General features: G+C 42.7%; 2 protein-coding genes across 2 annotated transcripts in view; both read left to right on the top strand.

The window, feature by feature from the left end:
- Positions 1-26803, top strand: part of LOC144610117 (annexin A4-like) — a 27990-nt gene extending 1187 nt beyond the window's left edge. Inside the window, exons 2-12 of the mRNA XM_078428692.1 lie at positions 1348-1429; positions 5434-5528; positions 7202-7315; positions 8827-8917; positions 10284-10363; positions 12386-12442; positions 15113-15206; positions 18797-18892; positions 19798-19856; positions 24595-24717; positions 26241-26803. Coding sequence (XP_078284818.1) covers positions 1348-1429; positions 5434-5528; positions 7202-7315; positions 8827-8917; positions 10284-10363; positions 12386-12442; positions 15113-15206; positions 18797-18892; positions 19798-19856; positions 24595-24717; positions 26241-26306 — 957 coding nt within the window. The 3' untranslated portion in view covers positions 26307-26803. The remainder of the gene's footprint in view (positions 1-1347; positions 1430-5433; positions 5529-7201; positions 7316-8826; positions 8918-10283; positions 10364-12385; positions 12443-15112; positions 15207-18796; positions 18893-19797; positions 19857-24594; positions 24718-26240) is intronic.
- A 10873-nt stretch (positions 26804-37676) lies between these two features.
- Positions 37677-71202, top strand: LOC144609961 (annexin A5-like). Its single transcript, XM_078428368.1, has 13 exons — positions 37677-37816; positions 37927-37960; positions 47333-47408; positions 48288-48382; positions 49886-49999; positions 52066-52156; positions 55167-55246; positions 58786-58839; positions 60803-60896; positions 62946-63041; positions 64672-64730; positions 66660-66782; positions 69578-71202. Exons 2-13 carry the CDS (start codon positions 37943-37945, stop codon positions 69635-69637), a joined length of 960 nt encoding a protein of 319 aa, XP_078284494.1. The 5' UTR covers positions 37677-37816; positions 37927-37942; the 3' UTR covers positions 69638-71202.
- The last annotated feature ends 887 nt before the right edge of the window (positions 71203-72089 follow it).

Raw genomic sequence — 72089 nt, 5'->3', positions numbered from 1 at the left:
AAAAGTAAAGATGCATAGTGGCAGAAAGAACTAGGAGAGATGTCTAGTGGAATAAAAGGACTTGGGTATAGTACAAATGTTTGGCAAATCATTCACCCAGTGTACCCTTGATCTCACTGATGTGGAGACCACATCTACAGCACCAAATGCTATATGTTGTGGCCTGCTCTGCATTGACAAGTGCAGACTGGATGCCCGCTTTGCCCACCATCTAAGCTCTGTCTGCAATGGCCATCTTGAGCTTGCGGTTGCATACCAGTTTAATTCTCCTCCCGATTCCCACCCCAATCTGACTGTCCTCAGCCTCCTCCACTCCCATAGTGAGGCCGAGCACAAACTAGAGGAACAGCATCTCGTATACCAGCTGATTATTTTACAACCCAACCGCATAAACATTGCATTCTCAAATTTCCCTTAACTTGAACCCCTCTGATCCTTTCACATCCTGATCCACCCAAGTCCTCCTTCACAGCCATTTATTTCCTCTCCCCCACCTTATTCCATCTGCCTATTATTCACACATTCTACCCATTCAGTTGTGGATCTAGGTGGAGCACAGGCAAGAGAGGGGGAACAATTCTCCCAATGAATATTGAATTCTCCAATTTCAGGTAGCTAACCTACTAACGCCCTTACTCTGCACCATTTCTCACCCTTCTTTTCGCTGCTCCCCCACCTGGATGTACACCCATTTCTCCCTTTCCCTTCCTCCTCCACCGATATTCCTTCCTCTGGCTTCACAATTTGTGCCTTTTCTATCCTCATCTCCTTATCTCACACTTTTAGTCTTTTCATCTCTGGCCTTTGTCCTATCATCTGCCAAAAACGAACCCTCATCACCTGTATCCACCTATCGCTTGCCAGACTTTGTCCTGCCCCCATCTCCCAGCTTTCTCATCGCCCCCTCCCCCCACCCCATCACCACAACAATCAGTCTGAAGATGAGTCCCAACCCGAAACGTCGTCCATCCATGTTGTCCAGAGATGCTACCTGACCCGTTGAATTACTCCAGCAGTTTGTGTCAGCGTTGATGTTGTTTTTATGAAATGAGAAACCAAGATCTAGGAGTGAAATATTGCTGAGTAGAGCAGAGAAATAAACTTCAAGAATTGAAATCTGTAGATTGTACAATGAAAATGTAGGGTACAAACAGATTTAATTTTTAATCTGTGATACACACTCCAGAAAATTATTCCACACCTAGCCATCCACAAATATGCAATCTGTTTTTTAAAATAAAGTTTGTTACAATTGTTCCACTATGAAAAGGCTTAGAAAGCATTTTAATTTTCTGAGAATGAAATAATTCATAACATATTGATTATAACATTTCTAATTTTTTGTAGGTAAGAGGCACTGTCAAACCAAGTCCTGGTTTTAATGCTTATCACGATGCAGAAAATCTTCGCAATGCCATGAAAGGACTAGGTAACTCAAAATCACTGTTTCTGTGGCAATGTAAAATACAGGAGTACTGAAGGGTGAGGTGGGGAAAGTGCAAGAAGCCTGGTCCTGGTCTGCTTTCAGCAGAGATTAACAGACAATCAAGCTTACATTGGGCATCCATCTGCTGAGAGTGAAAGGGAATATATGTAGGATACAGCTCTGAAGCTGGCAAAAACAGGATGCCTGAGAGATAACTCTGCACTTTTTTTTCTTTGTTTTAAAATAGTGTGCATATAAAAGTCTCATTAATAACAAGATCTCTGAGGTTGATAAACTGATTTTAGGAGGCGTATCCCATTTTGTGTTGCAATTTCCAATTGTTATTAACATGTAACATAGCAGGTGTAATCTATTACGAGCAGGTCTTAAAGAGTCATATTGCATTACAAACATCCACAAGGGAGTATCAATACTGAACAAATGAATGTTGCAATGAAGTGAAGGGATGGGCATTTTCTTTCAGGGGATCAGAGGGACTTGTTCAAGTTGATGAAGAAGAGTGCCCAGAGGCAATGTCCTTTTTGCATGGAAGCCACCAAGACCATCTATGGATGTGGTCAGGGGCTTCTGGCAGGGTGATGTCATTAAGGTCTCAATAATGACATGAGTATAGTATCTTGATGGCGACAGAATGTAGACAAATATTTAATTTTATTTATTTAAAATTGTTGAAGACATTAGCGACCGAGTGGTGCTGGTTTCCGACGGGCACGATGACGGACGCACCACAGATCTCTGTCCTCCATACAGCTGGCAAGCTCCTCTTGTGTCTCCACATATGCGTCTTCCATCAACGTCTTCAGCATGGTCTTGTTTGGTCGACCCGGGTTCCGTCTTCCACGGGTGGGTTCCTCCAGCACAACCTTGTTTGCTGGGATTTCTGAATGGCGGTGGCAATGACCAGCGAGCCTCAACATTCTCGACCTGATCATCTCGGTCAGAGGTGGAATCTCCCCATAGAGCTGGGCGTTGGTGATATGGTCCCTCCAACTGACATTTTGAACTTTTCTGAGCATTCGGGTGTAGATACCATCGAGAGAGAGAGAGAGATTCACATGTTCTTCGCCAGTGGGGGCAAATGTTGAAGAACAAAATTTTCTGTGTTGCATTAATTTTGATAGTATTTCGGGGAATTTTATGCTGGGGAGTAAATGTGCTCGGAATACAAATATCCCACTGTAAATGAAAAGATAGATTTCCCAACCGGCATTGAGCCACCTAGAACCGACACAGAAGGTCGCATTACAGGTTAAATTGGATTTTCAACGACCCAATGAAAAGTAGATGACGTCTCTTCCTTGAGTGTGAAGTTTGGGTGATTTGAAACCAACAGCAAGAGCAGCAAACCATGAGGTGTGGCACAGGTCAGCAGCTGCAGCCTGGAATTAACCTGCCATGTATTTGAAAGGCACTGTGACCCTCCCCACCTCGGGCAATGCAGTTGAGACACTCAGGAGGCTGCATTTGAAGCCATGTAAGGTCATAGACCCCAGGGAGACAAATTTGAAATTTGTGCATCGGGCAAGGTTTCACGGATAAAAATGTTTGCTCGGTGCATCAGGAAGTACTGTTGTTTTTGAGACCAGTGGGGTCAAATATTGAAAATGTTAAGATTGCTTTTGATGCGATTTGGCAGAGTTAAAACCCAAGGGAAAGAAAGTATGAGGAAAACAAAAAACCCACCATGTACTGAGCTACCTAGAAACTGACACAGAAGGTTATACCGAAGATAGACAAAGTGCTGGGGTAACTCAGTGGGTCAGGTGTGTAGGGAAAAAAAATGGAGATGCTGGTTTAAATCGAATGTGGGCACAAAATGCTGGAGTAACTCAGTGGGTCAAGCAGCATCTCTGGAGAAGAAGGATGTGTGACGCTTCAGGTGGGAACCCTTCTTCAGAAGCAGGGTCCCGACCCAAAACATCGCCAATCCTTTTTCTCCAGAGATGCTGCCTGACCCATTGAAATACTCCAGCACTTTGTGTCTATCTTTGGAATATTCCAGCATTTGCAGTTCCTTTCTACACGGGTTATACTGCAGGTTAAACTGGATTTTCAACAGCCTAGTATTTCTTTTGTTTCAAGGTTGTTTTTAAGTTTTCGCCTCTTGTCTCTTACTTTTTTAATCTTCCATTGTGTAGTATGTATTCAAAGCTTCATGAACCGCACTTAATATTCCTTCTGAACCTCATTGTTGAATGCCAAGTATTTTCTATCCAAATCGTGCTACTGTGAGAATGTTGTACAGCAATTCCACTCCCAGCTTAACTTTGTTTAATTTTAAAAACATGGCTACTCTTGTCGATGAAACTCTAGATTCTGAATTCTATTAATCACGACTGGGGCTGCATCTGACCTTTGCTTGCATTTCAGAGCTCGGCTTATGTGCTATTCCTACAAGTTCTGCTCTAAAACTAAACGTGCCAGATGGTCCTCGGCATACCTCTCACCACCACCCTGAGTTTGCAGACACTTGTGGTCCTATCACAACCTATCTGAGAAGCAAGGCCGTCTTGACCAACCTGATCTCCTGGTGGCTCAGCACTTCAACTCCCCCTCCCATTCTTAATCTGACCTTTCTGTCCTGGGCCTCCTCCATTGTCAGAGTGAGGCCCAGCGCAAATTGGAGGAACTGCACCTCATATTTCACTTGGGTAGTTTACACCCCAGCGGTATGAACATTGACTTCTCCAACTTCAGATAGTCCCTGCTTTCCCTTTCTATCCCCCCCCCCCCCCCCACTTCCCAGCTCTCCCATCAGTCTTCCTGTCTCCGACTACATCCTGTCTTTGTCCCGTCCCCTCCCCTGACATCAGTCTGAAGAAGGGTCTCTACCCGAAACGTCACCCATTCCTTCTCTCCTGAGATGCTACCTGACCCGCTGAGTTACTCCAGCATTTTGTGTCCAACTTGGATTTACAGGACCCTGTTTTAGGAAGCTCCAAAGGTGGATTCATATGCCCTTTCACAAACTTTAATAATTTTAATTATTTCTCTTTACCTCAATTTTCTCTAGAAAAAAAGCCAGCAGATTATTTTTTTTTGTGCAAACATCCATTTGTAATTCATATTTTCTATCCAAAGGACCTGATGTCAATTCAGGGAATAGTGAAGAATGCCTCTAACTAATCCTTGAGCAGTATGCAGGTGTGATAGAAAACTAAATAGCAGAAAAGGCATATGGTATGCTTGCCTTCATTGGTCGAGGAATTGTGTATAAGTCTCAGGAAGTCATGATGCAGCTTTAGTTAGGCTGCATTTGGAATATTGCATGCAATTCTGGTTGCCCCAACACAGGCCGGATGTGCATGTTTTGGATAGGGTGCAGAGGAGGTTTACCAGAATTATGCCTGGAATAGGGGGTATTAGTTACAAAAGATTGGATAAATATGGATTCTTTTCACTGAACACCTGAGGCTGAGAAGACAACTGATAGAAATATATAAAGTTATGAGAGGCGTCGAAAGGAAAGACAATCCGAACCTTTTCCCGGTATGGAAATATTAAATACTACAAGGCATATCTTTAAGGTGAGAGGGCCTAAGTTTAAAGGAGATGTGCAGGATAAGTTGTTTTACACAGAAGGCAGTGAGTACCTGGCACTGCCAAGAGTGGTGGTGGAGGCAGGTATGATAGTGGCATTCATGAGACTTTTAGAAAGGCACATTGGATATGGAGGAAATGGATTATGTAGGTAAGAGTTGGTCGGCATCGTGCTCAGCACAGACGTTGTTGGCTGAAGGGCTTAGTCCTGATGTACTGTTCTATGATCTGTCATCTTTGGATCTTTGGATGGATAAGACCATACAAAAACAAATGCTATCTGTTTGGATGGTCTAGGTCGGCAGGAAAATTACTCAGACAAGGTTTGATGTATTGTAACATAAATGTAACTTTCTCAAAATTTGTGAAAGTGAAAGTTGATGTTGTCTTTATAAATCAGTTAGCCTTGGGGTATTTAATAGAATGCCTTGCACTTCTTCCAATAGGAACTAATGAAGAGGTCATTATTGATCTTTTGTCAAGTAAAACTAATTTTCAACGGCAGCAGATCATTAAAGCCTTCAAATCAACTTATGATCAGGTAATAAAAAATGTGTTGATCTTCAAACCTTAAGATACCATATTAAGTCAAGTCAAGTCAAGTCAAATTTATTTGTCACATACACATACTCGATGTGCAGTGAAATGAAAGTGGCAATGCAATGGTACCATGCAACTACATTTGCATATTAAATCTGTGACTGAATTTTTTCTTCAAATGAATACGTAGCAAATTTAATTTAGCCTTCAAATCAAGCATAAATATGAACAATGCAAAGAAGGTGTTTATAATAGATGGAGGAACAACTTTAGATTTAGAAACTATTTGCTGTAAGATATATATTGTCTGTCTTGCCTTTGATCTCAACCCTATTCTTCTTACAACCTTTGGCCTGACAACCCCTTTCTCCCTCGGGCATCAAGGAACTGGATACAGAGCCACCAACTGAAATGTTTAAAATCCATAAACTTTGATGATACAAGACCAACAGAATGATGCTCGATACTTCATCACAGGCATGGGCCTTTAAATCTTGATTCTGAAAAAAACATCATCTCCCAAATAAGGGGTCACAATTGAAAGTTATTTTCCTTTTTGCATATGAAATCACTAGATATTCCTATCCATATGATAGAATAGCAACAGACACATGCTAAATTACACCATGTGCAATTTACTTCATGAAACTTTTCGAATAGGGGCTCCTTTGTAAGTTAAAACAAATAGTTACAGTGTCCATTGTAAAGGCAGCATGAAAAGATTCTTAATATACTTGCAGTTCTTGTGCAAAAACAGCAAAAATGTGGTGTGCTGTTTGGTAGTAGTAATTCCAATATTGGGATTATAAATATGTTGGCAATCTTGTAATATTATTGGTACCATGCAACTACATTTGCATGTTAACTTTTCGTATAGACGTGCTTCCAATGGAAATTGTCACTTTACAACTTACAATTCATATTTATTTCACTGCTGGATACATTTTCTTAATTCCTTTAGCATATTACAGTAAGTCATTATTCATGAAGAACAGAGACAATGACTTACTCCGTGTAATAAAAATGCGCAGTGATCACTAAGGCTGCTGACAATGAAGCTAAGGCTATAATGATGTTCAAAAGTTGTTGTCGTCATATGTTTTAGCTGGTCAAAACAAGGTGATACAGGCAATCCAGACCCCTGATCCAGCCAGAAACTGCCCGCCTTCCTGAATCTTGCGTTCCCATCCCTGCCCCCTAGCTTCAGCCCCTCACGCACCCCTCAATCAAGACGGTGACCCCAGCTACACAGCATCTCCCGATATTTCACTACTTGCCAGAAGCACCAGACATCACATGCAGTCCATTTGCATGCAGCAACATGCAGTTTTTGCCAGCATTCCAAGTAATGTGCATCTGACCTCATGAATAAATGGATCCACTGATAGTAAGTCAGTAGATAACAGAAACATGTGTTTAGCTGTAAACACTTGGCATGTTGAAGAAAGAATAAAGCAACTAAACTCATCCTCATGGTTGGAAGAACAGGATGTTGACACCAACTATCGATAGATATACTGGAATATTATGGAAATTAATCCATTTGATGTACAACTTTTCCATTCCATGGGGCACAACAACTGTCAAATAAAATAGAAAATATTGCGCAATGTACATTGTGTAAAATTTTAGCCCTTAACTTTGTTGATTAATGTATTATAAATAATGCTGCAGAACCTCATTGATGAACTGAAATCGGAGCTCGGAGGGAATTTTGAAACTGTGGTTGAGGGATTGATGTTGACTCCTGCAAAGTTTGATGCACAACAACTAAACTGTGCAATGGAGGTGAGTCACAGTTAATATTCAGCCTCTTTACAAGTTGGATTCTATCACGTGGAAATAGGTTGCACTTTGTCACCCACAGTCCTTAAAGTCTCAAACTTTCTAACTAATGGCATGGTAGTTAATGCTGCTGCCTCACAGCTTCCACCAACTAGGGTGTGATTTTAACATTAAGTTCTGCCTGTGTGGAGTTTGCATGTTCTCCTGCGATCACATGGGTTTCTGGATTCCTTCCACATTCCAAAGGCATGCTAGTATGTTAATTGGCTCCTGTGAATTGTTTCTAGTGCAGGTGAGTGGCAGGAGTAGATGAGCACACAAGAGAGACTAGGTTATTGGAGAAAATAAGTGTGGAAATGAAACTTTGACTTTATAGGCTGAGTGTACAGGCCTCATGTGTCACGAATTCAGGAATATATGAAGCGTGCTACCTGCCCAATTTAATGACAATGAGAGAGATCCCTGGCAGAAAGAGGTGACTTCTTTTGGAGATGCAGCAAAGGTCCAAGTGTTTTCCTGAACTCCCCAGTGCTGGACTGACTTTCCATGAAACAACCGGTAGTGAAATCTCTTATCACAAATTAGATTGGCTGCTTATTGCTGGATGAATTCTTTGAGGAGCAAATATGCTCATCTCAGCCACCTAGTAAATATCCCCCCTGCACCATCCATCTTCCCTTCTCCAGAAAATCACAAATTTTCCCTGTCCAGGCCCCAATTTTATCCTGAGAATCCAGACCTCAGAGTTGGGCCATGATCTGTGAGGCAGATGTTGCCTCTTATTATTTTCTTCGCCCCCATCAAAGGCCATGAATTATCCGTGATTCTCCTGCAGCTCCAGTGGAAGGCCTGTCTTCCTCCACTCACCTTGGGGCCCGTCCTTCAGCACTGATCCTTTTTGGGTGTGCAGGCCAAAGCCCAGTGTTTTATAAACATTTCAGTTTCCATGTTTGAGGGAGAATGCTCGGATATAAGTGTTCCCAAATCTCTCCGTCCAACACGCTTGTGCTAATCTAAAATGACTGAAGGCATGGATGGCAAAAATCCATTAAACTGGTGCAACCTGCAAGGGGCAAAGGTGTACTCTCTGCTTTGATTGTCGTTCGGCGATGGTGCATATGCGTGATCAGCCAAAAGACAGAATCAAGCATTCTTAAATTGTCTGCCTTTGCTTGCAAGTGCAGATTCATCATTAAGTGGTGCCTGGTTGAGGTGGCAGCTGTGAGCACAATTTACCCTCAGTGCGGTTTAGAAACAATGGGGGAAAAAAACCTGAATAATTTGTGCCTTCAAATGCCAAGGGCTGTGAGTAATGTACCTCATTGAATGTCATTGTGAGAGTACCACAAAAATGTAAATGAATTTCATGTTGCCAAAGTGTCCGCGTATTTAGCAGAGATGATAGGTCAGAGGTATTTACATGCTATTGTGCAATCCATTTTGGGGTGGAAGTGTTATTTCTATTCCTAAATGAGATTAAGATCTTGGTGAATTTGAATTCTGTGGTTTAATAGGGTGCTGGGACTGATGAACACATCCTCTTGGAAATTTTAGCTACAAGGACAAACAAACAAATTTATGAATTTGCTGAAGCCTACCAAACAGGTAATGGAATTGCTTTCTGATTTCTACAGTACTAGTGGTTGTCATAACTGCTGGTATAGGAATGACACACTTAAGCATTGTGCTATTACTTTGAGCAGATCCTAAGCTAGTTGATGCATCAAAGAGTAATAGTGTGATACAGCATGAAACAGACATTTCATCCCACTGGGACAACATACACTGTACATTCACCTCAATTTTCCCCACATTCCCATTAATACCTCTGGATTCCTCTGCTCAACTACACATTAAGGAGAATTTATAGTGAAGAATTAACCTCCCAACCCACAGATTTTTGGGTTTTGTGGGAGGAAACTGGAGCATGTGGTGGCAGCCCACAAGGTCACAGATGAACACTAATCCACCCAGACTGCACTGGAGACTCTATCCTGTGTAACAAGAACTGTGAGGAAGCAGCTCCGTTAGCTGCTGCTCTGTGCCACCCATAGGAGGATTGTACATCTGTCTGCTCTCGAATTACTCTCTTTACTCTCAAAGAGATTACTTTACTCTCAAATCCCAAGTTAACCAAAGGTTGCCATTTGTGAATGTTTTTCAGATAGTCAGTCTGTGTCAAACAACTAGATTGATGACACCGCGCACTGTGATCATGACTTCCTACTCTTTGTCCTTGTTGTCCACTACCATGTATGTGTGCTCATCGAGCCACTGATGCTCCACTCAATTGGTAACTCTGTCCTAGTCATAGTAAGCACATTGTGGCGGCATATAAGTTTTGGTTTATTCTCTTCTGTGAAAGGTTTTGCCTTTGATAAATCCATAAATCCAACAAGTTACCAGTTTACACTGTCCATCACAAGATGAAAACTGTATCTAGATAAAACGCAGAAAAGCATAATCCAACTTTATTTCCTTAATTTCAACAACTGTACTTTCCCTTGGTGTATTGTGTCTTCCTTTAACCATGTATGTCCAGTGAATAATTCTATATCACTGTGTACTCTTTATCTTAATGCATCTTATTAGTATGAAAATCACAAAACCGCAGATGCTGGAAATCTGAATTAAAATCAGAAAAGGCTCTATATGCCTCTGTAGGTCAGGCAGCATCTGTGGATAGAGAAACAATAAATGTTTTAGGTCCAAGACCGTTATCAGAACTGGGGTAAAAGAGAAAATAAAATAGTTTTAAGTTGCAGAGAAGGTGGGGTGGGCAGAACAAAAGGGATGTCTATGATAGACCAGATAACCTCCTGTCCAGTTAAGGAGTGGTTCAGATTGAGCATGTGTGCCAATGTAATGTGTAACCAATGGTAAGGCTATGGAACATGCCCAGCAGATAAAGTACATGAACAATAATTTATTTTTCAATGGTAACAATATTTGTGTTATTTCTTTTTGATAGAGAATGAAGTGAGTTTAAAGGAATCTATCAAGTGTGAGAATGATGGTGACTTTGAAAATCTTCTTACGTCCTTGCTAAAGGTCAGTTTGCTTTGTAACCATGGCATTTCCATGGGACTGTGTACTTGCATTATTTGGACATCGCAATACAAAAGGAAATGTCATGCCTGCATCTCACTCATGATTGCCACATAGCTATTAAGGAACGATTTCCAACACGAGAAAGTCTAACCATCTATCTATATACTAAAACTCTTTGTTTGTTCCTAAACTACAGCCAAAACTTTTCAACAATTTTAGGCCCACCTTACTCACCATCGTCCCTTTGGTGCTAATGGAAGAAGTTTCACTGAAATTGGTGTTATATTTTTATAGTTATTCACATTTTAAAGTTTAAATCTATCTCCGAGGGAGGGGGGTGGAGGGATGGGGGAAGGAAGGGGGGGAGGGGGGAGGGAGGATAAGAGGGGTTGAGGGGGATGGAGTGAGGGGGGTAGTGGGGAGGAGAGGGTGCTGCACCAACACAGGAGAGGTTTGAGCCCAACGGGTCCACTTGGTTTAGTTGCCTCTAACATTCAATGTGCTAAATTATTAAAATCCTCTATCAAAAACCCAGGGTTGCTGTATTTACTGTAAGGGCACAATAGCACTGTGGTTATTCTACAGGTATGGTAATCCCAAAGCCTGAAACTAATCGGGAAATACAAGTTCCAACCATTCATGTTATTCCTATTATCATGTATCCATTACACTGTGGAAGGCTCGATTGTAATCATGCACTGTCTTTCCGCTGACTGGTTCACATGCAACAAAAGCTTTTCGATATTCTGTGACAATAAACTAAACTCAACTCCTCAATGACTGCCAGCAATGCCCATATTCCTTAATTTAATATTTTGTTTTCAAATACTACTATGGTTCACTTCAGGTCAGCAGACTGGAAATTGTAGTGCCAGATTATTATGTCCATGATTTGATGTCTAGTTTTGTAGTGTCTGGTGAGTCACATGGACAATTGGTTTCAATGCTTCTCACTTCGGGAGGAAAAGATCAACCAGGTCCATTGTTCATGATTGATGGAAAGTTATCCTTTGATGTGGATACAATAGTTAAAAGAAAACACAGTCATGGGCTTGGTTGGGGTGCCATTTAGTAAGTCTGAAGAAGGGTCTCGACCCAAAACATCACCCATCCCTTCTCTCCAGAGATGCTGCCTGTCCCACTGAGTTACTCCAGCATTTTGTGTGTATCTTCTGTTTAAACCATCATCTGCAGTTCCTTCCTACAGCTATCAGCATTGGTATCCAATGTGTAGGAAGGAACTGCAGATGATGGTTTAAACCGAAAATAGACGCAAAATGCTGGAGTAACTCAGTGGGACAGGTAGCATCTCTGGGGAGAAGGAACACAAGAACACAAGAACACAAGAAAATAGGAGCAGGAGTAGGCCAACCGGCCCCTCGAGCCCGCTCCGCCATTCAATACGATCATGGCTGATCCTACCCCAACCCCCTTCCCACTATCGCCCTTCTTCCCACCCAAAAGAACCGTGTGATTTCCTGGGAGAGGCGAAAAACCGGATAAAAACCCAGGCCAATTTGGGGAAAAAATCCGGGAAATTCCTCTCCGACCCCAAGCTAGGCGATCGAAACTTGTCCAGGAGATTACTCGGGTCTTACTATACTAACCATAGCTCATATCCACTTCCCTGCCCGCTCCCCGTAACCCCTAATTCCCTTGTCTATTAAAAAACAATCTATTTCTGTTTTAAATTTATTTAACGTTCCTGTTTCGGGTTGAGATCCTTCTGAAGACCCGCCCATTCCTTCCCTGCACAGATGCTGCCTGTCCCGCTGAGTTACTCCAGCATTTTGTCTAGCATTGTTATCTAAACTGTGTAAACACTGGTTATTTAGTTTAAATATTTTGAAGGCTGGTGTTCACGTGGCATAAGAGAGAACAAAATCAATGAACTATCATGGAGAACTAATGGATGATATCACCATGAGGTGTTTTTTATACAGTGTTGCAGATCCTTTGAATACTTATCCTATATTTTTTTGTATTGAGATTCTGTCCGAGCTGAGCTGTCTTTTTCTTTAGGCGAAACGAGATGACAGTAAAGTTATAGATGCAAGTCTTGCAAACATTGATGCTCAGGTAAGCACTGCATATTTTGCTCAAAGTTTAGATTAAATGTGGGTTAAGTAGATTGCAAGAACAATTCCCCTGATGTAAAATAGTGCCCTACGAAACCAGTCTTTTGACATTTAAAAGTGAATGGATGTCAAATCTCCCTGTGAAATTTTCAAACAATATATTTGGTGAGCGCTGGACATCCATGTACATTCCAAGATGTTTTGGTAACTTAAGGCAGTCCAATGTTGAGTAATGCTATTTACTTCAATATTGTAGTCCTGAATCTGGTGTCATGATTAACATTTGTGAGCATATAAGTTTGTTTTTTGTTTTTGAAAGTGCCCATTCAATCACAAAAAATATGTCATTTGTGGAAAGAAAACTGATCCAAATAAGGCCTTTTCAATGATGCTATCAGAAAGGAGCAGAATATTATTAGAGGTATCACAAAATGCTGGAGTAATTCAGCAGGTCAGGCAGCATCTAGGAGAGTGGGAACGGGTGACGTTTCGTGTCGAGACCCTTCTTCAGACTTCTTCAGTCTGAAGAAGGGTCTCGACCTGAAACGTCACCCATTCCCTCTCTCCTAGTTGCTGCCTGACCTGCTGAGTTACTCCAGCATTTTGTGATACCTTTGATTTGTACCAGCATCTGCAGTTATTTTCCTACAGAATATTATTAGAAGTATTCCAATGATTATTTCTTTAAAAATTTATATTGATAATATAATTGAATATGTTCTCAGACCCCAAGTACACATTCAAAACATATTAAAATGAAAGGCAATCTGGAATAAATATTCTTAAATAGACAATAGACAATCGGTGCAGGAGGAGGCCATTCGGCCCTTTGAGCCAGCACCGCCATTCAATGTGATCATGGCTGATCATTCTCAATCAGTACCCCGTTCCTGCCTTCTCCCCATATCCCCTGACTCCGCTATCCTTAAGAGCTCTATCCAGCTCTCTCTTGAATGCATTCAGAGAATTGGCCTCCACTGCCTTCTGAGGCAGAGAATTCCACAGATTCACAACTCTCTGACTGAAAAAGTTTTTCCTCATCTCAGTTGTAAATGGCCTACCCTTTATTCTTAAACTGTGGCCCCTTGTTCTGGACTCCCCCAACATTGGGAACATGTTTCCTGCCTCTAACGTGTCCAACCCCTTAATAATCTTATACGTTTCGATAAGATATAGTCGTTATTCTCAGTAGAAATTCCTATAGTATTCATTTTATGGCTGTTCCTGTTCAATCTTTGAAGTAACGTAGTTGAAACTAAAATTTAACCTCATAAGTTTCTGCCAATTTTCCCAATGATGTGAGCTAATTTTTTGCCAGGAGGATGTGTTCCCATACCAACTCCAAGGTTGAATTTATCTTCAATGTTTTGTTCTATCAGTGACATATCCATTCAAACATTGTTCTTGTACTCGAAGAGCACCATTTGGAATGAGTTTAGATGACAGGATTAAACCTGTCAGATTACATTAGAGATCCAATATTGCATCACCTTACGAACTCCAGAAAATATGTATTAACACTTGTCAATGGATTTGATGAGGGAAATTAAATTTATATTTGCCTTATTTTCTTTTGGTGGTCCCACAGCACATTGTCGCAAACGCAAGACTGAAATGTAAAAAATTTCATCAACAGCCGACTGCTTGCTATGAAATCTTCTTAAATATAAAATATAAAATTATGACTTGTGCTTTAATTTTCAAAAATGTTTGAAATCCTGCAGTGTATAGCTCTAATTTTAATTTTCTTCGGAGCCCTCTTAAAGTTTGAACGTTTCTTTGCAGCAGAAATTGTTGCTTTTAAAACCAGCTCAGGAACTGCTGTGAGGCAAATGCATCACTAATTTGTGCACATTGAGCTTGAGTGAACAAATAGCGGTTTTTATGTTTGACTGAGTGACGTTGGCAAGCACTGCAATAGAACGGTCTCCGGTCTATTTTTGGAAAGCAATCCATATCTGTTCAATAGACAATAGGTGCAGGAGTAGGCCATTTGGCCCCTCAAGCCAGCACCACCATTCAATGTGATCATGGCTAATCATTCTCAATCAGTACCCCATTCCTGCCTTCTCCCCATACTCCCTGACTCCGCTATCCTTAAGAGCTCTATCTAGCTCTCTCTTGAATGCATTCAGAGAACTGGCCTCCACTGCCTTCTGAGGCAGAGAATTCCACAGGCTCTTCTATAAATGTTTCTAAAATTCCATTTAAAGAAGACACTTCCAACATTGCTAGGATTCATATAGTCGAACGATAGTGGCATTTAAGAGATTTTTGGATAGGCACATGAATATGCAGGGAATGGATGCAGACCAAGGAGAATAATTTAACTTTGCATCATGTTTCGCCTGGACATTGTGGGCCGAAGGCCCTTTCTTGTGCTGCAAGTTCTCTGTTCTAAACAGTCATTGATCTGCACTACCTTGGCACTGATGGAAAGATCACATTAGTGTTTAAATTCTAGAAATATTTATTCCAAGAACATTGTGACTCAGATGTAGAAGCACTACTATTTAAAGGCAAGTACATAGTAAAGAATTAAATTTTTTAATTAAAAAGCAAATTGTTCTTACTGTAATGATCTTACGATCATGAGATTTGATCACGGATTAATTTCCAGGCACATTCTGCATTCATACTGCTGTAAATAATCAAGGTGCTTTCACTTTAGGAGTTGTTTGCTGCAGGAGAAGACAAGTGGGGAACTGATGAGACAAAATTCATTAAGGTCTTCTGCAGACGGAGCTTTGCTCATCTACGAAAAGGTAGCGTGCCAGTCTATCGCAGTTTGAAACCTATTAATACATCACTCTGACATAGTGTTGTCTGTGCTAATGCTTTTCATCATGTAAGTTTTCCTTATGATGCCTGACAAATAGAGCATATACTCATCACAAGATGTAATATATCCAAATAAACTTTTTTTTAAAATGCAATTGTGTCATGTACACATGGGCTGACCTCTAGCGCCTGAGAATTACAATGTTGAAAGTACATTTGGGGAGGTTCATGGATAGAAACAGTGTTCATAAATTCTAGGAGCAGAATTAGGCCATTCAGCCCATCAAGTCTACTCTGCCATTCAATCATGGCTGATCTATCTTTGCCTCTCAACCTCATTCCCCTGCCTTTTCCCTCATACACCTTGGCTAGCGAGGCTGGAGGGGGATCCACCGTCGGGGATGTGCACACATTCTCGGTGTCCGAGCATGAGGTGAGGTGGGCTCTGACGCGTGTGAACACGAGGAAAGCTGGAGGCCCAGATGGTATATCTGGGCGAGTACTAAAGTCTTGTGCTACTCAGCTTGCTCCAGTGCTCACCACAATATTCAACCTCTCCTTGGCAAAGTCCGTGGTCCCTGCATGCTTCAAAAGATCCATCATTGTACCGGTGCCAAAGAATGCCTCTCCAGCGTGTTTAAATGACTACCGACCGGTGGCCCTCACCTCGGTTGTCATGAAATGCTTGGAGAGGCTAGTCAAGAAGCACATCTGCGCCCTCCTTCCTCGCAACATGGACCCACTACAGTTCGCATACCGTCCGAACAGGTCCACGGATGATGCGGTCTCCCAGGTTCTACACACCGCTCTCTCTCATCTGGACAGCCAGGGGGGCTATGTGAGGATGCTGTTCATTGACTTTAGTTCAGCATTCAACACAATAGTCCCCAGCAGACTGGTTGAGAAGCTGCTGGAACTGGGGCTTAGCACCCCTCTGTGTGCCTGGGTCCTGGACTTTCTCACTGCCAGGCCCCAAGTGGTCAGGATGGGGGAACACACATCTAGCTCCCTCACCCTGAACATAGGATCCCCCCAGGGCTGCGTCCTTAGCCCCCTACTGTACTCCCTGTACACACATGACTGTAGGGCCAGGTTCAGCTCAAACTCCATCATCAAGTTTGCTGATGACACTGTGGTGGTGGGCCGGATCTCCAACAACGATGAGAAGGCCTACCGGGAGGAGGTGGCTGATCTGGCACTCTGGTGTCAGGACAATAGCCTCCTCTTGAATGTCACTAAAACAAAGGAGCTGATTGTGGACTTCAGAAGGGCTAAACATCCAAGGACGTACACGCCACTGGAGATAAATGGGTCTATTGTGGATAGGGTGAGCAGTTTCAAATACTTGGGAGTCCGCATCGCAGAGGATCTGACGTGGGCAACGCACATTGCCGCACTGGTGGGTAAGGCTAAGCAGCGCCTTTACCACCTTAGACAACTGAGGAAATTCAGAGTGTCGCTGAGGATCCTTCATTGCTTCTACTCTGGGGCTGTAGAGAGCATCCTGTCCGGCAACATTACAGTCTGGTTTGGGAACAGCTCTGCCCAGGACAGGATGGCCCTGCAGAGAGTAGTGCGTTCGGCAGAACGCACCATGGGAACTACACTCGTCCCCCTGCAGGACCTATACATCAGGAGGTGCAGATCCAGAGCAAGCAAGATCATGAGGGACCCCTGCCACCCCAGTAACGGACTGTTCCAGATGCTACGGTCAGGCAAACGCCTCCGCTGTCACGCTGTGAAAACGGAGAGGATGAGACGGAGCTTCTTCCCACAGGCCATCAGGACTGTCAACTTTGATAACCCCAGAGGCTAAATTTTTGTCGACACTTTTTGTGCTATGTTTAGTAACTTATTAACTTTATTTATATGCTGTAACTGTAATTATTTTTGTGCACAACCCGCAGGCATTGCCACTTTCATTTCACTGCACATCGAGTATGTGTATGTGACAAATAAATTTGACTTGACTTGACTTGACTTGACACCCTTACCAATCAAGAACCTCTGCCTTTAAAATATCCATTGACAGCCTCCACAGCTGTCTGTGGCAGTGAATTTCACAGATTCACCACCCACTGACTAAAGAAATTCCTTCTCATCTCCTTTCTAAAGGTATGTCCTTTTATTCTAAGGCTATGGCCACTGGTCCTAGACTCTAAGGCTATGGCCACTAGTGGAAACATCCTCTCCACATTCACTCTATCCAGGCCTTTCACTATTTGGTAAGCTTCAAAGAGGTCCCCTCTCATCCTTCTAAACTCCAGGTACAGGTACAGTGCCTTCAAATGCTCATCATATGTTAACTCGATCATTCCTGGGATCATTCTTGTAATCCCCCTCTGGACCCTCTCCAATGCCAGCACATCCATCCTTGGATTTGGGGCCCAAATCTACTTGCAATACTCCCAATGCGGTCTGAGCAGTGCCTCATAAAGTCGAGCATTACATCCCTGATTTTGTATTCTTGCCTTCTCTAAATAAATGCTACGGTGTCGAGGGACGTGGGTCAACTGCAGGCAAATGCAACTAGCTCAACTACATGTAAAACTCTGACTCAAAATCGTGAAGTAATCCATCTTATCAAAAGATTAGTTACAAGAAGTGTGTCATTGAAAAATAAACTACACTTTATGGGTAAAGATTTTTTTAATTGTGGTGCAAATATTGGATTTATATTTTGAGGAAGTAACTTCAAACCAGATTTGGAGAACTTAAAATTCATTTCACAAAATAAGTTGTGGTCTTTACAGAAGATAAAGGAGGAATTTATTTTCCATCTGATAACTGCTCTCAATTCAAATTAGTTTTTTTTTACCTTTTAGCTCCATGTGCTCGAACTTTGTCAAACAGCCTTCTATATGGGGCCTAGTCAAAAGCCTCTTAAAACACAATTGCTGATCTTGGGCTAACATGTCATAAGAGATTTCAATGGGAAGATCTGACCTAAATAAGCCCATCTTAAAATTCTGGCTGCATTATAACTAGACCAACTCCTGTGCTCTGGAATATCTTGAGGCTACTGATCAATTAGGGGGAAAAATACCAATTTTCAGGTTTCTCCACAGACTGCTTTTTGCTGACCGATAATATATATTTCTCTTTCATTAATTCTTGGTGTGGGGAAGGAGTCTGTGCGTCATTGGATAGTGTTTATGGCCCATCTGGCATTGCCCCTTGAAAAAACTGAAGGAGTCCAGTAAGTGGTTTGTTTCAGAGGGTTTATCGAGAGTTGACCACTCCAATCTACCCCATAAATAGCAGTTGATACTTGGGCCTTAAAATTTGTTATATCCTCCAGGCCCACCACTCTCAGAATCTTGTAACTGGGTACACTACGCTAATCTCGCAGCTGATTCCTCATTTTGTGCACGTCTTGTGTGAGGCTGCTGGCTGTGAGTGCAGATTTGAAAAGTTTCCTCAAAATCTTTCTATCAATGTATTGTTGCCTAACTTGAAGGTCCATTTGCGCTTGACCATTGCTGCTGCCATAACTTAAAATTATGCCATGATACAAGAGAAAGGGCCGTTCACTTCAATTTCTAAATGGACTCCAATTTTTCTTTGCCTCTAGTTTTTGAAGAATATTTTCTAATAACTAACAAAGATGTTGAAGACAGCATTAAGGAAGAGATGTCTGGCACATTTCAGATGGGAATGTTGGCGCTAGGTAAGGATTTATGTATTTATTTCATGCCACATTGGTAATTGTCCAAGTCCAGATCTATAAGACTGTATCTTTGCAGAATCTGATACGTCTAATATTCAGTAGGGATTAACAGAGATTTTCTTCAACTAAACATTGGTTTAGTTGAAGAAAATCTGAGCATCCAAGCCATCAACTCCATCCCTCTCGCCAGCAATTGGCTGCAGATGAACCAGGTGCTTCTTAACTATCAAGTCTATTTGATCCCTAGATGAAGACCTGGGCCATCACTCACACCACCAAAGTTTAAATCTGATGAGCAAATGTATAACATGCTCTTTAGCTCATCTACTGCTGAAACCTTCACATATGCTGTTATTATCTCTAGACTACTCTTCAGATGCAATCCTGGCTGGCCTGCTTTCCACACTCCATTTAAAGAACGATATTTAAAAAATGACTAATTGTCTTTTAACGCTAACCAACTCCTTTTCAATATCATTTCATTCCTTAAATCAGCAAATTCACTTCCACTTTAAAAGTCCTTTCTAGGATTTCTGACAGCTCAATAGGCCAGCCTACTAATTAAGCTGCCTGGCCCTCTGAGTTCCTCCAACAGTTTGTATTTTGCTCCAGATTCCAGCGTCTGCAATCTCTTGCATCACGACCAAGTATCTGTGCTTCTTCCATTCTGGCCTCTTGTCCCATTCCAAACCTTTAAAACAATGCCAACTTGGGCTGTAAATGTTTTTTTAAATTACTGATCTTTCTCATTAATAATCCCCAATCCTAATATAAAACATAGAAGAGTTACATAAAGAAATATCATAAACATTACAAGCTTATTACAAAAGACATATTAAGCCTTTGTTTTTGTCTGTATATTTTTCATGGTAGTGATTATGCATTTTTGCCTTTGTTCTTTGTAGTTCAATATGCGAGGAATCCAGCTGCCTATTTTGCAAATAAGCTTTATGAAGCGATGTCGGTAAGTATCAAAGGAGAATTTTTTAAACATTAATTTTATTCATGAGACTTTGATAAAATTTTCTCAATTTTGGAGTTCCTCTGAATAGGCTGTCTTCCCGATAATTGGAAGCTGATTCATTTTGACCTTGGAAAATAATGGTCCATAAGATAAATAATAGCATTCTTTGCAGTAATAAATGGCAGAATAACATTTACACAAAGGCTGGTAGACTACTGAGATCAATCAGCATTTGTATAGGCTGGTGTATTGTAATTTTATTTTTTCACGAGCGTTCTAGTGGACCAAATGAACCATAAATGGATTTGCTGACTGCAAAGCATTAAAATAATTTTGGAAGTAAAATCCTCAGGCAGACAAACTTGTCCCAGTCTCAATTGTTCATTCTGTTTCAATATCAGTATTGAGGGCAATTAACTTGTTATTACAAACTTATCACTGTTGAGACTATATCTCAGATCTTCAGAATGATTCCATTCTTATAGATGTAGCAGCACTGGATATAATACTTCACTGGCACCTGGAGGCCTGGACCTTGAATCTTCTACAACAGCTGTGTTACTGACAGCCGTTCTTTGATTGACAAAAACAATTTTATCTCAGAAAACATTTCACTTTGTGAAATTTCATGAGCAATAGAACTGGGCAAAATGTGCTATTGGAATTCCTGCATGCGGAGAGTAGTGTGCTATTTGTTAACTCCATAAATCAATTATATGTTTCCTTGGAATCAATGAAAGCATCGGGGAAATAAAATTGAAAACCAAATGTTTGTAAATCAAGGAATATCTGTAACCAGATAACCAGTAAAAGTTGGCATTGCCAGTGAACATGAACAAATCAATTTAAACAACGATCATTTGACTTGGGCTATAGTCACATTTAATAACATGCAAAACATATACACACACCAATTCAAACAATAATAATAATAATAATAATGTATTTTATTTATATAGCGCTTTTCATATACTCAAAGACGCTTTACAGAGATTTAGAGAGCATAGGGAAATGAATAAATAGATAAATAAGTAAATAAATAAACGAACAGAGAAAGGAGACAGAAGGTGAGGTGACCTTCAGTGGTTGAAGGCAGTACTGAACAGGTGAGACTTCAGCACCTTTTGAATGTGGTGAGTGTGGTGAGTGTGGAGGAGTCTCTAATGGTTTGGGGTAGTGAGTTCCATAGGGTGGGAGCAGCGATGGAGAAAGCCCTGTCCCCCCAGGATCTGAGTTTGGTCCGGATGTGGGGGGATAGGAGATTGGCAGCAGCAGAGCGGAGGGTGCAGGTGGGAGTGTGCCTGTGGAGGAGGTCGGTCAGGTAGGATGGGGCCAGGTTATGGAGGGCTTTGTAGGTTATGAGGAGGATTTTGTACTGGATTCTCTGGGGGATGGGGAGCCAGTGGAGTTTATAAAGGACGGGGGTGATATGGTCACGGATCGGGGTGTGGGTGAGTAGACGGGCAGCGGAGTTTTGAATGTATTGAAGTTTACTGATGATTTTTGAGGGTGCGCCATAGAGGAGGCTGTTGCAGTAGTCCAGACGGGAGGTGATGAAGGCGTGGATGAGGGTTTCTGCAGCTGTGGAGGAGAGGGATGGACGGAGACGGGCAATGTTTTTGAGGTGGAAGAAGGCTGTCTTTGTGATGTGTTTGATGTGTTTGTCGAAGGAGAGGGTTTGATCAAAGATGATTCCAAGATTCCGGATGTGAGGTGAGGTGGATACTGGGAGACCATCAATGTTGAGGATGAAGTTTTGGGTGGATTTGGTGAGCGTTTTTGGACCAATGATGATGATTTCAGATTTGTTGCAATTGAGTTTGAGGAAATTTGATTGAAGCCAAGATTTTATTTCAGTGATGCAGTTTGTCAGTGTAGAGTGTGTGGTGGGGGAGATTGACTTGGTGGAGATAAGGAGCTGGATATCATCGGCGAAGCAGTGGAAGTTGAGACCATGACGGCGGATTAATTGACCAAGGGGGAACAGGTAGAGGATGAAGAGGAGGGGGCCAAGGACTGAGCCTTGGGGGACACCTTGGGGGAGGGGAGCGGTGGGGGATTTACAGTTGTTTATGGAGATGAACTGGTGTCTGTCAGAGAGGTAAGATTTGAACCAGGATAGGGCTGTGCCGGTGATGTTAAGGGAGGTTTCAAGTCGGGTGAGGAGAATGGAGTGATTTATGGTGTCAAAGGCGGCGCTGAGGTCAAGTAGGATGAGGATGTTGAGGTTGCCAGCGTCGGAGGAGAGGAGAATGTCGTTTGTGATTTTGAGGAGTGCAGTTTCAGTACAGTGGTTTGAGCGGAATCCGGATTGGAAAGTTTCATACAGGTTATTGGTAGAGAGGTGGTATTTGAGTTGGGAAGCTACAGCACGTTCCAAAACTTTGGACAGAAAGGGTAGGTTGGAGATTGGTCTGAAGTTGTTTGGGGTGTCAGGGTTTAGACCAGGTTTTTTCAGAATGGGGGTGACAGCAGCGATTTTGAGGGATGGCGGGACGATGCCAGTGGACAGGGAGGAGTTTATTGTTGCAGTGATAAGTGGAGAGAGAGCAGGAAGGCAGGCCTTGACAAAGCTGGAGGGGATGGGGTCCAGAGAGCAGATGGCAGTTTTTATTCCTGTGAAGAGGTCAGAGAGGTCGGTGGTGGAGATTGGGGAGAACTGAGGCAGGGGCTGACAGGATAAGGGGGGGGCAGGTGGTTTGAGGGGGAGCAGGTGCGTTGGTGGTTAAGGTGCTGTAGATGTTGTCTATTTTGCTTTGGAAGAATGAAAGGAAAGTGGTGCATTTGTCAACTGAATGATTGGGAGATGGTGTCCAGGGGAGCTGAGGAGTTTGTTTATTGTAGAGAATGTGCATGCAGTTGATGGTGTAAAGACAGTTTACGTATTACGCGTTGCTGTGCATGTGAAAAATCTTCATGTCAACACTGATAGCTCATATTAGTAGATGATATAATAAATGCACAGGAGTCGGGTTTTGGCAAAACACAGGAAATTGGAACTGTATGTAAACATTATCATTAAATTGGCAGTGAATGCAGCTGCCCTGAGAACAAAGGTGATCTTTTGCACCAATAGGTGATAGAAATAGATGTCAGTTAAATGGTGAGAAAGACCATGCTGTGTTTATGTAACTTGCTTGTCTGTTCATGTATATCTATAAACCAAGTGGACATCGATCATTAAAAAAGGGAATGAGAAATACATTTCACAGTTGCTTTTCCTTTCACAATTTTGGAAATAAATCCTAACAAATTTTATATTTATAAAATTGGTAATGAAAGCCAAATATATGAAGGCAACTAACAGGAGCAAAGCATATTAAACTAAGGTGCTGTTAAAGTAGTTGACCCATCAAGAAAATATAGAAAGCAGCTATGGACCAACTGAAGACGAGAAGAGGAAAGATGTGGCCATTTTAGGATGGGAATTCCTTGATAGTTAATGGTACAGATGACGATCTGGAGTTATTTTAATTGTGGTCAAATTGCTCTAACAGTTTGGATACATTGTCAAAGAAGATTTGAGATCAAATTCTGAAATCAAGGACAATTTAACCTTAATGACTCGGGGATGATGGGCCAATAATATTTGGTGTAAATTAGGATACTGGAAGCAGAGTTTTGGATTACTTGGGACTTGCGGAGGGTGGAATGTCGAAGTGGACCAATGATTTTTTTTCTTTTTGTCACAAACAGTTTTATAGAGTGTTAGAGACATACAGCATGGAAAAAGGCCCTTCTACTCGACTCGCCAATGTCGACTTGGAACCGCCGTATAGCTAGTCCCATTTTCCAAGCATAAATGGGACCTTTATTGTTCTGGAGATTGTCTTGAACAAAATATTCTGCTGCAGTATTTGCTTTATAAATCTGGGATATACTCTTGTTTAAATGTTGTGGAATCCCTCCAACTCAAGTTACAGTGGGCATGATCTTAAGTGCATTATAATTCCAAGACAAATCTAGGGAGCTGAATTAAACGCTGTGCATGTCTTTTTTGACCACAAAAGCACGTGACCCAGTCAATTAACAAAGTGCAGAGCATCCTTGATTATTTGGATGTCCTCCAAAATTCTTCATCATATATCTGCTCCGTAAATGGCATGTACGCTCCAATTGTGAATTATAGGTCCACATCATACTCAATCTCAGTGCTGACTTGTGTTAAATAAGGCCGCATCTTTCGCTGCCTTATGCAAGGTGCATCATCTCCACTGATCCACAATGAAGGAGGAGTATTTGCAATGCTTTTGTAATCCGCTAGTCTCTCTTGAAAACATGCCCAGTATTAATAATAACAAGAGCCGTCACCGTACCAGGTTACCTACCAACCCTACTCGAAAGATCTAGCAATTCCTGCCTTGTCTGTGGTTTGCCACACCAACCTCATCAATCACCTCCATACCCACAAAAACAGAGTTGGAAGCAAGTTATCCTAGACTATGTGGGACAGCTGAAGAAAGAAAAATAGATTTTTCTTTGTGACTTTGTACTCCAATTTTAGCAAGTGCTTTTTCAATAATCAAATCTCAATTATGTAAATATTCATATATACAAATGAGTTTTAAGTATGTTTTTCTGCTCCTTGTTCTATTTCCAGTTGTGTACATTTTGGGAGGCATGAACTGTATACAATATGGTGATCCCATTATCTTTCAAACTTTATCACATCAAACAGTATTTACAAAGACTCATTGGGAAGTGGATGGTGGGTTAGTAACTATTCTGTTTCCACCAGGGTGCTGGCACAGATGACAGCGGTCTCATTCGAATTATAATCTCTCGGAGTGAAGTAGACATGATGGATATCAAAATTGAATTTGTAAAACGTTGTGGGAAAACCCTATTTTCCTTCATTGAGGTATGTTCCGAACTGGTGTATACTTAAGACCACACTCAATCCCGACTCGAAGCATCACCCGCCCTTTTTCTCCAGAGATGTTCCCTGACCAGCTGAGTTACTCCAGCACTTTGAGTCTATCTTTGATATCAACCAGCATCTGCAGTTCCTTGTTTTTACAATCTCTACTGCTGGTGTTCAATCTCAGAACATAGAAACATGGAACTGCAGATGCTGGTTTGCCAATGAAAGACACAAAATGCTGAAGTAACTCAGTGGGTCAGACAGCATCATTGGAGAACAGGGATTGGTGATGTTTTGGGTCAGAATCTGAAACATAACCCACCCATGTTCTCCAGGGATGTTGCCTGACCTGCTGAGTTACTCCAGCATTTTGCATATTTCCTTGGTGTTCAATCTTACTTTAATTATCGCCCATAATCAGTATTGCAGTGCTAATTGTTTAAGTGCCGGAGCTGTCACTGGTGCCGGAGTGGCCGCTGTTAAATTCCCCGCTGTTTATTTGGTTTTTTTTTACAGAGCTGCCGGAGCGGCGCTCTGGTGTGCTCAAGCAGCACTGCCCCCCTGCCCATAATGAAGTACTTTCAAGTACTTGGAAGAAGGGTCTCGACCCGAAACGTCACCCATTCGTTCTCTCCTGAGATGCTGCCTGACCTGCTGAGTTACCCCAGCATTTTGTGAATAAGTACTTTCAAATGTCATTCCATTATGGTCCCATTATCTCATTCCAAAGCTCAAATAGTTGAGAATTTGCCTGCTCACTTGACTTATTGTGAGCTTTTCTGTCCCTGTTCCCCGTTATATTGACACTTTTCCCTGTTTTGGGTGATTTAATCATTTCAGAATAGTACCGCACAAATGTAAAGGCATGCCATAATGTATTATTTTCCCAAGAAAATTACCACTGTCAACATGCTCTGTATAGTGGGAAACAGGTTTAGCAATGTATCTACTTGTTAGATTTTTAGGTCCTGCTTTTATTCCCCAAGGAAAGCAAAACCAAAAAACAAGGAAGAAGGCAGGTTTAGAAGTGGTTCCCAATAATACTGATGTTGCCAAGAAGATAGAAAGAAAAATGTTTACAAAGCTGCCTTATGCAAGGTGTATCATCTCCACTGATCCACAATGAAGGAGGAGTATTTGCAATGCTTTTGTAATCCACTAGTCTCTCTTGAAAACATGCCCAGTATTAATAATAACAAGAGCCGTCACCCTACCAGGTTACCTACCAACCCTACTCGAAAGATCTAGCAATTCCTGCCTTACCTGTGGTAGAGTCTGTGGTTCCCTCATCAACCACCTCCATACCCACAAAAACAGAGTTGGAAGCAAGTTATCCTAGACCATGTGGGACAGCTGAAGAAAGAAAAAAAGATTTTTCTTTGTGACTTCGTACTCCAATTTTAGCAAGCGCTTTTTCAATAATCAAATTTCAATTATGTAAATATTCATATATACAAATGAGTTTTAAGTAAGTTGGCTCAGTGGCTCAGTGATAGTAATGTGGCTTCATTTCCCAATAGGATGACGTGACAGGTGATTACCGGAAGATCTTGCTGCGAGTCTGTGGAAAGGATGAAGATGAATGAAGTGGATCGGCTGCTTTACAATTAGGCCATGACTTAGAATATGGTGCTTTTTCCACACAGTTTCATTCGCAATTTATTTATATTCTGTGTGAGGATAACAGTTTGTCATTTGCAGGTCCTTCAACAGATTAAATGCAGAGTTGGATTCTGATAGTTATAACCGTTTTGCCAATACATTTCATGTTTGAGTCAATTTTACCAAAAAGTCCCAATCCGCAATACATATTTGTTCCTTCCCAACCTCTCTGCTTTGTAATCTTTGGATTAAAAATTCAGCCTAAACAAAAAGCAATCTTGTACAAGAGAAAAGAAACAGCAATTTGTCAACATTAAACAATGGGAGAGGTGTAAAATTAAAATGTCCATATTTCTTGACCTGATGGTCATTAGTGCCAAGCATGTTGCTTATTGTGTTTGCATTTACTGTTTAATAGCTTCTGGTAAATAGTGGGTCAAAGGTCATGGCCTGTCTTTCAAAAATAAAATATTTGACTGCTTCCACCTAACTTCACGGTGTTACATATCTTTCTTCCATGTGTTTTGTCGACAACTCTTCCGGTCTGTGCTTTTTTTCTCCACAACTTCAGTATATATTTCAATGATGAGTTCCAGTCGTTGAACTGAAAACTCTGTGTGTGTGTGTGTGTGTGTGTGTGTGTGTTCCTCAGAAGATCGTCAGATGATCTTAGCACAACTTCTTTTCCCCTTCCCATTTTTGGGTACAGGAGATGTTAGCCCGCTCTTCAGTCAGTCAGCGCATCCATGCATTAGTATTTTTTTTTTTTAATTAAAAAAATGCAGTAGTTGCAAATATGTAATAAAAGCAGAAACGCCTGGAAACACTTAGCAAGCCAGGCAGCCTGTGTGGGTGATCAATCCCATTTTAACCGTACCCTTGCCTCCAGTACAATGCCTTTTCGGCAGTCTGGTGTTGGATAAGCAAACTACAAGGCTGGCCTGCCACTGCTAGAGGGCAGTTCCCTGTTCACCGATTAGTCTTTCCCCAGCCCCACTTTCTCCAGCAGCTATGCTGTCTGGAGCCTGAGACACACATCTCTCCTTGAAAAGTCCAACCTTAGAGGGCATGGCTAGGAAGTGAGAGGCGGGGAAGTTTAATGGAGATCTGTGGGTCAAGTTTTTTACATAGAGAATGGGGGGGCCTGGAACGCATTGCCAGGAGTAGTGGTGGAGGCAGATATGATGGTGGTACTTAAGAGACTTTTGGATAGGCACATGGAAGTACAAGGAATAGAGGGGTATGGCGCGGCCTGGAACGTGGCAACTTCAACAGCCTGACCGCGGGAGAAGACGGCAGGGGAAGAGAAAAGACATTCTGGCCTTCCATTACAGTGAGGAGGTGACTGGAGGAGTATAAGAAAATAACTGCAGATGCTGGTACAAATCGAAGGTATTTATTCACAAAATGCTGGAGTAACTCAGCAGGTCAGGCAGCATCTCAGGATGGAAGGAATGGGTGACGTTTCAGGTCGAGACCCTTCTTCAGACTCAAAGAATGAAGAAGGGTCTGAACCTTCTCAGGGTGAGAAGGCTCAGAGTCTGAAGAAGGGTCTCGACCCGAAACATCACCCATTCCTTCTCTCCTGAGATGCTGCCTGACCTGCTGAGTTACTCCAGCATTTTGTGAATAAATACCTTCGAGGTGACTGGAGCAGACTCACTGTGATGGATGTTTCTTTTTTTTTGTTTTATGTTGGTTGTGATTGTGTGGGAAATTGCTTATTTTTATTGCTCTATTGCTGGACTGTGCGTGACCTTTCATTTCACTGCACATCCTGTATGTGTACATGACAAATAAACTTGACTTGACATGTACAGGCAGATGAGATTTGGCATTGTGTTTGGCATAAACATTGTGAGTTGAAGGGCCCGTTCTTGTCCTGTACTGTGTTACGTTCTATATATATTTTCATTTTCCCCCTTCATCTTTTCCAGTGATTTCCCTGTGCTGTCAGTAGGGAGGAGTCGCAGCTGAGTCAAGCTCTAAAACAGTCATCCAATTAAACATATCTTTCACAACAGAATGAATTGGTTGCAGGAACCCTGCCTTTGCAGATCTAGCTGTGGAGGAATGCCATTGTTGCAGCATTTAGACTCAAATAATCCCTCGGGCAATTCAGAGAATTCAGGGATTGACTCACCAGGCAGTTTGCTGTTCAGAAATAAATCTGCACACAATGGCTGTGATGGGATTAGAACTCACACCTCCATAGAGACAGAAACCTGAATCCAGCTCCTTAGACCGCTCGGCCACACGACCACAAAAACGTCACCCATTCCTTCTCTCCCGAGATGCTGCCTGACCTGCTGAGTTACTCCAGCATTTTGTGAATAAATCACCAGGCAGTTTTCCTGTTATTTGGGAAAAAGTCTGTGTGAAGCTTTTTAGATTTCTTTTTAATGATTTAGAGATACAGCACAGAAACGGGCCCTTCGGCCCACCGGATCCGCGCCGCCCAGCGATCCCCGCACATTAACACTATCCTACACCCACTAGGGACAATTTTTACATTTGCCCAGCCAATTAACCTACAAACCTGTACGTCTTTGGAGTGTGGGTGGAAACCGAAGATCTCGGAGAAAACCCACGCAGGTCAAGGGGAGAACGTACAAACTCCGTACAGACGGCGCCCGTAGTCAGGATCGAACCTGAGTCTCCGGCGCTGCATTCGCTGTAAGGCAGCAACTCTACCGCTGCGCCACCGTGCCGCCCTTTGTGGGAAGAAAGGAAGTAAAGAAGGTGTATTTACATTTTGTCTTGGTTACTCAGTTGGGATCAAGAATTCCTTGTGAAGGAACACCCCGCTACCCAGTACATCCGCACTTCAAGGACCACAGCTCACTCCCACCTTCTTAAGGTCCGCATTACTGATACGCATTACTGTATATGTGAGTGGAAAGAGTAAGGTATAAGAACCATTAATGTCTTTAAACATTACAGGAGGGAAGATTCAATTGTTCATTCAATGGTTGAGCCAGTGCTGTATTTAATTGCCCATGTAGCAACAAGGAACTGCTGATGCTGGTTTGCAAAAAAAGGACATGAAGTGATGGAGTAACTCAGCTGGTCAGGCAGTATCTCCAGAGAAAATGGGTTTAACGATCCCTGTTCTCCAGAGATGCTGCCTGATCCACTGAGTTACTCCAACACTTTGTGTTCTTTTTTTAAATTGCCTATCTGAGGCAGACCTTAAGAAAGTGGGAGTGAGCTGTGGTCCTTGAAATGCGGATGTACTGGGTAGCGGGGTGTTCCTTCACAAGGAATTCTTGATCCCAACTGAGTAACCAGGACAAAATGTAAATACACCTTCTTTACTTCCTTTCTTCCCACAAAAAGGGAGGGTGAGGTAAAATAAGGCATTATTAGTCATCTTTAGTTTCCCAATTCCTAGCTCTCACTGAGAAGAGAGCAACGACCTTACAGTGTGTCAAAGGTACTTCACAGTGAATAAAGAAGCTATACAGTGCAGACACAGGAGATTGCAGATGCTGGTATCTGGAGCAACTAATCAATCTGTTGGGGGAATTCATTTCACAAAATGCTGGAGTAACTCAGCAGGTCAGGCAGCATCTCAGGAGAGAAGGAATGGGTGACGTTTGGGGTCGAGACCCTTCTTCAGACTGATGTCAGGGGGGCGGGACAAAGGAAGGATATAGGTGGAGACAGGAAGATAGAGGGAGAACTGGGAAGGGGGAGGGGAAGAGAGGGACAGAGGAACTATCTAAAGTTGGAGAAGTCAATGTTCATACCGCTGGGCTGCAAGCTGCCCAAGTGAAATATGAGGAGCTGTTCACCAATTTCCGGTGCGCCCCCCGGGGCCGCTGCCGCCGCCGACCTCCATACATAGTGAGGCCCACCGGAAATTGGAGGAACAACACCTCATATTTCGCTTGGGCAGCTTGCAGCCCAGCGGTATGAACATTGACATCTCCAACTTTAGATAGTTCCTCTGTCCCGCTCTTCCCCTCCCCCTTCCCAGTTCTCCCTCAATCTTCCTGTCTCCACCTATATCCTTCCTTTGTCCCACCCCCCTGACATCAGTCTGAAGAAGGATCTCGACCCGAAACGTCACCCATTCCTTCTCTCCTGAGATGCTGCCTGACCTGCTGAGTTACTCCAGCATTTTGTGAAATAAATACCTTCGATTTGTACCAGCATCTGCAGTTATTTTCTTACACTACCTGTTGGGGGAATTCAGTGGGTTGAGCAGCATCTGTGTGTGAGGCGGGGAGGGGCAGAGGGATGTGATATTGGGAAAGGAACTCCCATTGTTTAGGCCCAAAGTTGCCTGAGGACTGAGGGTGGAGAAGGGAGATGGTCAGTATAAAGAGAAGTGGGATGGGCAGGTGGAACCAGGTAGGTGAGGGGGACATAGAGGCAGGTGGACAATAGATGGAGGTAGACAGAAAAAGCAAAGGAAAGGGTAGATGAAAGGGGGGGAAGGTTGAGACGGTTACGGGAAAGTGATTAACAGGAATGCAAAGGCTATCAGTGCTGGAATCTAATAAGTAAGAAAGGGGATAATGGAAACTAATACGGATGGGCTGATGGAACCAGAACTACATGGGGCAGGAAGCAGGGCCGTCTTAACGCATGGGCCTGATGGGCACTTCCCCGGGGGCACACGAGCATAGGGAAACCATGCTGATCAATGTATGTTAAGTGACTTGCAATAAATAAATACTACTTTAAAAATGTAGGTTCAATATGTGCTTTTTTCGGTCACTAAGTGCTTCTCACAGCGATCTGTAAGTGCTTTTCGCAACAATGTAGCACCCTAAGTCCATCGCTAAGTGCTTTTCGGTAAGTGCTTTTCGCCGGCAAGACAGGGGGGGGCTGGTAGGGAAAGGGGGGTGGGGGAGAGTAACGGTAGGGGCCCCAGTACACTGCTTTGCCCGGAGGCCCATAATGCTGTAAAAACGGCCCTGGCAGGAAGGGTCCGATGGGTGAACCAGGATGGGGAGAGGAAGAAAAATGGTTGACAGAGGTGCTGAAGAAGACGGGGGGGGGGGGGGGGGGTATTTATAAAGGAAACAAGATATAGGAGAACTTGAGATACATGTGAATCTATGCCTCTCCTGGAAGGTGTTGTGCAGGTTCCTGGAATGTGGTGAAGGATGAGGTGTAAGAACAAGTGGCAGAGGTCAGGGAGGGGTGAATGAGAAAGGATGAATGGCCCAAGGATTCACAGAGAGTGAGTGAGAGAGTAAGAGAGAGCGAGAGAGAGAGAGAGAGAGAGAGAGAGAGAGAGAGAGAGAGAGAGAGAGAGAGAGAGAGAGAGAGATAGAGAGAAGGGGGAGTAGCTCCTGCAGAAGGTGGAAGGTGGGGAGATAGTACTTTAAAATGCCACTGGCTTAGGAGCTCCAAGATGTTAATCCAGCAACAATAAATGAAGGGTGCTATATTTCCAGGTCAGGATGGTGTGCTTTCTGGAGGGCTACTTACCAACCCAATCTTGTTATGACCTAAGATAGACACAACATGCTGGAGTAACATATCTTTAGATATGTAAAAAGGAAAAGATTGGTGAAGACAAATGTGGGTCCCTTACAATCAGAGACAGGTGAATTTATAATGGGAAACAAAGAAATGGCAGAACAGTTAAACGAGTACTTTGGTTCTGTCTTCACTAAGGAAGACACAGACAATTCTCCCAGAAATACCTGGGGACTGAGGATCTAGTGGGAGGGAGGAACTGAAGGGAATCCACATTAGTCAGGAAATGGTGTTAGGTAAACTGTTGGGACTGAAGGCAGATAAATGCACAAAAATACAATAAATTAATAACCGCAATACTAGGTAACAATAATAGTGAAAAACAGAAGTCCACAGTGCAACCAAAGGCACAAATATTAGATGATCATAGTTGCTGAGGTCACATGGTGTAGTGTTCAAGAGCATAATGATAGCGGAGTAGAAACTGTTCTTAAACCTGGTAATCACAGTTTTCAGTCTCCTGTGCATTTCTTCCCGATGGTTGTAATAAAATGAGAGTGCAGCCAGGGTGGTGTTGTTCTTTGATGATATGGCTGGCAGAGCCTCCTATAGAACCATTCGATGGTGGGGAGGTCAGTACCCGTGATGGACTAGGCAGTGTCTACCTCTCTCAGTACTTTGTAAATACATAACCTTCCCATTGTTTTGCTAAATATCACCCTCCAAACCCCATAGAAATCAGTGGGATGGTTCACCTTGAGCCAGGCTATGATTAAGGTTAGACTAGAATCATTGACATTAACCTATCAAATTTAAATCTTAATCTTACCCAATATTTCTTCTTTAAGAATATAACATTTCTTAATCGAAGGTATTTATTTCACAAAATGATGGAGTAACTCAGCAGGTCAGGCAGCATCTCAGGACAGAAAGAATGGGTGACTTTTTGGGTCAGACTGAAGAAGGGTCTCGACCCGAAACGTCACCCATTCCTTCTCTCTTGAGATGCTGCCTGACCTGCTGAGTTACTCCAGCATCTTGTGAAATAAATACCTTTGATTTGTACCAGCATCTGCAGTTATTTTCTTACACAGATTATATAACTAAATTAATTAAGACAGGGTTAAAATATAAAATGCAGCAGAAAAGCCAATTACCAACTTTTTGGGATGATTATCAATTAATGTGCGAATTTACTTCAAAATGTTATTAGTGTACAGTGACATATTCACATTATTTTGTAATGTCTATTTTTACTTTGAAATACACTAAAAGAAGCTTGAAATTAATTTTGCGTGCAAATTTTCAAAATGTTTCCAATTTTTTGATCCCCATTGTACGCCTCACGCAAGCGCTCAGCTTTTTTCCTCTTTATTTTTTACCTCACTCATATGCCTGGCGTGTGCAGCCAGTGAATGATAAAATGGGAAAACATAACACTAGTGTGACTGCTTGATCAATGGTCAGCGTGGACTTGGTGGCTGAAGGGCTTGTTTCCATGCAAGGGTCTCGACCCGAAACGTCACCCATTCCTTCTCTCCTGAGATGCTGCCTGACCTGCTGAGTTACTCCAGCATTTTGTGAATAAATCGATTTGTACCAGCATCTGCAGTTATTTTCTTATACTACTTGTTTCCATGCAGTATCTTTAAGTAAGTACTAAGGTAAGTGGGAAGGGACCCTACCTGAAACAACATCTGTCTAGTTCCTCTGCAGTTGCTGCTCGACCCACTGAGTTTCTCCAGCAGTTTGTTTTTTACGCAAGATTTCAGCATCTGCGGCCTTTTAGGTCTCCAATGTAAATGACTGGTTTTCCCCTCAGTATTATTTTCCACCTGTACATCAGAAGCAATTTTGAAAAACATTTAGGCCTTTAATTCAGCTGCAGATTTGTAAAAATCAATTTTTACTCACGGAAACCATTGATTTTAGTAGCCATGCCCCAAATATCAAACTTTTTATGTTCTCTTGCAATTTCCCATGCTGATCGATTTAAATATTAAATTAGCTTTTTTTTTTTAAAACACTGAACCGAATAAATTTTTTGGAAGTATGTATTATTCTGGAAGGGTCAAAATAATATTATTGTCATGGACAAATATATGAAACACCCAAGGAAAAACGACAGAGGTGGTAAATGCATACATTTCACGAGAAACATAATTGGTTATAAGGTTGGAGGCAGTTCAGATACAGCGAGGGTCATTGGGAACCTTTCAAATGAAAATGAGAATTCAACCATTTAAAATGTAGGAAGTAAACCTTATTTGTTAAAATGTAAAATTGATGCAAAAAGCTGGAGTAACTCAACAGGTCAGGCAGCATCTCTGGAGAAAAGGAATAGGTGACGTTTCGGGTCGAGACCCTTCTTCAGACTCACATGTTCATTGGTCATTGTTTGCCAACTTGTTAAAATGTTCATTGTTTCACAACTTCCGAGGCCTGGAGAATTTTCCACTCCTCCATTTCTGATCACCTGATTTTCACGACAACATCAACAGTTACTACATTCAAACCCATCACTGGGAAAGTTATTGGTCATCCCCTCCTGTATTTCCCTGTAGAGCTTGACATTATGAATTTAAAAGAGAGTTAGATGGAGCTCTTGGGGCTAGCAGAATCAAGGGGTATGGGGAGAAGGCAGGCATGGGTTACTGATCGTGGATGATCAGCCATGATCACAATGAATGGCGGTGCTGGCTCGAAGGGCCGAATGGCCTCCTCCTGCACCTATTTTTTATGTTTCTATGTTTCGACTGCTTGTTTGATTAAGCTTTTGGAAAAATGACATTAAAAGGACATTGTAAATTCAAGTTGTTTTTATTGTCATAAATGCTACATTTTGCTGAATATTTTAAAACTAAATTTAGACTACAAATATTTTTTCTGTTATGTACATTTGGTGAAAAATGATGGTTCCTCAGGAATTCCCCCACTTTGTTGCTCTATTTTTGACAGAAAAAGGGTGTACTCGTGTAAAAGGAGTTTCTTCCATTCTTCTGCTGAAGTGAAGCAGAATGGGAGAAACCCTGATAAATTCTCGCCTCTTGTTATTCCATGATGAAGAACAGATACTTTATGTAGTTTGGCAGAGAATCAAACATTACGTTAGTCTTCTGCGAAAAGTAATACCTGGACTGTAGTTTCTCTTCAGTCCACTGGAATCCTTTCCCTGTCCTTGGCTTAGTATAGGAAAATAACTGCAGATGCTGTACAAATCGAAGGTATTTATTCACAAAATGCTGGAGTAACTCAGCAGGTCAGGCAGCATCTCAGGAGAGAAGGAATGCCATTCCTTCTCTCCTGAGATGCTGCCTGACCTGTCCTTGGCTTAAGTCATTTCACAATGAAGTTAGCAAGGTCACTCCATAATACATTAAATGCTCCACTTTTAGGTCATAGGCTTCACTCTAGAGTGCCATTACATTAGAGTGGATAAACAGCTTTAGAGATACAGCATGGAAACAAGACTATAGGCCCACTGAGTCAATGATCATCCAAACACACTAATTATGCTATCCCACTTTCACAGATCTGCACATTATCCAATCACTACACATCACGGACAATTTTACAAAGGTGATTAACCCTACTAACCTACATGTCTTTGGGACATGGGAGGAAACTAGCGCAGCCGGGGGAAATCCATGCTGTCACAGGGAGAACAAGCAAATGTCACACAGACAGCATCTGAGGGCAGGATTGAACCATGCCTCTGGCACTGTAAGGCAGTTATACCACTCTGAGGCCCCAAGGACAATGAATAGGAGGGAGTAGGAAGAACCTGAAGAAGGGTCTCGACCCAACTATTCCTTTTCTCCAGAGATGCTGTCTGACCGGCTGAGTTACTCCAGCTTTTTGTGACTATTTTACGAATATAACTGGTGCAGTTTCAAAGTTACTGAAAACTGGATTGTGTTGGTACAATCAAAAGTGTTCTACAAAGTTAGGTAGCAAAAGGGTTACTTATAATATCTGTGTACAAATTCGGACCAAAGTAATTTGCTAATAATTTTATTAATTTCTAAACTATTGTTTGGCAACCGACAATTACTAACAAACAACCTTGCGTTGTAAAGTAACCAAACGACATTGCAATGAGCTTCGGGACGTTTATCAAGTGTGCTTTGAAACCATAATTAAGTGTCCCTTTGTGGTTATTATGCAGCAGTCTTTTTTTAGACCTACCTACTACACTAAGCCTCTGCTTTAGGGATATTCAATATTGTGATCAAACTTTGAAACACCTGTTTAAAAAATCTTGCGGTGTTGCTGACGTTTCCAACTCGAAGAACCGGCGTTGAACAAGATGTTGCATCATTTATTTGCAGTTCTCACGGTTTTATTAAATCCGGGATGTTTCACCTGTGCATACGAAAGATTGTCAATCCTTCAGGCCTTTTCAATGGTTTATGCTGGATTGTGGATATTTTCTAATACCTCAAAGAAATAAGCAACCTTCCTTTGATAATGACCAATAACAGGTGATTTAATCTGGAAAGTCATGAAGCCAGACTATGAACCATTGAACATCAGATATATTCTACACGTGCACAAAGAGATGTATCGTCAGACAGTGTCTGACAAAGGATATATATATATATATATATGCGATAGACACAAATGCTGGAGTAATAGTGTTAATGTACAGGGATCGCTGGGCGGCACGGACTTGGTGGGCCGAAAAGGCCTGTTTCCGCGCTGTATATATATGATATATGATATGATATGATAACTCAGCGGGACTGGCAGCATCTCTGGAGAGAAGGAATGGGTGACATTTCGGTCGAGACCCTTCTTCAGATTGATGTCAGGGGAGTGGGAGGGACAGAGATAGAATGCAGTCGGAGACAGTAAGACTAGTGGGAGAACTTGGAAGGGGGAGGGGATAGAGAGGGAAAGCATGGGCTATTTCAAGTTAGAGAAGTGAATGTTCATACCGCTGGGGTGTAAGCTACCCAAGTGCAAACTGTTCCTCCAATTTGCGCTGAGCCTCACTCTGACAATGGAGGAGACCCAGGACAGAAAGGTCAGATTGGGAATGGGAGGGGGAGTTAAAGTGCTGAGCAACTGGGAGATCAGGTAGGTTAAGGCAGTCTGAGTGAAGGTGTTCAGCAAAACGATCGCCCAGCCTGCACTTGATCTCGCCGATGTACAAGTGGTATGATGGAATAGTGGATACAGTAGATGAGGTTGGAGGAGGTGCCAGTGAACCTCTGCCTCACCTGAAAAAACTGTTGAGGTCCTTGGAATGGAGTCAAGGGGGAGGTAAAGGGACAGGTGTTGCATCTCCTGCGGTTGCAGAGGAAAGTACCTCGGGAGGGGGTGGTTTGGGTGGGAAAGGACGAGTTGACCAGGGAGTTGCGGAGGGAACGATCTCTGCGGAAAGCAGTAAGGGGTGGAGATGGAAAGAGGTGCCCAGTAGTGGGGTCCCGTTGGAGGTGGCGAAAGTGTTGGAGGATTATATGCGTGTGTTGTGTGTGTTTATGTATGTGTATATGTATATTTAGATATACACTCACTGAACTTTTTTTTCCCATTTATTAAATTGTTCACAGTGTACTATGTTTACATATTCTGTTGTGCTGTTGCAAGTAAGAATTTCATTGATCTATCTGGACAAATGACAATAAAACACTCTTGATAAACCTATTGTGAGATCGGTGCGGTTAATCAAAACAAAGGTAAACATTTCCTCTTCCTCTCTCTGCTGTAAACGTTTCTGATTTGGCACAGTTTGGGGATTTTAACCTCCGTATCAGTGATGGGCATTATTAGGAAAACTGTTCACCTTCAGTACCCTGAATTATCTGATAATTTAGAATCAAAGTTCAGTGCTGGTTTTAGCTGCACCCAAATAGGGGGTTTTTGGATTAATAGCTTCTTATAGGCTGACTCTTTTCTATGACTAAATTATTTAAATATGCTTCCAATCTCTCTGCCAATCCCTAAACTACCGCCAGCGTCTTTCCTCAGAGAAAAGGCAGGCCTTGTTTCGTGAGTTTCAGTGAGCCACATACTGCGAACATTTTTCTTTGCAGTAGGCTTGTCAGAGGTATCATGCCATTCTTATTTGCTCTTGTCATGTTAATGTGTTATTGAAACATTTCAGGATGTGTGGAGAAGCTACGATAAATGATCTTTTATTTTTCTGTTTTAAAATAGATTTCCTTACTGAACCATGGCAGCCAAAGGCAGGGTAAGTGTGATCAGAATTGAGTTGTCAGACATTGTATGGTGCTGGTGTGCGATGATTCACCAGCTGTTGGTGGGCGTAGTAGTTCTACACATTGGTATTTTACTACGTTCAAATACTCCACCTAGATCCCAGAAAAAGTTTACAATGAAAGATTACAACAAATGCAGCTATGTTAACAATTAAAGGCCACAATTTAATTTCATTTGCGTGGTAGGTGCTGCCTGTCATTACTCTTCTTTAGAAAATGTTGCAATTTACAGAAAAAAATTTGATGGCAGTGTTACCAAGTATATGACTCCTTTCAAGGATAGTAATTATTCTGGCATTGTGTAATTGTGCTGTGTAAGGCCTTAATTGGTTGTTTGAATAAAAGAAGGCTCCGTCTTTCTGTTTGTTTCTCCTAAATTAAATCTTGTCGTAACTAAAGTGGCATGCACCCTAGATTTTCCCTTGACCAATAATCACTTTTCTTAATTTCTTTCACCCCACCCACCTGCTACCAAATTACTTTTGTCTCCCTACTCTTTACGCCTAGCAGTGAAAAACTGAGTGGTCTGATTGTTGATGAAGGGGGCGGAAATATTAACAGAGCTTTGCATAAAGAAACCTTTTGTGATGGGAAGAACTTGCCACTGGGACACCCCCCAAAAAACATTCCGCTATCAAATGGCAATGAATATTTTTTCCCCATTGTTGGAAAAAGCCAACAATGGGAAAAGTGATGGTTCATTGTTTTTGGGGGGCAGGGGTCAATCACATGCCTAACTGTTTCTGTCTTTGCAATCATTATGCAGGCAGTCGTGTGCAGTCAGATGAATTGGGATAAGATCAAGAATGTATTCATTGTCTCTGCGCTCTACCCACACCGTGGGTTTTCTCTTGTTTCAGATGTTTACATAGCAACTCGGATCTAATTCAATAAATGCCACAGGCCTGAAACAGAAATTGGGAAATGTTCAGTCTGTCAAGCCACACATGGTGTTGTTGCATTTTAGCAAATGACTTAAAAGTAACATTTAATGAAATGCAAGCTGATAAAAAATACTTGGTTTTGTTCTATAAAATGTGGAGGAAGTCTGTTCATGGTTGCTGTATTATCTTTGTTTGAACTTTGGGTGGAAATGTTTGTGGACAATGGGATTTAAAACGGATATCAAAAACAATCTTTTATTTTCCAAAACATTTAAAACACAAAGCTGAACCTCTGGATTTGTTGCCTGTGAAATATCTGGAGTCTGCCATTTAACTGTATAACCTCTGAAGTTCCTTGTTTGGGAAGAGAGACGTGATTGAGTAAATGTGGAGAAATGGTTTCTGCTGTAGCCAAATGGTGATCAAAGAATTCTTATAATAATCTACAAATAAGCTTGTTTGAATGTACTTATAGGGTTAATGTGGGCTCATTGAAAACAGCAAAGTTCTGATCCAGACTTTGTACACCAGAACTGTAGGCAGACGAGTAACTTCCAAAAGTATAATGCAAATCTCAAACGACAGGAGCATGGGAACAGAAAGAGTAGACTTATGAATGATGACGTACCAAGATTAGACCCTAACATCTGTCAAGCTAGAGACATGATGTGAAGTGTTTGAGACATGATGTGAAGCTGAATTTCTTTTGGGGAGTGGGAGGGGGAAATCAAATATTGCAAGGAATTTCAGCAAAGCTCCAGTTGTTGCAAGTAGTCAGTCTGCTTCAGTCCTTAATGAGTTGGATTATTTGTCCCGTTGTCTAGTAACAATGATGTGCTGAGAAGGTTAAGCAAGCTGGCGCGGTAGAGCTGCTGCCTTGCAGTGCCAGAGACCGGGGTTCAATCCTGACTGTGGTTGCTGTCTGTACGGAGTTTGCACGCTCTCCACGTGGTTTTACTTCAGGTGCTTCGGTTTCCTCACACACTCCAAAGGCATATTGGTTTCTAGGTTAATTGGCTTGGTAAATTTGTAAATTGTCCCTTGTGTATTGGGGGATCATTGGTCGGCACAGACTCGGTGGGCCAAAAGGCCTGTTTCCATGCTGTATCTCTGAAACTAAACTAAAAAGCCGGGGATCTGTTGGATCTGTCTCCAGAGTGTAGATGGCTCCCAGGAAGACCCAGTAGTTTCCTTGTTCAGTGAGGAGAGACTAGAGTTTGCAGTTTTGTTCAGTTGACTTGAACCATGCAACCAAAGCTTAATTAAGTGTAGAGTGAGGATTGGGTCACATTATTTTTCACCCTGTGAAATTGTGACCACCCCACTTGATTTCCATGAGTAAATGTATAAGGCAATAACTGCAGATGTTGGTACAAATCGAAGGTATTTATTCACAAAATGCTGGAGTAACTCTGCAGGTCAGGCAGCATCTCAGAAGAGAAGGAATGGGTGACGTTTCGGGTCGAGACCCTTCTTCAGACTGATGTCAGGAGGGCGGGACAAAGGAAGGATATAGGTAGAGACAGGAAGAGTAAATGTGCTCTTAAGTGCAAGGCTGAGTGAATGAATAAGGTGGTGTGACTTTGGGTATTGGATGATCAGGTTTATTGAAGACATGTTGTAATTTAACAAAACCATGAGTGAACTAAAGCAGCACCATAGTAGAGCAATACAAGTGACTCTGGATACTGTAATCTGGAGCAAAAACAATTGCTGTTAGAACTGTGGCTTCATCTTCCTGGCATCCCTTATCGTTCCCCACCACCTCTGGTTCCACCGATTGCCCACTATCCTTTGCCTCGTCCCCATTTCATGCTTCTAAAGACTGGTTATCTTCACTCTATGCACAATCCTGATGCAGGATCTCCACCGAAAATGCCGATCATCCCTTCACCTTCACACACTGAGTTCTTCCAACAGTTTTTTTTTGTGCTCTTGAATTAACAACCTGCTGTGCTGATGAAGATCATAGAATCCAAATTCATCTTGGTTGAGAAGGTGTCATATTTGAACAGTTTCAATCTCTTACGATCAGGAATGGAGGTGATGGCCAGAGAACAATTTGTAGCCAAAAGTAATGCCCTGGTCATTACAACATTGGAGGACTTGTTGGTCCAGTAAAGTTAAGGTAATACGAAAAGGTTGACTTTATATTTCAAGTGACTTTTGCAACTTCTCAACTGGCTTTGTGCAGCTCATGAAGTACTTGTACCTGGGAACGGGTAACTTATGACTAGCGACCAAGTCAAAAGCTCATTTTCCAGGTGCTTTGACCCAGCCAATGGCCACCCCGAGCCCCAATAAGGACATGGTCTCCAGTCACGATGGAACACTTATTCTCACCTCAGAGTACAACTTGACTTGCATAGGAAAGTCCCATGAAAATGCAGACGAGAGATTTTAAACCACAGAAACAAAGAACTGTAGCTGCTGGTTAATACATAAACGGACATAAAAGATGACATCACTCAGCAGGTCAGGCATCATCTCTGTCGAACGGATAGGTGATGTTCCGGGTTGAAGCCCTTCTTCAGACTGATTGTGGGGGGGGGGGGAGAAGAAAGCTGGAAAAGGGGGAAGGCAACACAAAGCATGGCTGGTAATGGGTGGACACAGGCGAGGGAATTATTGACAGGACGATGGTGGGAACAAAGGCCAGTGATAAGAACAGTAGGTGTGAGGCAGATTTAAAGTAGCAGTGGGTGGGTGGGAGAAATAGGTAGGTCCAGGTGGGGCTCAGGGGGTGGTGGTGTAGGGAGAAAAGAGGAGGAGGTGGCGGTTTGAGATAGCCTAAAATTGGAGAATTCACCATTCATACCATTGGGTTGTCAGCTACCCAAGCAATATATGAGGTGCTGTTCCTCCAGTTTGCAAGTGACATCACTCTAGCAATGGTGGAGGCCCAGGACAGAAAGATCAGTGAGGAAGTGAGGGGATGGGATAGGGAGTTAAATGGTTAGCAATCAGGGCATCCAGTAGGTCTAGGCAGACCGAGTGCAAGTGTTCAGTGAGACTGGTGTTATAATATAAGAAAATAACTGCAGACGCTGGTACAAATCGAAGGCATTTATTCACAAAATGCTGGAGTAACTCAGCAGGTCAGGCAGCATCTCAGGAGAGAAGGAATGGGTGACGTTTCGGGTCGAGACCCTTCTTCAGACTGATGTCAGGGGGGCGGGACAAAGGAAGGATATAGGTGGAGACAGGAAGGTAGAGGGAGAACTGGGAAGGAGGAGGGGAAGAGAGGGACAGAGGAACTATCTAAAGTTTTTGGTGCCGTAAATAGATTGAAGTGGTAAAAGTACAACTTTTAATCAGTGCCCTGTTTGACTTTAGTAAATGGGTGGGAAGCTTTCAGCTATTTTTTGGGGGTAATGCATTTAAAAAAAAAAAAATCAAATATACAAATTATATATCATAGTGTAAGAAAATAACTACAGATGCTGGTACAAATCGAAGGTATTTATTCACAAAATGCTGGAGTAACTCAGCAGGTCAGGCAGCATCTCAGGAGAGAAGGAATGTGTGGCGTTTCGGGTCGAGACCCTTCTTCAGACTGAAGTATATCATATATACTTTACGTCTTCCATTAAGTCATGAATAATATAAACAGGAAAGGAGGTTTCTTCAAAAAAGACATCTTCCCTTTCATGAAACTCTAAGGAACTGCGTTTTCATCGTGGCTGGTTTTATGCAATTTGGAAGTCGTGAATCTCTGACGATTCGCTCTCAATGCTCAACAGCGTTATTGACGAAATATCCTCGGGAGCTGTTGTCTTGTGATTCGGAACAGGAACTGCTGCAATTCCAACATTGTAGTGACTCACTTGCACAAAGCAATGGGCAGCCTGCCAGCTCCCAGCAAGGGTGTGGCGGAAGCCGAGGATAAAGTGAATTATACGGCATTGATATCTGATCCCACTGCGAGCTTGGGGAGGGACTTGCTGCCCTGTGCGAGTCATTGGCCGGTGATGATGGCCGCCTCTCTGTGTGGCTTCGGTGCAAATTGCCTTGTCTGTTTATATCATCCACAACTCTCCCCCCATCTCCTCCACCCTGGCTGAAATCAACATCTGCAATGAACATACATCACACAGTGCAGGATGGAACCACAGATTTAACATCTGTAATGAACATACAACACACAGTGCAGGATAGAACTGCAGATTTAACATCTGTAATGAACATAGAACACAAAGTGAAGGATGGAACTGCAGATTTAACATCTGTAATGTAAGAGAATAAGAAAATAACTGCAGATGCTGGTACAAATCGAAGGTATTTATTCATAAAATGCTGGAGTAACTCGGCAGGTCAGGCAGCATCTCAGGAGAGAAGGAATGGTTGGCGTTTCGGGTCGCCCGAAATGTCACCCATTCCTTCTCTCCCGAGATGCTGCCCGACCTGCTGAGTTACTCCAGCATTTTATGAATAAATAACATCTGTAATGAACATACAACACACAGTGCAGGGTGGAACCGCAGATGCTGGTTTCAACCGAATACAAATAGACAAAGTGCTGGAGTAATTCAGCGGGACAGTATTTTGTGTCATGCTGCCTGTCCGGCTGATTTACTCCAGTATTATGTGTCTCTAGAACGCAAAGTGCTGGAGTAACTCAGCGGGCCAGGCAAGACCAAGGATACTTAGTCTCGTATCTTGGGGCAAGACCATTGACGAGCGACGTTTCGGGTCGTGATCCACTTTTCTTTTTCAGACGCCGATCCGAAATGTCACCTATCCGTGTCCTCCAGAGATGCTGCCTGGCCCGCTGAGTTACTCCAGCACTTTGTGCTCGCAGCTCAACACGTGTGTGTGTGTGTGTGCGTGTGTTCGCCCCCCCGGCCCAATGGCCCCTCGTTGACTGCTCACACCACGCCGCCTCCACCGCACTGCTTGGCCCCTGCAACGTGGCTGCGGCCAACACCGGGGTTGGGCCGAGTGGCCCCAGTGAAGGGGGTGCCTACCCTGCGGGCGGCTGTTGCTCCCCCTCTGCCCAGACGGCTGCTGCAGCGCACACAGCTCTCCACGCCCAGAATGGGTCTCGGACAATTTAACCCTGACACTTAAACAGACAACTTTCGCAGGTCCTGGTGCTACCTGACCACGCGCCCCCAGGAACAGTCCCAGTAGAAAACTCCACCCACAATAACAAATGAATAACAAATTAATAATGGTATCACAAAATGCTGGAGTAACTCAGCAAGTCAGGCAGCATCTCAGGAGAGAAGGAATGGGTGACGTTTCCGGTCGAGACCCTTCTTCAGACTGGTTAGGGATAAGGGAAACGAGAGACATAGACGATGATGTGGAGGATACAGAACAATGAATGTTGCCTGAAGAAGGGTCTCGACCCGAAACGTCGCCCATTCCTTCTCTCCTGAGATGCTGCCTGACCCGCTGAGTTACTCCAGCATTTTGTGATACCTTCGATTTGTACCAGCATCTGCAGTTATTTTCCTAATAACAAATTAATGTTCATCATAAATCATAAGTGATAGGAGCAGAATCAAGTCCACTCCGCCATTCAATCATGGCTGATCTATCTCTCCCTCCTGACCCCATTCTCCTGCCTTCTCCCCATAACCTCTGACACCTGTATTTTGCATCTCGGGCCACTTTTGAATCCATCAACTTGTGTTTCACACTGCAAGTACCCTACAATATCATACTGAAGCACTTTGCTAATGAGAAATAAACGGACTTGTTTGATTCAAATACGATGCAATAGAACTTTATTTATCCCTGGAGGGAAATTAATCTGTCACAAATTTGGGTTAGTTTGCATGAAATTTATAATTTGCATGAAACTCACAGAGTAAATGGTATACATACAATAATACCGAAACATTTGATAATACATACAATAATAAACAATAAATGATGAGTGCAAAACAGTAGAATGGTGCAAGATTGAGGTACAGATCAGAGTAGATGACAGGACCACTTGGAAGTGGGTCTGAAAGCAGTGATTTGGTGCAGGACTCTGATGGCAGTGGTGGAGAAGCTGTTCTTGGGTCGAGATGCCTGGGATGTCAAGCTCCCATATCTTCCCCAAGAAGGTAAAAGAAAAGGAATAGCCAGGATGGCAGACATTCTTGACTATACGTCAAGTCTTCCTGATGCAACACACCATGAAGATGGACTGGATGTGGTCTTGGGCAGAGCAGTTGCCGTTCCAAGCTGAAGTGCATCTGTATAAACGGACGCTAGTCAGTGCAACATGCTGAATATCCTTGGCTTTCCCAGAAAGTAGAGGCTTTGGTGGGCTTACTTGACTGTCGCATAGATGTGGTTGGACTAGGACAAATTGGGGGTGATATTTATACCCAGGAACCTAAAGTTCTTAACCATCTCCACCTCGGCAACACTCTTAATGAAATCTAAGACTAGCTCAAAAGGGCACAAAGTCCTGCAGGTTTGATGGCACCTCTGGAGGACATGGAAAGGTGACGTTTTGGTTGAGACCCCTTGTTCCTCTTTGGCACTGGGATGATTGGAAAAGAGTGGCTAAATATATTTGCAAACACACCTGAGCGCTGGTCTGTGCAGGTTCTGAGGACATGGCCAGGGACTCCATCCAGGCCAGTCGCCCTCTGTGGTTTCACTCTGGGCCAGTGACCTTGGGCTCAGGTGCACCTGTGGATGTGGGGGGCCGAATGGCCTCCTCCTGCACCTATTGTCCATTGTCTATTGTCTATTGTCTATTGTCTATTGTCTATTGTCTATTGTTATCATTCCATTGATCTTCTGTTCAAAGTGAGCACAGAGTGCATAGTTTAGTTTGGAGATGCAGCATGGCAACAGGCCCTTCGGCCCACTGAGTCCGCACCGAACAGCGATCCCCGCGTGCTAACGCCATCCTACACACACCAGGGACAATTTACCAAGCCAATTAACCTACAAATCTGTACGTCTTTGGAGTGTGGGAGGAAACCGGAGATTCCGGAAAAAACCTTTGCAGTTCATGGGGAAAGTACAAACTCTGTACAAACAGCACCCATGGTCAGGATCAAACCCGGGTCTCCGGGGCTGGAAGGCAGCAACTCTACTGCTGTGCCACTGATTTCTGCTTGACCTCACTTTGCACCCCTTTGTAGCATGAAAGCTTTGTCATACTTCGGTGTCTAACTTGTTTAATATGGGACTCTAGGGTCAGGGACTGTCTTTTGGAGCCCCTGATCACTTTGCCAAGGTGGTATCTAGATTTCTTATATGGATCAGGGTCACTTGATTTGAATGTCCCAGATTTGGACTTCACTAGTGAGTAGGTCTTGTGGTTTTCTATGGTTTCCAATTGGGGGACACTTTGGCAGCCAGACTTCTATCCACATACTGAAAGTCTATGATGGCAGTGGCATGCTCTAGTTGAGCCTTGAGTTAAAGCAGTCCTGTAGGATCTCTGCGCTTCAGGTTTTGTTTATAAATAGGGAGCGAGCCCAGAGGGTTAGGGTTGAATGCAGGCCTGTTATTCTAGTTTTCCAAAATGCAAGTTGGGGTTGGTAGGACTCTGGTTGTCTGGTAAAGATGGAACCTGTTTGGCCCTCTGGGACAGGAGACAGATTGATAGTATTTTGGCAGCACACTCTTGAGGTTGGCCTGGTTGACGTTCCTACCTATGTTGAAGTAGTCCTCGGACTGCTGTGTTTCAAGGCTACAGGTGCTTGTCCAAGGTTTTTGTCTGTGTGGAATATGAACTGCTGGGAGGATAGCCAAAGGGAATTACTGTGACAGATTATTAATGCCACATTGAAATTAATTTAGACCTATTTGCTTTATTACCATACCAAAGGGTGTGTTCTGGGTGTAGAGTGGTTTTGATTATGCACTGTGCCCAGGATATGCAGAATTACTAATCTGACATTCACTCAAAAACAAGTTTTGCTGGGTTTGCCTATGAGGTTGATGAAAATCAAAATGAGTTCTGGAAACTATCTTTTGGACACTGACTCTCTTTTTCTTTCCACAGATGCAGCCTGATAGTATTTCCATTTTTTGTTTTTATGCCTTTTGCATTAACTTATCATCCTCATGTTTTGTTCTGAGCTGGGGTAAAATTGACAAAGGAAAATGCTCTTCCTCTGGAGCCTTGCCCAAATATCAGCTGGTTTTGTAGGTTCACTGTGCGTAACAGGCTGTTTAAAAAAAATTGTTTAGCTGTTTAGACAGGAACCTTCCTTGTATTCTGCCTTTCTCAATATCTGCACATGGGTTCCTGATGGAGAAGCTGATTTTATAACCATCAATGTTGCACTTGCATCACTTTTTGCTAAGCAGAAAACGCCGTAAAGTTTAAGGATTAAATCTGGTACCTTGTGCAGTGCTTTACTTCTGTTACCCAGTGAACCAAAAGCTGAGATGGGATTGGAAACTTTGCTTTAATCTGTATGTAGTGGTGTCCTCTTGTGATCACAGTTTATTCTTTAAGGTGAAACATATTAATGGATGGTCTGTTCTTAGGGAACCATCCATGATTTTCCAGATTTTGATGCCAATCAAGATGCTGAGATCCTTCACAAGGCCATGAAAGGCTTTGGTAAGCGACAATAGTTTGATTTCTATTTGTGCACAGTGAACTGTCACGAGTCATTGTTTGTCCCAAAGATACCATGTTTATCCTCTATCACTTTATCATGCGGTGTTGTTGAGTTCTGTTTTATTCTCCTACTTGTACAACTGGCCCGTCGGTGCATCTTTTCCATATTTATGGAAATGTATTGAGCTTGCTACTCTCTAGGTACTAAAGCTCCCCTCTTGAATGCCTTATTTGTTCAACTTTGTAGATCAAAATACATAAGGCCTTCAATATTTTTGTTTTGAGAAAAACAGAGACCTGTTTTGTTTATAAATGACTAAACTGTACACTAGGGGGCTCAATGGGCCATCTGTCCTGTTTAAATGCCCAAGACCAATCTGTCCAGGGATAGACCTAAGCCAATATCCTTTGTGTTTAAATTGATGCCTTATAAAGCAGCTATTGGGTCCAAAAATGACATCCAAGTGGAATCTATGTAAATTGCCCAATAAACATTGAATACAAGAGTCGAATAAGGAAACTCTTTTACCTCTTCTAACAATTCCTTCAGGGATAGTCTTGACATTAGAGTTGGGAGCCTATTGATTTGCATACCTTGGAACTCCGTCTAGCAAGAGTCAGTATTGGAAAAAGAAGCAAGCCAGCATCTGTTGACGACAACAAGCCTAGGTGTAAGTGGGTTAGGTGCTAGTTAAAGCTCTTTCCCAGTCACCAAAGCTTCTAAATGCCTCCAATTAAGGCTGCATTCTTTATCTTAAACAGCAATTTTTGAGTGGCTCACACAACATATTCAGATTGGGCAAGAGATTCTTACCTCCAGTGACAGTTCAACAGCAATTATTTGCACGTGTATTCTAAAACCATTATGCTTGTTGTCAGGAACGGATGAAGATATCATATTGGATCTACTGACGCAGAGAAGTAACGCCCAACGGCAAGATATTATACTTGGCTATAAAACCGTAATTGGAAAGGTAAATTATAATTAACCACTGTCCAGAACTACATGCACATACTGAAACTGCCTTCTAATCCTCAGTGTGGAGAGGAAATTCCATTAATGGAATGGTTGAGGTGATAAGTTCATAGATTATTGAAGACTTAGTACATGAAGTTGCAGGGTTATGTTGTGCTTGGGTGAAGGACTAGCTTGTTTCTGCAGTGAAGGCAATTGAGATATTTTAGCAAATGGTAACTGCAGACCACCATGTCACTGGAAGCAAAGGAATCAAGTTCAAGCAAAGCTGGTACTGAAATGGGTGAACAGGTGCTGCTTTAAAGAATGGACTTTTGCCCCATGGATTTGTAATAAATACAGATTAATGCATTTGAGTTCTTCACAAAACTTTGCAAAGGCATACAAGATGCATTATTGGCAGTTAAGTTTACTAAATCCTGAAACATTATGCACGATGTGCACGATTGTAGATAGAATTAGAATTTAGATCTTTGTTCAGTTGTTTTATTCTAAAGCAGGGGTTTAAATTCCCATGTATCAATGCATCCCAAATACAGAACTTGAAGTATGAAATTCAGTGTTTTCTAGTTAGTCCCATCTAATTTTTAATTATTTTTTTATCGTCATTCCCTGTCATCACTGTAGCTGGGGCTCAGGGTGCAACCAAATTAGAGTAGCACATCTTTTTGAGGATGTGCCACCATAACCTTCTTTGACTTATGGTTGGGAGTTCAATTGTACTTTGCTGGGGTGTGGGATGGGTAGAATCCTGTGGGGCTATTGCACTGGATAATACCGTGGTAAGACGGTGCGTTGGAGGTAGAAAAAACTGGCGATACCAGAACTCTCATGCCTCGAGTTCCTCTCTGGTGCTCAGATGGAAGTATTGCTTCTGGAATGATCTCTTCCTCCAATTCTGAGCCAAGCACAGATGCTTTGCAGATATCCATGCAAAGATTTCGGTGACATTAAATCTCTTTAGAGATTGGTTATGTGGCACGGTGGCGCAGCGGTAGAGTTGCTGCCTTACAGCGAATGCAGCGCCGGAGACTCGGGTTCGATCCTGACTACGGGCACCGTCTGTACGGAGTTTGTACGTTCTCCCCGTGACCTGCGTGGGTTTTCTCCGAGATCTTCGGTTTCCTCCCGCACTCCAAAGACGTACAGGTATGTAGGTTTGATTGACTGGGTAAATGTAAAAATTGTCCCTAGTGGGTGTAGGATAGTGTTAATGCGCGGGGATCGCTGGGCGGCGCGGACTCGGTGGGCCGAAGGGCCTGTTTCCGCGCTGTATCTCTAAAACAATTTTTTTTTAAAATCATGCTTGGCTCTGGGGTAGAGATAGAGGCAAATTGCATCGATGGTTTTGTGGGACATAAGAGTACTGTATATCTGCATCCCGATTAAGGTCAAATAGAATATAGTTGGGCTGAATAATCTGAAATGCTGGCTCTGTTCTAGACATGATGTTGTTATTTTGTTTTGCCACAGTGCTCATCTGTCGTCTTTGCTCCTGCAGGACCTGGTCGATGATCTGAAGTCCGAGCTGTCTGGAACGTTTGAGTCACTAATTGTTGCTCTCCTGCTTCCTCCTGATCGCTATGATGCTAAGGAATTGCACGATGCCATAAAGGTAACTGGAACTTTACATGTGTGATCTTATTCAGTACACGTCATTCCTACAATTTGTCAGTACACGAGGTCAAATAATGGTAGACCTGCACATCAGTGGTTTAATGCTAGGGAACGTAATGTACTCCCTACTAAATCTGAAGGCAAATGCATTCCTTTTCATCGACTGGCTGCCTCAACCATATAAATTAGATTTTCTGTACCCTTTCTCTCATGGTGTCTGTACTTATTGTACAGTGGCAATTCCTTTCGAAACTTTTTCTTCTTTAAACACATTCCTATTGTTTTGCATTAAGCTACAGGCAAATCTATGCCTTCGATCTATTTGAATACTGAGGTAGTTGCTTACTTTCTTTTCCCATCATCTGAACATTAATAAACTGTCAAAGTATATAAGAGGCAGGTAGATCAGGGCATCAACCAAGCGCAGGCTCGGCGATCGCTTCGCTGAACACCTGCGCTCGGTCCGCATTAACCAAACTGATCTCCCGGTGGCCGAGCACTTCAACTCCCCTTCCAACTCCCAGTCTGAACTTTCTGTCATGGGCCTCCTCCAGTGCCATAGTGAGGCCCACCGGAAATTGGAGGGACAGCACCTCATATTTCGCCTGGGCAGTTTGCAGCCCAGCGGTATGAACATCGACTTCTCCAACTTTAGATAGTTCCTCTGTCCTTCCCTTCCCCTCCTCCTTCCCAGATCTCCCTCTATCTTCCTGTCTCCACCTATATCCTTCCTTTGTCCTGCCCCCCGACATCAGTCTGAAGAAGGGTCTCTTCCCGAAACGTCACCCATTCCTTCTCTCCCCGAGATGCTGCCTGAACTGCTGAGTTACTCCAGCATTTTGTGAATAGGTAGATCAGGGATGTCTTTGCCCATTGGCCAAAATCAATGAGGAAGAAGCTCCAGTTAATAGTATTTGAGATATTAAGGGATTCCATATTGCTCATAACTTGCTGCACTCCAATGAGTATCGGTAAACCTTTCTCCTTCAATCCAACCAAAGAAACACCAGTTATCCGGCACTTCATTATAACTGTTACATTATAGTACCCAGACTGTAGCGTGGCCCAGATGACTTCAGGGCAATCTGCAGGATCTTATTCTGGCACCTGTGAAATATAGCATGTGCTTGATAAGGGTTTTAGTTTGAAGGTTGGGTGACAAAATATGGGGAAGAACCGATATTTGTCATAGAATCAAGCAACACAAGTCCCCCATCCCACCATGTCCCATTCACACTAATCCAATTTGTCAGCCCTTCACCTGTTGCCTTGGCAATTCATAGTGCTCATCTAGCTACTAAAATGTTGTTATTGGACCTGTGTCTACTACCTCAGGCAGTTCCAGAGTCAACTGTGTTCTGATTCCCCCCCCCCCCCCCCCCCCTCTCTGCAACCCTCTGGTTTTGGAAGTCTGTTGTTGAAATAAAATCTTGTGTTCAAAGGGTGTCTGTACCCCTGAATTTTGTGAACCTGCATCGGGTCATCTTTAAGCTGCTTCTGTAGCCCAGCTGGTGCATGGATTGACCCACTCTCATTTATACCCCACAGAAAAGAGGAGGTCATAAGTGATAGGAGCAGAATTAGGCCATTCGGCCCATCACTGCGCCATTCAATCATGGCTGATCTATCTCTCCCTCCTAATCCCATTCTCTGCCTTCTCCCCATAACCTCTGACACTGTATTAATCAAGAAATCTATCTCTGCCTTAAAAATATCCATTGACTTGGCCTCCACAGCCTTCTGTGGCAACAGACTATTGGAATGAACAGGATTTGAAAATCAGATAATTCAAGATTTGGGATTTCAGACTTTCTCTGTCTAGACAGGTGGTGACCATGGGTAACTGAAGTAAAGCATTATCCCAGTGAGGTTTATACCTTGATAACTGGGCTGAAATCCTATCCCAATTTGTGCATTCATACCAAGAATTTGGAGAAGGGCTTTTGGGACATGTCCTAATGTGCATTTCCAGTGCAGTGTATGTACATTTGTGGGATGACTGAATGATGGCCATATTTTGTCTTCAATCTAGAGTATGATTCTTTAATTGTTTGTTTTCCTCAGGGTGCTGGAACATCTGAGGACGTCCTGGTTGAAATCTTAGCATCTCGTGATAATGACGAAATCCACCAGATTGTGAAAGCTTATAAAGAAGGTATGCTATTACATTGACCAAACACTATGGCCATTGTTAGTTAAAGAAGTCTAATCGATTGTAAAATCCCACCTTTTGGCACGATGGGTCAAGAAAAGATGGGTGCACAGGAGAAATTACTACAATCCGGTGAATTAATATTGAGGTGCATTTTGCTTTGCATCATTAATTTTGTAAGAAAGATCCAAAGCTTTCTATCATGAGCTGTGGAAACATGGAGCTGCAGATGTTGGTTTACCACAAAGGACAAAATGCTGGAGTAACTCAGCAGGTCAGGCAGCATCTCTGATGAGCATGGACAGGTGTTGTTTCAGTTCAGGACCCTTCAGGCTGTTTGTAGGAGGCAAGGGAGCAGCAGAAAGCTGAAGAGAGGGGGGGGGGGCTTGAGCTGTTTGATCTTCATCAAGAATCCTTTGAGATGTGGATAGTTCTGTTTCTAGCATTCCTAAGAAACCACGTGTAATAGAATATCATGCCACAAAAGACGAATTGTATCAATGGGGCAAAAGGGAGTTTGGAGCTACAATTTCAGACTCTATAACAAAGTTATTTTTCCTGCTGTACTTACAAAAATGAAGTAGAGTTGGATCCGCTGACTTACTCCATCTTTTTGTGTCTATCTTCCTTATAAAATGGAGGGTCTTTTTAAAATAAAGGCTGTATGTCCATAGTTTTGTTGCACAGGTATCAATAGAAGTGATTGCTTGTTAATTTCAAAATACACCCATGGTTAAAGTAGCAGTTGTGCTCTTAAGAGACAATGGTGTCTGATTACTATGTGGAAATTATATCCCTTCTGTTCTGCTTAAATCTAAGACTGCTTTCTATTTCTACTGCATGGGCCTCCTCCAGTGCCATAGTGAGGCCCGCCGGAAATTGGAGGAGCAGCACCTCATATTTCGCCTGGGCAGTTTGCAGCCCGGTGGTATGAACGTCGACTTCTCCAACTTTAGATAGCTCCTCTGTCCCTCCCTTCCCCTCCTCCTTCCCAGATCTCCCTCTATCTTCCTGTCTCCACCTATATCCTTCCTTTGTCCCGCCCCCCTGACATCAGTCTGAAGAAGGGTCTCGACCCGAAACGTCACCCATTCCTTCTCTCCCGAGATGCTGCCTGACCTGCTGAGTTACTCCAGCATTTTGTGAATAAATCTATTTCTACTTCTCAGTTTCCAGCATAAGTGGGGCCTAGTTCTTGATCAATATTGTGTGATAACTAATTTGGCCCGCATGTGCAAATGGTGTTCCCTAATTCATGATTTGTGTTGTGGTAACGAGTATTCTAGCAGAACTACCTGTACTAGCCAAAGGCCATGTTATAGTCAGGGGAGGTTTCCTGCTCCTATAACACCTATTTTGAATCCTGGATGACTGAACAGTCTACATTGAGTTTGGGTCTGGGTTTGATTGTTGATGCGACAGTTTTGCTGATGCTGCTTTGTGGTTTGCTATTGGTTAAGTCTCATAAACAACGATGTAACATGGGAAGGTAGGGAAGTAATTATTTTTTGGCATAAGTATGACTACGGCTCTCCTTAGATTCTGAAGGCTGTGTTTGCCTTTTGTGCATATTGTCCCCAACAGCTGACTGAGTTGTAAGAAGTGTAGATTTCCACAAAAATCATTTAACTTCTATATAAGCGTTTTATTACAAATACAATGCAGAGAGCAAGTGAGAAAACCTCTGCATGGTACACCTCATGGTTACAAAGTGAAACGAATTTAATCAGCAGCATGTATAAGAAAATAAGAAAATAACTGCAGATGCTGGTACAAATCGAAGGTATTTATTCACAAAATGCTGGAGTAACTCAGCAGGTCAGGCAGCATCTCAGGAGAGAAGGAATGGGTGATGTTTCAGGTCGAGACCCTTCTTCAGAAGAAGGTCTCGACCCGAAACATCACCCATTCCTTCTCTCCTGAGATGCTGCCTGACCTGCTGAGTTACTCCAGCATTTTGTGAATAAATACCTTAATCAGCAGCGTAATACAGGTAACACTACCAAAACCAGGCATGGAGCATAGATCAGGTCAGCAATACGAAAGTCAGGCACGGATCAATCCGCCTCGGGGATTGATCTACATGAGTGACTTTCCCTTTGAGATCATGTAGTAGCAGTTTTGTAGCTAAAAATCAGATTGGAATAGGAATTGCAAATTTCCTTAAGGGCAGTAGTTATTGGTTCAAGCTCTCTATTCTCTCGGTTTTAACTCCACACCATTTTACCCCTTTCTTATTCCCCAGCCTATAATAGGAAGAAAGCATTCCTCGCTCGATGTTAAACCTATCCATTAATTTCTATTTTCTTCCTATTTTAATTTTATCATTATGTTATTTGCATATTTATTCGACAATTTTCAGTATCTATCTTCCCACGGTTAGAAACCTTGCTGCGCACTTCTCCTTTGGACTTTGGCTAAATGGGAATATCTTGTATGGGGCAGACACAAAATGCTGGAGTAACTCAGTGGGTCAGGCAGCATCTCTGGAGAGAAGGAATGGGTGATGATTAGGGGTCAAGACCCTTCAGTCTGAAGAAGGGTCTCGACCTGAAACGTCACCCATTCCTTCTCTCCAGAGATGCTGCCTGTCCCGCTGAGTTACTCCAGCATTTTGGGTCAACCTTTGATTTAAACCAGCATCTGCAGTTCTTTCCTACACATCTTAGATGCGGCATCTTGGTTGGCATGGATGAGTTGGGCCAAAGATCCTGTTTCCATGCATGATGGCTCTGACTAACACAGACCGTTTTTAGACACAAAATGCTGGAGTAACTCAGCGGGTCAGGCAGTATCTCTGGAGAGAAGGAATGGGTGACGTTTCGGGTCGAGACCCTTCTTCAGTCTGAAGAAGGGTCTCGACCCGAAACGTCACCCATTGCTTCTCTCCTGAGATGCTGCCTGACCTGCTGAGTTACTCCAGCATTTTGTGAAATAAATACCTTTGTGTCGGTTGCTTGTCAGTTCGGTAATTTCTGAGATTTTTCAAAACCAATTTTGTTTTCTTTTCCAGACTTTGAATCTGATTTGGAAGAGGACCTCAACTCTGACACATCAGGTTACTTTGAACGAGTTCTGATTTCCCTAGTTCAGGTATATATATTTTTTGTTTTACTCCATGTTAAATGTCTGAAAATGTTCATCATTCTCTTGTTTGTGCAAGGACTTGATCTACGGCGCCACGGGAGAAGAACGAGGAGGAGATAAGACTTTGCCTTCCATCACAGTGAGGGTATGCCTAGAGCAATCACTGTGATGGCTGTTTTGTGTAAAAAATTGTATCTGTGTGTCTTGTGTTCTTTAATGTCTACTGCCGGACCCTGACGTGAGAGGACGCTGGCGTTGAGTATTCGCCGCTTTTCCGTCAGGATAGTTTGTCTGTTTGTCTGTTTGTTTCTATGTTAATTGTATTTGTAAAGCGCTTTGTGCATGTGTTAAGGCGCTATATAAAATAAATATATTATTATTATTATTATTAATGCAACATTGTTTGTTTCAAGAAAATAGTATCTGTACTTTAATCCCAGTTGTAAATTTGGTTTTGACATGCTACACTAATGTCCATTATTTTTTCTTTTAAATGTTTTGGGTAATTTGACGTTGCCACAGCAATCATCAGTTTATAGCTGCTTTACATCTTTCAGGTGGTAAAAATATCCCAAGGCACCTCGTGGAATTTAGTTTAGAGATGCAGCATGGAAACGGGCCCTTCGGCCCACCAAGTCCATACTAACCACAATCACCCAGACACTAACCAGTTCTATCCTGCACACAAGGGACAATTTGCAGAAGCCATTTGGAACATGGGAGGAAACCAGAGCACCTGGAGAAAACCCATGCGGTCACTGGGGAAAACGTACAAACTCCTTACAGACAGCACCCGTAGTCAGGATTGAACCCAGGTCTCTGGCCCCGTAAGGCAGCAACCCTACTGCTGCGCCACCGTGCCAATTGCTGAAAGGCCATTGAAGTTGCGTGAGATTTTAAGACCATGGGCTAAATGCTTAGTCACAAATTAAGTTGTTCAAGCAGATTTGGAATTTGGAAGACCTGAATGGAAGAAGGATTGTCTTATGGTGGGTAAAATCTTGGACAGCATAAATGGAGGACTGTGAGTTGCAGAGAACAATGATACAGTTGGAAGAAGAGGCCTGAATGCCTTTTAAAGGGAGAAATGATGAGGGGAAGTGATTGAAACACTGTAACTTGCAACTTTGCAAATGGTCACAGTTTGACTCTGCTGCTGTTAATGAATTCTGTGGATTTTAAGAATTTGATGTTGTGGCCTTTTTCTCGTTACTTATTCACCCGGACTCACCGTTTTGATCAGCCAAAATTATAAAGTAAGGAGATCAGTTGTGAAATCTGATACTGCACTTGGCTAAGTGGAACAGGAAATATTAGGGGAATAATGGGAAGAAATATGAATTTTACCCCTTATTGGGTAGCGAGCAAAAAACAAAGTGCTGGGGGAACTCGGCAAGTCAGGCAGCATCTGTGGAGGGAAATGAAGAATTACTTTTCCTTTAGTACTGTGTTTTTCTAACTAGCCTTTCCCAAGTTGATGGAGGGGCATTGATTTCCCTGGGAACTTTCTTCCTTGAAACTCCTCAGCAGAACATTGGTTCACAGCTACTATCATAATATCCATGGTCTTCTCTCTCCTGAGTTTGCTGTTTTACACCATTTGAGGTCTCCAGTTTCTTGTGCATTAGATGCGGGTTTTGCCATCCAACATGGATGTTGTTTAGAATAGCTCCTCAATCTACAAAAAAAATTCTGAAAATGCTCATCAGGTTAGGTAGCCATTGCAGGATCCAGTCTGAGTTGGAGAACAAGGATTTCCAGCTCCTGCATAATGTTTTTATTTAATCATGTTCTTTAAAATGTACCTTTTTTTGAGCAGGCTTTTGAACCTTTTTTTGTTCATAATATCTCCATGTGACTCAATGTTTCCAACAGGTGCATCTACGACTTTAAAACCTCCAAGTTATATCACTTCAATTAGAGTTGTGTATTCGTTACTTGCATCAAAACGATTCTGACTGGAGTTTTGTAAGAAAATAACTGCAGATGCTGGTACAAATCGAAGGTATTTATTCACAAAATGCTGGAGTAACTCAGCAGGTCAGGCAGCATCCCGGGAGAGAAGGAATGGGTGACGTTTCGGGTCGAGACCCTTCTTCAGTCTCGACACGAAACGTCACCCATTCCTTCTCTCCCGAGATGCTGCCTGACCTGCTGAGTTACTCCAGCATTTTGTGAATAAATACCTGGCTGGAGTTTTAATTCTCCTTTAATCATCTGTGCCTGAGGAAGTATGCTGGTTTTTAATGACCCTTGCTTTGCCTTTGAGGCAGAACCTAGTTGATGCTGATATTCCAATATCTCCAGGTAATGTTAGCCTGAGGTAGGGGCTCCACATTTCTCTGCTGGTGTAGGGAACTACAGTTGTCTTGCGTTACCATTCGCCTCTAGGTAACTCACTGGTCCTCAGCACTCCTGGACCTGCAACTCTGACTGCGTTTTCTCACGTAGAGCTCCAGGCATATTCCTTGCTCTGTACTGATGGGGAATAGGTCTGGAGAGGTGAGACAGTGAAGAGCACGAACGTAAAGTCTAATTGCACACTGCACCACCTCAATTCAACATTGCTCATCACCCTGCAGGATCGTTTGGATTTTAAGTCTAGCACTTGGGGTTTGGGATAGTTTAAGACATTCACATTAAGTGTTCATTTGTTTTGTTTTTTACCCACAGGATTATCTGTGCAAAGCTTGGTCCTTTTGTGCAAAAGTGAAAACTCTGTAACATTTTGTCATTGAGCTAATACTGTCCTCCTCCCTCTGCACCTGCCATTGCATTTGGAGTCCAGTTGGAGTTTGGTTTAGAGATACGGCATGGAAACAGGCCCTTCGGCCCTCCGGGTCCCACCTGACCAGCGAACCCCACTGACTAACCCTATGCTGCACACACTAGAGTCAATTTACATTTATACCAAGTCAATTAACCTGCAAACCTGTACGTCTTTAGAGTGTGGGAACAAACCGAAGATCCCGGAGAAAACCCACATGGAGAACATACAAACTCTGTGTAGACAGTACCCATAGTCAGGATCGAACCTGGGTCTCTGGTTCTCTAAGGCAGCAACTCTACCGCTGCACCACCGTGCACTGTTGGTCTGTTTAGGTGCACTGTCCCTGCAGAGACTATCCTGCCCTAGGCTGTAGTGACTGCCTTCTGTTCATTGCGAGAACGTGATTTCTTATTTCATTGATCTCCTTTCAATCATCTGCTGTGAAAGATTATCAAAACATTGATTTTGCACAGTGAACCTATGCAATTCCTTATTCATTGAAGGTTGCACATAATTCATAGACCTCACCATGAAGTATCAGTACTGCTTATGGAATAACAGCTCTGCTACTAATGTGACTCTATCAATGTGCATCTTAAAAGAACAAATTACTTGCCTACATTGTTTCTATTTGTCCAGTGATCGGAGAATCAATGAGCCTTGGGTTAAATTCATTTTCTGTTCTTTTTTGAAGTTTCTCATTGTCATTTCTGCTGCAGACACTATTTTAAATAAGCAAAAACCAGAAGATTAAATGCATGCCTGTTTTTTTTAGGGTAACAGAAGTGATGAGGAAGCTGATCCATCTCAAGCAGAAGAGGATGCAAAGGTGAGGAATGAAAGTAACCGGGACAGTCTATGTCCTGCCGAGCCAAACATTCCAGTAGGTGTGGACAATTGTCACCCCTGGGCAAGAATATATAGACAGTGTGATCCTGGGAGAAACAATAGGTACCGTGTGGGTTTGTGATGTATTGAAAGGGGCTTCATAGGTTGTCAGGATTTGTTCAATTATGACCAGTTAGACAATGACATGTTAAAATGCCAATGAGTCTTTTTGTTGAGCTGGGTTTCTTGGCCACTTGAGAAATAACCTCTACAATAATTGAATTAATTTACTTGCCTGATCCTGCTAGACTTTGGAGTTTAATTTTCTCCTGGTCTCTGGGCATCTCGCGAAGGCCAGCATTTATTGCTCATCCTTGACTGCTCTTAAACAGCCCTTTGGAACTGCTGCTGTCTATTATTGTTGAAGGTATTTCATTGTGCTAAAACAAACTACTGGTGGAACTCCACAGACCAGGCAGCATCAGTGGAAGGAAATGCCATCAATGCTTTGGGGCAGATCATAATTTCTCATTTCATTGCAATCAGCTTTGTCTTTGGCTTGTGGTTTCCAATTTATTAGGCCTCTGGTAACTTGGCAAGTGAACTCCTGATTTAAATCCTGTTGTTACTACTGTGTAATGAAGTTGGGAGCATGTTGACATGGCATGTAGTTTTTAAACAGTAGTTTATTTTGGTCTTGGTTGCTGCTAATTGCCTTTCAAAACAATTACCAATTTGAAATCTTGTGATCATTAATTTTGTTGATTGTCCTTTTGATTTTAACATCAAATTCCAGACTTGTATTTTTTTAAATCATTCTTGGAACTTCAGACAATTGTGTGCAGTGACCTACAAATGTCTGTTAAGACAGTGGTTTAGCATGGAAACAGGCCCTTTAGCCCACCGAGTCCACATCGACCAGCGATCCCCGCACACTTACACTATCCTACACACACTAGGGACAATTTATATTTGTAACAAGCCAATTAACCCACAAGCCTGTACGTACGTCTTTGGAGTGTGGGGGGGGGGGGGGGGGGGGAAACCCAAGATCTCAGAGAAAATCCACGCAGATCACGGGGAGAATGTACAAACTCCGTACAGACAGCACCCGGAGTCGGGATCAAACCTGCTGTAAGGCTGTAGCATTAGTGCTACACCACCATGCCGAAAGTACACACTTTCTATTTTAATGTGATAGTTATTTTAAACCCCTGACCACATCTGCCTTAAGAGATTTGACATTAATTCCTATGATTATTGTATTAAAATTCAAGTGAAGCATGGAGGCATAATGGAATTGATGTTCTTTGTTATACAGTAGCAGTCGAATGTAGTAAGGCTGTGTCCTTGAATTCTTTATGCTCTTACTATCACTTAGATTCAATTTCCTGTAGTTCCTCAAGATTGTGGTGCTATACAATTGCCCGGAGATTTCAATTGTACATTAAGGACACAGGGTGTATCATTTGTGGGTACAGACATTTTTAGTCCTATCAATTGCATCGAACTGAAGCTGAGAAGTATGCTTTACCGTGGGAGTATGTTGTATTTCAGTGCCTGTGACAATTTCACTGCTTAGTTTAGAGATAGCTTAGTTTAGCAGGCCATTCGGCCCACTGAGTCCACGCCAACCAGTGATCACTCCATACACTCGTGCTATCATACACACTAGGGACAATTTACAGCTTTACCGAAGCCAATTAACCTACAAACCTGTACATTTTTGGAGTGTGGGAGGAAACCGGAGCACCCGGAGAAAACCCACGCATGTCACAGGGAGAACGCACAAACTCTGTAGAGACAGGACCGGTAGTCAGGATCAAACCCGGGTCTCTAGCACTGTAAGTCAGCAACTCTACCGCTGCACCATCGTGCCGCCCCAAAGCTTTCTCACTTGTGCGAGAGAATGAACTGAATTGTATAGGTGATTCATTACTTGAGATTTGTTTTTTCTTTTTAAGGCTCTTTATGAGGCTGGTGAAAATGCCTGGGGTACAGATGAAGAAAGATTCATTTCCATTATCTGTTCCAAGAGCGCCCTTCATTTGTTGGCAGGTAACAATAACTAGTATTTCTCACAAGGATTTAACCCATTTCCTGTCGTAAATTGGATATTTCGGTGAGCAGGCGTGTGTTAGATGTCCTCCACCCTATCAACAAATCGAGTTGCAAATTGAGTAACAAATAATATTCATTTAAAAATTATTGTATCATTAACTTGGGTGAAATTCACTACTTGCAAATAAATAATGCTGCAATTTAACTTAGAAAGCAAGTTTTGAATTTTGATGGAAATCTAACCTACATTTAAAAAGGGTGCTACAAAACAGCTCCATGTTGATCAAGATGTCAAGCTGATCAAAATGGGACTAACAAGAAGTTAGTCCCATTTGCCTAAATTTTGTCCATTTCCCTCTAAACCTTTCCTAACCATGTACCTGTCCAAGAGTCTTTTAAATATCACTCGACCAAGTGGACCCGTTGGGCCCAAACCTCCCCTGCATTGGTGCAGCACCCTCTCCTCCCCCTCCCCTCACTCCTCAACCCCCCTTCCTTCTCCCCCACTCTCCCCTTCCCCCGCTCTCCCCTTCCCCCGCTCTCCCCTTCCCCCGCTCTCCCCTTCCCCCGCTCTCCCCTTCCCCCGCTCTCCCCTTCCCCCGCTCTCCCCTTCCCCCGCTCTCCCCTTCCCCCGCTCTCCCCTTCCCCCGCTCTCCCCTTCCCCCGCTCTCCCCTTCCCCCGCTCTCCCCTTCCCCCGCTCTCCCCTTCCCCCGCTCTCCCCTTCCCCCGCTCTCCCCTTCCCCCGCTCTCCCCTTCCCCCGCTCTCCCCTCTTCCCAAAATACAACACCTCGTACTTATCAGCATTGCACTCCATTAGCCATTCCTCAGCCCACTTACTCCGCCGATCAAGATCCTGCTGTAATTTTTGATTATTCTGTTCATTGTCTACTAAACCACCCACTTTGGTGTCATCTGCAAACTTACTAATCATGCCTTGTACATTCTCATGTAAACCATTGGTATAAACCTGAAACTGCAATATGCTAGCACCGATCCCTGAGGTACACCACGAGGAGCAGGCCTCCAGTCTGAATAACAACCTTCCACCACCCTCTGCTTCCTTCCATGAAGCCAATTCTGTATCCAGGCAGCTAGCTCTCCCTGATCCCATGCAATCTAACCTGATCTCATGCAGAACCTTTATCAAAGGTCTTGCTGAAGTCCATAGAGACAACATCTGTGGCCTTGTCCTTGTCAACCAAAGATACTAGAGGAGCAAGATAGACCACTCGACCCTAAAAACCGTAGTATGTCACGGCGCCATTTTAGTAGGCAGAAACTTGCAGAAACATTTTAAAAGAAAAATAACAAAAATCTGTGACTTGATAGATGAGATGTATTCTGCATTTTAATGGTATCATCACACATACTATTCCCCCAAAACACTGATTACACTGCGAGAGGCATAGAGAACGGTGGGTTGTGCGTACAAAAATGGCGGCCGTTGCGCTCCTTTGCGTACTATGCCTCAGTATAGGCGATTTCAACGGAATGGTCCATCTTGTTCCTCTAGTATCTTTGTTGTCAACCTTCTTGTTTACTTAAAAAAACCTCAAATCAAATTTGTGAGACATGATCTCCCGTGTACAAATCCATGTTGACTATCCCTAAACGGCCTCTGCCTATCCAAATGCATGTATATATATATCATATCATATCATATATATACAGCCGGAAACAGGCCTTTTCGGCCCTCCAAGTCCGTGCCGTCCAGCGATCCCCGTACATTAACACTATCCTACACCCACTAGGGACAATTTTTACATTTACCCAGCCAATTAACCTACATACCTGTACGTCTTTGGAGTGTGGGAGGAAACCGAAGATCTCGGAGAAAACCCACGCAGGTCACGGGGAGAACGTACAAACTCCTTACAGTGCAGCACCCGTAGTCAGGATCGAACCCGAGTCTCCGGCGCTGCATTCGCTGTAAAGCAGCAACTCTACCGCTGCGCTACCGTGCCGCCCTATATATATATATATATTTCCATCAGAATTCTCCCCTTAACTACCACTGTTCTGTCATTTTATTTCTTCCACACAGTATTTGATGCGTACCAGAAGATAAACGACATTGATCTTCAAGATAGCATTGGAAGTGAATGCTCGGGGAATCTTCAGCGTGTCATGTTGGCCATTGGTAAGACTCACTGATTTTGGTGGAAAGATGTCTCGAGTGAGGATAGGAAGCTGTCTACCAGTTAACTGGAGTTTTTAATGGTCTAAAAGCTGCCATCATCAGAGATACAATTGTTCTCTACACCAACCACGACTTCCATACTGCTGACCGAGAGAGCTGCCGTGAGAATCCAGTGACCTGTGGCAGGGCTTTCACTTTGCCAGTGTCGTTTGTCAGCGCTCAGTTCAAGGGATTCACGGAATTGAACAATTGCTGTTAAGTAGCAAGCAGATTTCTTGGCAAAAGTAATTTATAATTTGTTAAATATTGGGGACATGATCATGGTTCAGGTCGAAGCTAAAATATTACTTGATTTCTGACATGATTTGTCATTTGGAAATTTAGTTTGTTAAGCAGTTGTATGCTACGTAGTTCCTGCAAAAGTGTGCATTCGTTGCGGCACGGTGGTGCAGAGGTAGAATTGCCGCCTTGCAACGCCAGAGACACGGGTACAATCCTGACTACAGGCGCTGCCTGTACGGAGTTTGTACGTTCTCCCCATGACCTGCGTGGGTTTTCACCGGGTGTTCTGGTTTCCTCCCACATATCATATCATATCATATATATATACAGCGTGGAAACAGGCCTTTTCGGCCCACCAAGTCCGCACCGCCCAGTGATCCCCGCACACTAACACTGTCCTACACACACTAGGGACAATTTTTTACATTTACCCAGTCAATTAACCTACATACCTGCACGTCTTTGGATGTACAGGTTTGTAGGCTAATTGGCTTGGTAAAATTGTAAATTGTCCCAAGTATGTGTAGGATAGTGCTGGTGTTCGGGGATTGCTGGTCGGCACAGACTCATTGAGCTGAAGGGCCTGTTTCCATGCTGTATCTCTATGCTAAACTAAGCTAAACACTGCACCTGCTTCCGAGACTTAATGAGGACGCTGGCTGAGTAAAACCCAAGCCAGCATTGGGATTGAGACCTGAACAAGATATCATTACTTGCTCTTAAATCCCTAAAGTGCTCATTTTAAGAGGGCTTGGCCCCTTCCACCATGACAACCTTTTGCGATGCACATTGAAAAAATGTCCTAGTTTACCTTCTGAAGGTCTGCAATCCAAGGATCGTTGGTACATCACACAGCAACTGTTTCACAGCCTATTGTGGATGCTGAGGAAATACTTGGTTACAGTCTTTCTAGAATCTGAAATTGCTAAGCAATTGTGGCTTAGATTTAGATTTAGAGATACAGCGCAGAAACAGGCCCTTCGGCCCACCGGGTCCGCGCCGCCCAGCGATCCCGGCACATTAACACTATCCTACACCCACTAGGGACAATTTTTACATTTGCCCAGCCAATTAACCTACATACCTGTACGTTCTTTGGAGTGTGGGAGGAAACCGAAGATCTCGGAGAAAAACCACGCAGGTCACGGGTAGAACGTACAAACTCCGTACAGTACAGTGCCCGTAGTCAGGATCGAACCTGAGTCTCCGGCGCTGCATTCGCTGTAAGGCAGCAACTCTACCGCTGCGCCACCGTGCCGCTCTCAACGGTTTGACATTGCTATTATTCTGTCCGATTGTCATTTTGTAATGGAGATTTTATTTAATAAATCCTTTTTTTTCCCCTCAGTCAAATGCGTGAAGAACAAACCTGCCTATTTTGCTGAGAAACTTTACAATGCCATGAAGGTATGGTACATGTGGTATATCAATTCCCGTCAAGTTGCACCCTTCAGGGCAGCTTGCTTTCAAGTTGGTATCCTCTCAATTCTTTCATGCTCTTTCTCATATTTTCTCTTATGCTTGCAGCTTGGCTGCTTAAATACTACTCGGTTCTCTTGAGAGTTGGAGTCTGCACCTGATTAATGGATGCAACACTACCAAACTTCAGCACTCTTGGTGGCTGAGGACCCACTTTGCAAAATATCACAACTTGTATCTTACCTCAGTGTTCCTTACTTGGCTTTTACATCAAAAACACTTCCCTCCCTGTCCGAGCACTCAACCTTCTGATATTCCAATTTCCCTTTGCCTAAGCTCTGGAATTTGATGTTTTTAACTACTTTTACAGCACTAGATAAATGTTAACATTATCACTTCTTTCCTTTGCCTTTTTATCCCCTATTGTTTATTGTTTTTATCATTTGAGCTCTCTTCAGAAAAGTTAAATTCATCTTTGGTATTAGTTTAGGTCATTGTTGGAATGGTGCTAGAAATCCCAAACCCACTGACACCAGTTCTAAGGTCCAACTGGTGGCACTGCCCTAGCAGCAGCGGCTTACCTGCAGTCCGTTTGTCTTTTGAGTTTTTGTTGTTTTTTGTCTTGATTGTAGTGTGTAGATGTGATGTAGTGTTTTTGTGGTTGTGTAGTATGTGTGGGGGGGGGGGGGGGGAGGGACTGTAAAATTGTCTCTTCCGAACGGAGACCTGACCTTTGTTTCTGGGTGGTGTCTCCGTTCCTGCTGCGGCTTACCATCGGCCAAACACCTGGAGCTGGTGGCCTCCAGCTGGGACCACCTGGGCTCTGGTTCGCAGAGCCCGCGGACCGGACTTACCATCTGCGGAGCTGGCTGCCTTCGGAGGCTGTGGTGGCGCTGCGGGAACGGCTGCGACTCGCCTTCGGAGGCTCCGGGGGCTTTGGCCGCGGGCCGCGTGGATATCGGAAGCTTGCAGCCCCCTGGGTGGAGGTCGACATCGGGAGCTCCAGCAGCGGTAACGACTTCGCCCGCCCCGGATCGCGGGGCTTGGGTCGGCCCACCGCGGACCTTTCACCGTCCGGCGCGGCCTGAAATAGGCCGCAAGATTTTCTCTGCTCGGCGGAGGCTTCAATGTCGGGAGTCCCGACCGCCCCGACGTGCAGCGGTGGCGTCTTCACCCGCCCCAGATCGCGGGACTTGGGTCAGCCCGCTGCGGACCTTTCACCGTCTGGCGCCGCCTGGAATGTGGCAACTTCAGGGGAAGAGAAAAGACATTCTGGCCTTCCATCACAGTGAGGAGGTGACTGGAGGAGACTCGCTGTGATGGATGTTTCTTTCTTTTTTTGGGGGTTTTTTTTTGTGTTGGTTTGTGATTGTGTGTGAAATTGCTTATTTTTATTGCTCTTATTGCTGGACTGTAGGTGACCTTTCATTTCATTGCACATCTTGTATGTGTATGTGACAAATAAACTTGATATTGATATTGGAGACTTCAATTGTGATTACCTAATTTAGCTTGCATCCAATCAGATGCTAAAGTGGGATCACATTTTGCACTGTTGTAAGAGTAATATCCTTCAGGACTGCCAGGAGCCCTGACTAAAGATGTGGAGGCTTTGTTGAGTAGGTGCTACTAGATGACATGATTGCTGCACCATTGTGCAGAATTTGCTCTTCCTTCACTACCTACACTGTGATCTGATCAGGCTATGCCTTTGGAGCCTTGTCTTCTTGGCCTGAAATTGTCAAAGTATTCATTTGGAGTGAAGGGGGAGCACTGTGGGCTGAGTTGATTTGTTCTAATCTCATTGTACTTAACTATTGCTAACTTAAGACTAGAAGTGATTTGATGAAGGGAATTTTTCAGAATATTGAATGATCAAAATTAACCTCTGAATATGGGTGTTTTGTCTCTTAACAGGGTGGTGGCACAGATGACGAAACTTTGATGAGAATTATGGTGTCTCGCTCTGAAATTGATTTGGCAAATATCAAAGCTATTTACAAGGCCAATTATGATGAAACTGTTCACGCTGCAATTGAGGTATGACATTGATATTTCCTTGAAGCCAGTCAAGAGAATTTCTTTAAAGGATCATTTCCTTTCTGACCAGCTTTTGATAGTTTTTCCCTTTGACATTTTTTCATTTGAAATCTAATGTAATCTATATACTAAAACTCTCGTTTGTTATCTTGTTTGTGACTGAACTTCAGCCAAAACGGTACACGATAGCGCGACAATTTTAGGCCCACCTTCCTCACCATTGTCACTTTAGTGATAATGCAAGTAGTTTCATTGAAATCCGTGTTATTTTTTTAAAGTTATTCACATTTTTAAGTTTAAAAGGAGGGGAGGTGGAGGTGGAGGAGGGAGGGAGGGGGGAGAAGGGAGAGGGGAGGGGGCGTTGAGGAGAGAGGGGAGGGGGAGAAAGGAGAGGGGAGGGGGCGTTGAGGAGAGAGGGGAGGGGGGGAGGACAGGGTGCTGCACCAATGCAGGGGAGGTTTGGGCCCAACGGGTCCACTTGGTCTAGTTCCTTTTAAAGTGCAAATGAGTTGATTTGATTTGGTGTAACTGTTTCAGTACACTGCCTTAAAACCTTCTTGAATGTCTGTTCAACCAGACAACCAAAGACCAGGCAATCGGGGGTTTTCAAATACAACATCATCCCAACAAGTGAAGACTGTTATAGATATTCACTGTACCCATAGACAATTCGCGAATGGAATCATCACCATGACATTCGCACTGCACCCAACGTTAAAACCTTCAAGACCAAGTTGGAATCAATCGATATTAAGATGTTGACCTTCAAGACCCACTTTAATATTTAATTGCGTCTTGGCACATGACCCTCCTAACGCATGCAACAACCAGTATAGGCGATTATACGTCAAGACACAGACAGAAGAGCAGCACATTTTTAATTATAAATTTGGAGTCCGTTTTTGTTTAAATACATCAGTGCGGCCTTGTGTATAAAGGGAATACATTACTTGAATAAATTTAACTAATTTCCTTCGACTGTTTCTGTAGGAGGGAATTTTGTGGTTAATCCTTTTTTATTCAAAATAACCTTTTATTCGGAGTAAAAAAATATACAAAACAGAAACGGTGTCAAAATTCTTCCAACATTCTCGGAGGCTATACACTTCATTGCTTCATAAGGTAGTGTTCACAAATTTTTCCCAACACCCTATCCTTTCCCTTGTTTGAGAGGCATTTCCTCCAGACTCTGCCCCTCAATGTCCAGCAGCGGAAGGGCCCTAGATTGTGGTCCTCCCTCTCAGAGCCTTGGTGTTGGGTGCCCCAAGCTTCAGGGCATCCCTCAGCATGTACTCCTGCCATCTGGAGCGGGCCTGTCGGTAACATTCCCCGACGGACATCTTACTCTGCTTTTGTGGTTAATCTGTTCCCTGAATCTGGAGTTCACATAGGGCCCAGTTCCCCTTCTTAATCACGGCTCAGAAAGGAACAAAGAATATCTCATAGAGCTGTGGTGAGTTTGCCAAACAAGTCGGTTTATTCAAGGCCTTAACAGTACGCAGGATGAATCACTCTAAGAAATCCCAAAATGTTTCAGAGATACACAACACCCACTACATTTTTATATTCTCATGAAACAATGGTTACACGTGGATTCTACATTTTTGAAATAATTCATCATTGGCCAATGTCTGTGTAGCCATTCATGTTTGCATTTTGCCAGAGTTATCTTTAACCTTGAGTCCCCTGTTATTCAGAAAACCACTCTCCCGATTATTTGACAAATGGGTACAATGAAAGGCACTACTCCCTGATCAGTTTTATTCCCCTCAGCTGAGTTTACACCCCCAATGTTTATTTTAACTTTACTATGGTGTCGAATCTAAACACCAGGATAAATCTATTATTACCTCTCCTAACATAAGTTCCCTTCACATTCTTCCTTGGTATGTTAAATCTTGGGTTAAACGTATTACAACTTTCTTATAATTTCCAGAATTCCCTACATCAATTTTCTAAATGTGCACATTACATTTGGGAGGTGAAGAGGAAAAGGTAGGCAGACAGATAAGGGTTTTACACAAAGAAGGTAGAAATACCAAGAGCCTGAGCAGTTATTTTAAGGTTCCAGGTCACCTCAGTTCTTTTAAGGTTTCAAGCCAAGTAGGAATATAAACGTGGCTTCATTAATTGAAATTACTGGGAAAGGGATTGTGAGATGTTTGAGCCGGTTCTTCATACCTGCCAGGACCCTGCCTACACTATGCCATCAGTACCAGCACAATGCTTGAATTCTTTTGTAATTCAGATTAACTTAGATTTTGTATGTAAAATCTATTTACCAATAGATGTGTGCACGTTTTAAAGGAATACCTTCAGGAAATGTTGCAGTAAACTATTGATAATTCAACAGTGAATCTCCTGAGTGTCTTTAATGAATATGTGCAGACTAACAAATGCACAGATATGAAGTAGTCTAACTGTTGAGCCTTCCCGACGTGTCGTGGGCCTAACTCAACGAAACACCAGTGAAGGGAGGTGCCACTTGATAACCCCAATGATATACTTGCATCAATACGATCCGTTTTTTTTAACGTGCTTGTTAACATGTAGGTAGCTGATTATTGTATATGAAGTTAGTTATTGTCCTTGGCATTAGTTTGTATAATCAGTTTAGATACTACTTGGCTTTGGGCTTGGGTTTCTTGGTTGAGCCCTTATCCTGGTGTTATAGCACAAGTACTTTATGTTTTAATTGTAATCTAGCTTTACTCCGAAGGGAATGAAACTGATGGACCAAGCAGACAGAATAGCAGAAATCGTTAAAGCACGGTTGTTTTTTTTTCTTTCCACAGGGAGACACTGGTGGAGATTACAAAGATGCTCTATTGAAGATCTGTGCTGGAGATAACTGAAGATTTCCTTGCAGCTAGAGTACAGAGCACAAATGTTTCAACTATCAAATGTTTTAATTATCATGTCTTTATATCTCGCTTAAGCAATAATCATGCTCAGTAGAACTACGACATTGGATATTTCTAGTATATAACACCAGGCTCTTCAATACAATACAATACAATACTTGGACTTGCATGCATTTATAAAATCTTAAAGCACTTACTTAAATTCCACAAGATTTGATTCTGTGCAATCTGTTTTCCACAATCACTATTAATTTTGTGAAAGATTCTTTGAGACCATGCACTTTCAGATGGCACAACATTTCATAACTTGTATTTTTAACTCGAGTAGAATTTTATTTTACAAATGCTAATGCTCATATTAAAAGGAATTATGTCCATATATTCCATTTGATTTGGTAATGAGGTGGCCTCAGCTTGATCTATTCCCTTCTCTTGTACACTGCCCTTGTCCTATATATATATATATATATATAACATATAACAACTACAGCATGGAAACAGGCCTGTCCGGCCCTACCAGTCCACGCCGACCATTCTCCCTGACCTAGTCTCATAATATAACATAAATATATATATATATATATATATATATATATATATATATATATATATGTCCTATATATATATATATATATACTGAATGTACAATTAGTAACACTACTATGCATTTAAAACTAATGGCTTGAATCCTCAATGTTAGTGTATTTGATGCAAAATGAAGAAGACATTGTCAATACAAAAGTGATATCATTGACCTGGGCTTGTTAATCCTTCAGCTACTTATGGATGTTAAATTGCAATTGAGTCTATCAATTTTCTAGAAAATCCAACAGGTGGTAAAATAATTCCAGAATCGATTTCTTGCCTTGCCGAAGGAGTCTACTTATGGGGGCATTTATCATTACCAAAAACATCAAGGAATCTCATTCAATTGAGCTGCCCCAGCTTTTCAGGGCTGGAAGCCAATATGAAGATCACAATTACTTGATTGGACTCCAATTGGTTTGTCACCCCCATTGGATTTAAATTTTCACTGAAGTAATGGCCAAGATTTTAATTTAAACATGCCACTTTTTTTGTTCAATGCCTGAGGGAGTTTTAAAATTACTCCTTTGTCTCATTCCTTGAATGCTTTCAATGGCAAAATATAAAATGAGCCTATTATTTAAAACATGGTATTTATTATACAGGAGGCCTGTACATTTTCATATCCGCTGAGCCTTTGTCATTGTTGCATCGCAGAAAGTCCTAGTAGAGGGTTTGACTCCTAGTAGAGGGTTTAACCAAAGATCATGGTGATTTGACTCTTAGTAGTGGGTTTAACCAAAGATCATGGTGAAGCTAGAAGTAACCTACTACTTGACTGAGGCACTGAGATGTTTTTCAAGCTTGCTATTTTTCTTCCAGATGGTTAGCATTGTGATTTGCTTGTATTGCACATTGTCCAAAGGTTTTCTGTGAATCTATAATACACTCCCTTCCACGTCCCTTGGTGTTGTTGTTGTTGCTATGAAGAAAAATAAAGAATTTTCACCCAGAGTTAACAAAGCGAGAAAGTGTTGTCGTTACTTTTCTGTCTATAGTTTTCACCAACTTAAAGTTGTGATCAAACCCTTTTGTAGCGGCCAGCTTCTCGTTTATATCAATTAGCTCCCAAGCTGCCACTTGCATAGACCGGGTCAGCGATAAGCGTAATGACTCGAACAATAATAACAGAGATCCTCCTAGATGTTTAATAGTTAGTCTTCTTTATTTGAAGGTGCAATAAACATATTGGCATGTCTCTTGTCATCGACTGGTTATTAATTGCTAGGTAAAATTCCATATCTTACCACAGTCTATGCGATCGTTACGAATTGCCAGATATAACTTCGACGCAGTTTGTATTAATCTTCTAGTTAATAAAACTTACGGGCGATTACATCATGGCTGATAAATCTTTTGGCGGAGCTTCTAGCTGACCCACTGTCAGCACCTCCCAGCTCACACACTCTGCCAGCACGTACCCAACTGCCCGTACTCTGGCCCGCCCAGCCCCTACGTAAGCATTGCATTAACTCTATAATGCCCAAACTACAGCAGAATACAAGGTAATAATATTAATAAGCAAAAATAACTAATAACTGCAAAATGGCTCCTACACCTTTCATTCATCTTGCCATCCCTCCATTTTGTTTGATGCAGCTCTCCCACACTCTGTGATCCATGCTCCTTGTATGTTTATTTGTCTTCAGCTGGAAGTGCATCTTGGACTGTGGGATAAAATGCAGGAGGATGATTCGCCCAAACCCAAGGGAAAAGTGTGGCCGAGGAAGTGGGGAACCAAGATCTGACTCTGAACAGTGCGGAGAAACATTGGGCAGGTGTCAAACTTGTCTCTTCTCTACAAGACAGAAGATAATGGAGCACTGTTCATAATGAACAGCCTGGGATTAGCATGGAA

Source organism: Rhinoraja longicauda, chromosome 35 (genome assembly GCF_053455715.1).
Source record: "Rhinoraja longicauda isolate Sanriku21f chromosome 35, sRhiLon1.1, whole genome shotgun sequence".
Classification (NCBI taxonomy): Eukaryota; Metazoa; Chordata; class Chondrichthyes; order Rajiformes; family Arhynchobatidae; genus Rhinoraja; species Rhinoraja longicauda.
Note: the sequence above shows the minus strand (reverse complement) of the source record. Positions and strands in the feature narration are given on the sequence as shown.

Bases quoted from the DNA above. Each gene is read 5' to 3' on its own strand.
- LOC144609961 (XM_078428368.1), top strand. The intron at 47,409-48,287 runs GTAAGCGACAAT...GCTTGTTGTCAG, and splicing joins CAAGGCCATGAAAGGCTTTG to GAACGGATGAAGATATCATA. The intron at 63,042-64,671 runs GTAAGACTCACT...TTTTCCCCTCAG, and splicing joins GCGTGTCATGTTGGCCATTG to TCAAATGCGTGAAGAACAAA.